Genomic DNA, 70,657 nt, shown 5'->3' on the forward strand with positions numbered 1-70,657 from the left:
GGGATAGCTACTCAGGAGACTGGGATCTGTGGATAACCATTGGAAGTCAATCAGGGCCAAAAAAAAAATTCATGAAATTATTTTTCAAAATTTTTATGAACTAGCAAAGACCCAGGAAAGAAAATGTAGCTCATATAGTACCTCACCAACCTAGAGAAGAAAGGCCTAGCAAGACCTTTAAGCCCTGATTTCAAACTCTGAGCATGCCAACACACATGCATGCACATGCGTTCACGCGCACACATTTTTTCCCTTCCCCTCCCCAAATTAGAGAAGTGTACATACAAGAGGCAGATGCACCAACTTCAAATACAGAGAAAACAAGGGTTATAGCATGGGGGAGGAATATACAAAGAAACCAAAATTCACATCGCACATTATAAGTATGTTAGTAACAATAGCAAGAAACAAAAAACTACTTGTTTCCCTATCGTGGGGTTCAATTCCCTTAACATTATCATTTCTGTTCATATGCACATAGCTTTTGACCTTGTCTGCTTACCCCAGACATACATTCGTTATTGAAAATAAGGGAAACCATGGGACCTGTTTCTTTGGGCTTGGCTTACTTCACTTAATAAATTTTTTTCCAAGTCTTTCCATTTCCTAACAAATGGGGCAATGTCATTCTTTCTGATGGAGGCATAGAATTCCCTTGTGTATATACATCACATTTTCTTGATCCATTCATGTAGTGGGGACAGCTGGTTGGTTCCATATCTTAGCTATGGTAAATAATGCTGCAATAAACATAGTTGTGCTGGTAGTTTTAGTATGGTCTTGTTTGTGATCATTTAGTAAATCCCCAAAAGTGGGACTGCTGGGTCAAAGGGGAGCTTTATGTGGAATCTTTTGAGGAACCTCCATAATGCTTTCCAAAGTGGTTGAACAAGTTTACACTCCCACCAAGAATGTTGCATGGTTCCCTTGTGGCCACATCCCCTCCAGCATCTGTTGTTGTAAAAATATGGAACACACCACGAATTTGCATATCGTCCTTGCGCAAGTGCCATGGTACTCTTCTCTGTATTGTTCCAATGTTAGTGTACGTGTGGCTGAATTGAGCACAGAATATTTTTTATATCAAAAGTGCAATTGTGGGGACTGAGAAGGTGGCTCAGTGGTAGAGCGCTTGCCTTGCATGCATGAGGCCCTGGGTTCGATTCCTCAGCACCACATAAGCAAAAAGAAAAAAGCTGCAAGTGGCGCTGTGGCTCAAGTGGTAGAATGCTAGCCTTGAGCTGAAGAGCTGAGGGACAGCGCCCAGGCCCAGAGTTCAGGCCCCACGAATGGACCCCCCCAAAAAAAGTGCAGTTGGATTTTATTAAACTAGACAATTCAACAAAAAGTAAGTTCAAAAGAATTGTCATGAAATTTTAGAACCATATATTTCTTACATAAGCACAAATTTAAGAATAAAGTCAAGATTGACATATCAAAAACAAAATAATTCCAGATATCTGTTGCTCAAGAAATGTGTAGGAGGGGGATTCAATTATTCTATACAAGGCACCTGTCATAATGAACACTGCACCAAGTGTTAAGGTTTGTTAAAAGTTTTAATGTTTTAAATATATTTAATTTTGGGAATTTGTTTACATATGCCAAAATTAGGACTGTTTGGCAGGTATAAAACTTTTCCATAAAGTATTTAAGATTTATGGTGGCAGACATATACTACTAAGTATGTACATTTCAGAGTTTCGAGAAACTTTATTAATGAGAAGTTGCAAAGTTTTTGTGTAAAGAAGCAGAATGAAGTGTTAACACTTTGTTAACTACACAGGCTGTTAAAACTTTAGGGCTTCCTCAGTTTATAAGTTAACGAGGAAAAATGATGATATAAGCCATAAACAAATAATGAGACGAGCCATAAATAGTAATCTTAGTGGATAGCTTTAAAGACTACTCATATTCTATAAAACTCTTGTTGAACATCACAACCTCAGTCATTGTTAAATGTACAGGATTATGAGAAAATAGTAAAATCTAATATGTAGTACACTTCAAATAGTGAAAACAGTGATAATATTTTTGTTTTATATTTTATTAATTATTAACATTTAATTATTGTTTTCTTTATTTGTAGCATTGTTTTACTTGTTGAAATATAGTCCAACTTTTTTGGGGGGGTCCGGTCGTGGGGCCTGGGCGCTGTCCCTCAGCTCTTCAGCTCAAGGCTAGCGCTCTACCATTTGAGCCACAGCACCACTTCCGGCTTTTTTCTTTTTCCTTATGTGGTGCTGAGGAATCTAACCCAGTCCCTTATGCATGCAAGGCAAGTGCTCTACCGCTGAGCCACCTTCCCAGCCCTAGTACAACTTTTTGTAAATCATCATTAGGAGGTACTTTGAGAAGGTTACTTGGATGGTCAAACCAATTTTTATAGGTGCATGTTAATTTACAAAGACGAAAATTAAGATCAAAATATTTATTTAAAAAATTATCAAATAGAGTCTGAGTCAGAAGTTTTGATAAATGTCCACACCTAAAATTTTATCCCTAGGCTGAAGCAGCGGTATTACAGAGTTAAGGCCAAAACAGTGATAGACTGTGGTTTGTTCTTTATTTTGATTTTGTTGGTCATGGGGCATGAACTCTGGGGCCTGGGTGTTGTCCCTCAGCTCAAGGCTAGCGCTACCACTTAAACCACTGCACCACTTCCATCTTTTTTTGCTTATGTGGTGCTGAGGAATCAAACCCTGGGGCTGATGCATGCAAGACAAGCACTCTACCACTGAGCCACCTTCCCAGAAACCGTGTTTTAAAAAATCATCTAAACAACATTTGCTTTCTGCTTTGGGTAATATAATGAGAGATATAAATATATTTTTATATTTTTGTGAATTGTACTTCTAAATTTATACTAACTTCAGCCACTTTATCCTTTTCAAAGTCATAAATATCTCTGAGAGTTTGCTTCAGTGAAGATTGTTTTTGCATTTATAATTTCTTCTGAGTTATTTTTATTTTTATCAAAATAACTTTATATTTCATGTTGATTTGTTATCATATATCAAATACCTTCAAATGTACACATAGAGTCTAAAGATAGCAGTATGAATATTCTCATACAGCTCTTGTTTGTCTGTTATGCACTTCTAGTATTGTGATATTTCTCTCTCTCTTTCACTCTCTCCCATTTCCTCTCTTTCTCTTTCATGCTCCATGTCTGGTACTTAGAATTTCGGCTGGTCTACTATTATCCTTCAGGATCCACTAGTTTTGTGGGAACATGATAGCGACCATCAGTTACCCTTGCATTCTTTAAGAGTTATAAGAGTGACTTGATATTATTCTTTGCCATAATAAATGGCAAAACAGCAGATCTAGGAATTCCTTTTCACTTTTACTATTATAAATTTTATCTCATAGGAATCATTGGGATGGATAAGATACTGTTAACCTGTGACCTAAAAGTTCTTTTTCTTTTACAAACAACCTTTTTCTTTTATTATCAGTTAGTAACTACATATAATGAAAACAAAGCTAGCCTATGGAAAGTGGACCGAAGTTGCTCACAGGGATGAAAAACAAAGGAATGTGGGAAATGTGTACAAAGGATGCCCATCATAGAACACAGATCCTAGGAGCAATTTATCTTGTACACTTTGTGAGAAAGACAATGTGCTGTGAACTATAGATTAAATCACTGAACAACTGATATATATATGCACATATTTTTGTATATGTATATTTATTTATATATGCACACATATGTGTATATGCCCTTATATATGTACACATGTATGTTACTGTACACACAAATACACACGTACATGTACACATGTATACATGCACACATGGAGAAAGACACATAGATACAGTCAACACAAATTTCACTAGTTGTTGAATATGCCTCAAATGGAATGCTTGGAACAAAGTATGTTCAAGATGTATTTGTCTCTAAGCATTTTTTTTACCACTCTCTTATCTCTTAAAACTTGTTCATTTAGAGAGATTCCACTTGCAAAATGCAGTACAAGTGATAGCAAATCACTCAGAAAACTCAGTAAGTAAAGTTCATATGGTGTTTCCTTGCTCCCCACAGAATGCTTGCTCTTGTAGAAATTCCAACAATCAAAGTAGCAGGAGAATGCCCTGGTAAAGAATAAAGTTATAAGGCTTTAAATGGCATCCTTACTTGAGCTTTTTCCAAGGACTGGATTCTACACATACATTTAACCAACTCATGTGAAAAGTCTTATGTGAGAAATGCTGACTAAGGTCTTGCTGATTTCCTGGCCAAGAAAATAAGAAAAAAAGAAAATATTTTTAATGTTTTAAAGTTTGAGAATAATTTGTAACCTGTCAATAAATGTGTAGAACACAATTATACCAAGTAACAAAAAATGATGGTGTTTCATTTATGTGCTCTTGGCCTTGATGAGTGATTTTAGGTGTGCCTTCACAAGTAGAATCAGCATAAATCAAGCTAGCACTTCTTCATTTAAGATATAAGGAAAGGATGCAGGTTGACCCATTCTAACAATGAGGTGTACAAGTCAGTCTATCAAGGGGTGGGGGGTGAATGGGGAAGTTGGGGAGGAGTGAAGGAATGGTATGGTAGAGGAAAAACAAATGAGGGGGTAACAATGCTCAATAAGAAATATACTCATTACCTTACTTAGGTAACTGTAACTCCTCTGTACAGTATATTTACAATAAAAAATATATATTAAAAAGATACAAGGAAAACTTCTGTACTTATAGGAAGTTGTATTTATCACTCAATATCAGTAAGGTATTCGTTTTAGGACCAAAGGTATATGAAAACTTTGGATACTCAAATTCTCTACATAAACACAGTATATTATTTACTTTAGAATCTGCCCACAAGCTAGTGCAGAGTAATTGCTATGAAAATTTTTACTACATTCTAGGTTTGTAATGAAACATAAAAATATATGCACTATCAACAGATACAAATTTTTTCAGATAAATGTTGTTTGCAGTTTGTGGATGGAATTAGGAGAGCAATTTTGAAAAGCACAAATTTCATCACCAAGACCGGTCTGCAAATTTTAACAAGGAGCTAATACAGCATCATTGAATAGTATGGAACTCCAAGGAGAAATACTTGAATTGAGACATTATCAGAAAAGGTAACCACAGGGGCTGGGAAGGTGGCTCAGTGCTAGAGTGCTTGCCTTGCAATGCATGAGGCCCTGGGTTTGATTCCTCAGCACCACATAAGCAAAAAAAAAAAGCCAGAAGTGCCACTGTGGCTCAAGTGGTAAAGTGCTAGCCATGAGCTGCAGAGCTGAGGTACAGCGCCCAGGCCCAGAGTTCAGGCCCCACAACCGGACTCAAAAAAAAAAAAGAAAGAAAGAAAGAAAGAGAGAGAGAGAGAGAGAGAGAGAGAGAGAGAGAGAGAGAGAGAGAGAGAGAGAGAGAGAGAGAGAAAGAAAGAAAGAAAGAAAGAAAGAAAGAAAGAAAGAAAGAAAGAAAGAAAGAAAGAAAGAAAGAAAGAAAGAAAGAAAGAAAGAAAATGTTACTACACAAGGACTTTTTAGAAATGCAGCTGCTAGATTTTCATGGAGAGCTTTCATAACACTTTGTGAAGCACAAATCAGAACCTCACTGAAGTGTAGATGGATTTCCCTCTCCTTCCTGTCATGGTTAGTCATTATCAATCAACATATAGCTAATCTTGAATTATCCTCTAATAACAAAATGTTGATGGAGTGTTTATATGCAGAAAACCTGGGAAGGCTAACTTTTTCCAATTAGGACATTCTGTATTCTATGACCCAGCAGAGAGTAAACTAGGTAAGCATCCATTTACAGCCTTCTGAATAATTCTGATTCTGCCCACATCAGTTATCTATCCATACCTGTGCCTGAGCGAGAGGATTTTAAAAGAATTTAGTGATTTACAATTTAAACTTAAATATGGAATGAAATTAGTTCCAATGCATTACATTAAGATATTTAGAAACAACTGGAAAACCTAAAGGTCTATTGTTGGGTCTTCGTGCGTCTTTGGATGGATGGGGTCCGAGGAGAGGTAAATGCGAAGTGAAGTGGGGCTGCTCGCCCCATTCCCCAGCACCCCATAGCCCAGTAGCCCAGGAGACAATCAGACTCAGCCGGGAGTCAAACCAAGCAGGAACTCGTTTATTAACAGGGAGCAACCCCTTTTTAAAGCAAAAGACTGCATGGGAGGAGAGGAAATGGAACCAACCAATCGCTGAAAGGCCACACCTTATCATGCACCTAAGCTTCCATGAGATGTTTACACACTGAACCTAAACAAATCCAGCTCTGCCCACTCAACTTCCTCTCAGGGCCATCTTTGCTATCCCCCACAGTCTATAAGATTTATTTTTATTGAAAGTGAAGGAATATTGGAATTTGGTTCTCTACAGTTTAAGAAATTTGCAGCAGATTTGATACTTATTTAATTTTGTATATTGAAAGGAACAAAAGCCTCAATAATATGTCAATACTATCCTCTTATTTATCTCTAAAGGTTTATGCTTCTGGTCTCTTAATATTAAAACTTCAAAAAATTATCTTTGGCAAGTTGTGCAAAGGGGTTTCAGTTCATCATGTCAGTGTTGAATAGAGTGTATGTGCATTTCAATGTTCAGTGCATCTGGATCATTGTCAAACTTTCCATTTTTCTTCCTTCCCTTATCCCAACCCCACCTATCCCTTCAAGTTTCCTACTTATATTCTCACATATGTACATTGAGTGTTATAACTGTATTAGTCCACCATTTCCCTCTCCATCCTTCTGCCCTACTTCCTGTAAGCCTAGATCCCCTTTTAAGACTTGTTTCAACTTCATGGTATTTTGTTAAATATCTCTACCTTTGGCATTTGGCTATGGGCTTGCCACATCCTCTCTTCCATGTTTGACCACATAAATGAGTATATTTCTCCACATTTCTAATCTCTGAATGGCTGACATAGGTCTATTTTACTATTCACCTTCTGTCCTAAATTTAGAATTGCACCTTCAAGGCCATCCTAGAGACCTTTATTCTTCTCTACACACTGAAGATGGAAAGGAAATAATTTCCATGCTCTCAGCATTATGCTATCCATCATGAATTTTCATCACGTATCACTTCAGCAGACTATGTTTAGGGACAATCTTCAATTTCTGATGATAGGAGCACGAGTCAGTTTTAATTATGCAGATTCCACTATGTAGTGAGCCCTGTAGTCTTCTAAATTTTCAATAAATTTCGAGTAACTTTTTATTAATAATTTAAAAAGTTTTATTTCAGTATTTGAAATACTGCCCCAATTATTTTAAAAGTTTCACAATAAGCTAGACTGAACTTCCCCCCATTTTCCCCACTAGTTCAAGTTAAGTCTCCTTTGGCTTTATTGTTTGAGAGGCCAAAGGAAGAGGGTAAACAGAGAGATGATATTACTCAGATATCTTCTTCCTCTTCTGTTTCTGCTATTCTTGTTGAGAGGAAGACTGTAGCAGGGAACAAGAGTGATGCTTGACTTCACCATACAAGGGAGCATTCCTGGCATGTCAATGATTGTTTCTCAGAATAATTTAAACTGCTTACTCTTGCCTTCTCTGTAACAGTAACCTAACTATGGCTTCCTTGGTGTGGGAGGAAGCACACTAACAGGTTACTACCTGTAAACTGGTATTTTATATCTCAGCTTACTACCAAAAATATAAAGCTTTGGCTACATAAATGCAAAGGTACTGATTGTCCAACAATACCTTAGTGAGCAGTAGACAATTCTACCCAGCTACCCTCTCCTCTCATATCCTCCCTTTCACTCCCCTCCACTCATTTACCCATCCCTTCTTTCTTTGTCTCTCTCCTCCATATTAATCTCTATCTTCTCTCTTTTTCTTTTCCAGTAGCAAGTGATTTGGTTTATCAGACAACACATACACAATTGAACAAATATTTATTTCTCCTCTTTTTGTGATTATTTATTCTTAAGAAGTGAGTTCTAGCACAGCACCAGTGGCTTACACCTAGATACTCAGTAGGTTCAAATTTGACAATTGCAATTCCAAGCTATTTTAAGTAGATAAAGCTAAGAGATTCTTTTCTGCACTTCTGGTAAAAGGAAGACGTGAAGTTATAGCTCAGTTGGTATAGAGCAAACATTGAGAATAAAAGCCCAGATAGAGCTCAAGGCCAGGAGTTCAAACCCCAGTGCCAGCACAATATTAAAAAAAAAAAAAACAAAAACTGAGTCCTTTGTCCTAGAAGGGATATTTCTCCAAAAATTCATACCCAGGGCAATTTTCAAGGCCCAAGACTATTTGTAAGGCTCTTTCACATCTTAAACCGATTCCTCTGCTTGATTCACATTATGGAAAATAGGAGTCACACTTCACATTTAAAGTATGTGCATTGCTGAACAGCTCTTCACATTTTTAATGTAAAGGAAGCATCACAGGAATTCACCTCACTTGGGTGAGTTAGGTTTGACTCACTGACAGACTTTTGCAAGTAAATGAGGGTCTGTTTGCATGTAAAGAAGTCTATACAGATGGTTTTCTAGGAGAGAGAACAAGGTAGCTGTTGTCCAAGTTTGAATCAGAGTAAGTTTATTCCTATGATATGGTAAAGAGAAGCTCATCTCATAGAACATTATGCAGACAGTAATTTCAAAAGGATTAAAAACCCATGTCTATGTTGTAAACAGCCAAGTTTTCACAAACAAAAAACAATTTCCTGAGCCATGAAAATATAAGTTAGAGCAAAGGGAACTATGTTAAATATAGTTAATGGCTAAGTGACATGTGTAAAAGAGTTCTGTAATCACAACTAAACTATAAATTTTTCATCATGTCCCTAACAAGAATCTCTAAGATAGGCCTGCCTAAATCTGTCATAGAGGACTGGGTTCATGCAATTATCAGTTTTGTTTAGGGTCCAATATCTTCTACAGTTGCTTGGGTTGCAAACCGCTCACACCACATGCAGTGTCTGGAAAAACGTGCTGTCTTGCTAGGCACCTAAGGGATTTTTGTGCCACTGTGAATATTTATCGTTTTTTAATTATACCTGTCAGTGTGAAGTCATTGCATGATAAGAATAATAGTACCCTTTGTTCCACTAACAAATCTCAGATATAAATATAGCAGGGAGCCTGTAGCTCATGCATATAATCCTAGCTACTAAGGAAGCTGACATCTGAGGGTCACAGTTCAATGCCAGCCCAGGCAGGAAATTCCAAAGATTCTTATCTCCAGTAAACCACCAGAAAACTGTAAATGGCACTATGTCTCAAGTGGTAGAGCTCTTGCCTTGAGCAGAAGAGCACAGGGACAGCACTCAAGCCCAGAGTTCAAGCCCCAAGACTGACCAAAAAAAAAAAAGTATGCATATATATATATATGTATAAATGATGAGATGAATTACATTTAAATATAAGTCAATATTTATGGTACACATTTAAAATATAACTATATGATATATTTATAATATATACATATATTTATGTATAAGATCATATTGGCTTAGGGGTGTTTGTGTGTTTGTATGTGTGTTTGTTTGTGTGTGTGTGTGTGTGTGTGTGTGTGTGTGTGTGTGTGTGTGTGTGTGAGTGTTGGGGATACCTACCCTCATCTCTGTGGTGCCTCATCCTCCCAGCAGGGAGTGCATCCAGGATCTTGACCCCAAGGGAGGTGGATGGGGGAAGGTACCTAAGGTCACATCCAGGGGGATATTCCCAATTCTGTCCTGCAACCTAAGCCTGGACAGATAAAAGAGAGGAGAGGTTTAGGGGAACATCAAGGGAAGCCCCTTACCTTTGGCTACAAGTACAGCAGAAAACTGTATCCATCTTTCTTAGTAGTCAGATAAAAGGTGTACACTGTTCATTTATTTTATGATTGTGTTAGTCTTAGGACCTGGATTCAGGGTCTGGGTGTTATCCCTGAGCTTCTTTTGTTCAAGGCTGAGGCTCTACCACTTGAGCCACAGCACATCTGGCTTGTGTGTGGATTTGGAGAGGGAGGTGATTTATGGGAGATAAGAATCTCCTGAACTTTCCTGCCCATCCTGGCTCTGAGTCATGACCATCAGACCTCAGCCTCCCAAAGAGCCAGGATGATGGATGGGAGCCATGAGCCTCTGACCACCACCATCCATTTATAATGCCTTAGGCCCAGGGCCAGGCCACCCACACTACACCTCCTTGTTGGGAGTAGGAAGCAGACATGAGTGGGTTTGATACTTCAACAGCTTACTTATCTTTGAGCATTGTTCTGGGTCACTCTGATGTGGCTTCCTTCTTATCCACAGCAATGACTTGGCTCTGTCACAAGAACAAATGTCCTCCGGGAGGTGTCAGGTCTTGGGTCTTTCCTCAGCATCCCACCCCTCTAACCAAAACTACACTCCTCAGCAAAAGGTATTAGACATGGAGTGTTTTCATTGTCTTATAGCCAGGCCCTGACCAGATAGGTGGGGGTATGGGTCAGAGTCCCGGGATTGTGCTGGGCAGAGGGACAAGGCAACATCTCCTCATCCACTTTCTTTCAACGGTGTAGCAGAGGGATGTGAGGAAGGACTCAAGGGATGAACAACGAATAACCATCACAATCTAGCCGGGGCACAGAGGGGCTTACCTCATGAAGCTGGTTCAACAGCCTGAGCGAAACAGCTCCTGACCCTCAGCCCACCTCCAGAATGAGAGGGACACCTTCGGTTCCAGCCACATGGGGATGCTGGGCCACCTCCTCCAGCACCTATTCAACCAGTCCCTGATAGAGAAAGAGAGAGAGAGAGAGAGAGAGAGAGAGGGAAAGAGGGGGGAGAGAGAAAGAGGGGGAGAGGAGAGGGAGAGAGGGGGGTGAGAGAGAGAGAGAGAAAGAGGAAGAGAGGGCCAGAATTACACTTAAGCCAGGTGCTGGTGGCTCAGGCCTATAATCCTAACTACACAGGAGGCTGAGATGTGAAGATCATGATTCACAGCTAGCCCAGGCAGGAATGTCTGTGAAACTCTTATACTCAAAGAACCAACAGAAAACCGGAAGTGATGCTGTGGCTCATGTGGTAGATCGCTAGCCTTGATCTAAGGAGCTCAGGCACAGCATCCAGGCCTCAAATTCAAGCCTCACACATGACAAAAGTGGAGCTCCCACCACAAGAAGTGGGCTGAATAACACTCACTGTCCTAGGAAGTATGGCAGAGAAGTCAGGCCGAGCTTCCTGTCAGCTGGAGGTCATGAGTAGATCACCTGGCTTCTCAATGCCTTATTTTCCCCAGCTGCAAGACCGAATACAGTGAAGGATCCCTTCCTCATGGGGATAGGTTAATGATGAAAGACAGCCATGTTTTGTTTCATAATCCTATACCTGTTGCAGGATTAAGAACAGACCCCATCTGAGCCCTTTCTAGGTAACTTCCTGTCATATGCTCACAGAATTTTTGAGAACCATATCTGACAGCTGCTCCCTCTGTGCCTGGCCCAGCTCTAGAGAGCCCTCTGTATTAGTCCCTTCTTTCCTCACAACTGTCCCGTGAGGAGACTGAGGTCCAATGGTCGACATCCAACCCAGAGCTTCACCTGTGGTCAAGAATCGGCTGCCGTGGACTAAGAGATTTGGACAATCCATCTGAAATGATAACTGAGTGGGGCACTAAATGTCTACCACCCCCACCCCACACACACACAAACACACCTCCACCGTCCTTTGCAGGCAAAGATGTTTTACTTTCTTTCTTTTTGTTGGTTGTGGGGCTTGAACTCTGGGCCTGGGTGCTATCCCTGAGCTCTTCAGCTCAAGTCCAGCACTCTACTACTTGTGCCACAGCACCACTTTCAGTTTTCTAGTGCTTTATTGGAGAGAAGAGTCTGAGGGTCTTTCCTGCCCAAGCTGGCTTTGAACCGTGATCCTAAGATTCAGCTCCTGAGTACTTAGGATGACAGCCATGAGCCACTGGCACCTGGCCAAAGATGCTTTTCCATGCCTGTCATCCTATCCCCTCAGGAGACTGAGATCTGAGGACTGCAGTTGGATGCACCCTTGGCAGCAAAGTCATTGAGAACTCTTACCTCCAATTAAACACGCAAAAACGTTGCAAGTGGAGCTGTGGCTCAAATGGTAGAGTGCTAGCTTTGAGCATAAAAAAAGGGATGGGACACAGGCCCTAGTTTTAAGCTTTTTCTAGCATAGACGCACCTAAGAAAAGGAAGCAGGTGAGCACATGGGAGCTCAAAGCTCACACATAATACTCAAGACTCACAGAATAGACCCCATCCTGCTCTGATTCTCTAGATTCTATGTCCTAGATCATGGCACTCTTAGATGAGACTGACCATGCACCAAGTCAGGACATTCAAGTACAATCTCATACTGAGGATCCCATGACCTCATCAAGGACTCAAGATCTCTCACTGTCCTGCCTCGACACTGGGCAGTCAGGTGAGATCTAGTTATACAACTACAGGATACGGGAATGAAAGGATTTCTCAGCCAAGGGATGCAGACTGGAGGGCTCTAGGTCCCTCTCTCTCAGGGAGGAGAAAAGGTCCCATCCATCCCAAGAATGTTCCTGGGTTGTGAGTATTCTCAAAGAAACAACCCTGCTCCGAGCCCACTGCCTCTGGTTTTCCCACTAGCCTCGACCTTCAGTCGGCCCTCTCTGAATCCAAATCTGCCATCTAGATTAATGGCTGAGCAAGGAAAGAGATCCACCTTACCTCTGAGGATGGCAGTCACGGGGCCCTAGAGTCCCATAAAGGAAGTCTGAGGGCAACACGGGTCTGACTCTCGCACTCATTCCCTGGGTGTCCTGTTCCAGTGGCCCGCTTACCTCTGTCTCTGGTTGAGGAATGAACACTGCGGGTGTCATCTTCAGATTTAGCCAGCAAAAGTCCCAGTCCCCAAGGATGTACTGCACAGGCATCCTGCAGCGGATGACAGCCAAATTGTCAACGGTGAACCTAGAGTGCCAGGACTTTTCATAGGCATGTGGCTGGGTCGAAGGCTCTATCACTGATGGTCTAGGTTGTCAGGTGAGGTCATGGCTTCAATGGCCTGACACACTTCATCTGGGATCATCCTCCCTCTTCATCTTCCTGCTGATCCCTTGCCACCCCCCTCTTGACACTCCCTCACCCTATACCTCCTTAGCCCTTGGACAGTTTCTTCTTATCTGACCAGAAAATAAACTTGGTGAGCCAGGGGAGATTGAAACTCTGTGACCCACCCTGAGCCCTAGGGTCTACCCGAGGCTGTTTCCCTCTGCAGTCAGCAACCACTCAGATCTTGGATGTCATGAAGTTGCTGATGTCATGAACGGGTCAGTAGCTTGGTCCTACATACTAGCTTTAGGCTCAGAAACTATCCCCACAGATATTGTGAATGGTTGGCTCCCTTGATCCAGGGACTCCAAACCAAGGCTTGCATGCTCCCTTCTTCCTTCCTTTCCTCCTTTTCTCCCTCCATCCTTCACTCCTCTCTTTCTTTTTCCTTTCTTTGGTCACTCCTGGGCTTGAACTCAGAGCCTGGGTGCTGTCCCTGAGCCTTTGTATTCAAAGCCAACAGTCTACAGCTTGAGCCTACTTCTGGCATTTTCTTTTTGGTAGTTAGTTGGAGATAAGAGTCTTACAGGCTTTTCTGCCTGGGCCTTAAGCTTCAATCCTACTATTTCAGCCTCCTAAGTAGCTAGGATGACAGGTGTGAGGCACCAGCATCCAGCTCAAACCAAGATTTCTTCATGTGCTGTGGAACCAGAACTGGAACCTTTCATCGTGTATGACCCCCTCCCCTTCCCCCCCCCCCCAGGACCTGGCAAACACTGTAACGGTTTGTTGGTGAATGAGCATCTGTCTATGACAATACTACAGAAATGTCCCATCCAATTCAGGTAAGCATCCTGGGTGGGGGTAAAGCCTGATGTAGCTCTCCAACAGTTCTCCCTCCTCCCTCTTCCCACCCTCTTGGTGCCACCGCACTTAACTGTTTTGGTTCTAAGGACGTGAGCCATGATGTACTCACTGTATTCTGGGGCCTCTGGGATGCCTATCTTCTCAAGGATCTCTGTCCAGCGGCTGACCAGCTCTGTGGCACTCAATTCCCCACTCAGCTGTGAACAAGGTTACCCTGAGGTGAAAGCCTGGCTCAAGAGGCCTCCTCTCCACTCCCTGGGGCCAGACAGGACGGTCCACCATATCCGGCCCCCAAGTTTCATGTTCCAGAGATAGGATCCCTGAGGCATCCCAGGTCTCTGAATTTCCCAGAGTCCAGTACAGGTCCTGGGAATTGTCTCTGCTCACAGCTAGTAGGCTGCAGATGGCGAAGTCACAATCTCTGCTCCCCACAACATCCTCAACTGTGGTGGTCACCCTAGAGAGAGCTGGAGAAGAATCGGCAGCTGCCGGAGAAAGGCAGTCAAGGCACGACGTTCATAGCAGGAGACCATCTGGCTTGGGAACTCTGCTTGTGCTGCTTTGAACGTCATTGTTTGGTAGCTGAAATGGTCCATCTAATTTGACCCAGAATCCCAAGCATTAGTTAGAAATTGCCAGCTTCAAGGAAAAACCCTGGAAAAGCTGGCATTTCACATGTCCCAATCAAACTTAAAGGGTTCCATAGTTAGTGGTCCCCTTTTCCTTCCAGACAGCCTACAGCAGGTTATAGAAAATGGCATTCAGAGAGCCCTAGCTAACTGTCATGTCCTGATCCCAAGTAGTCTCCAGCAGAGGGAACATACTTGCCTACCATTGCGCAGCTGGAAACAGCCCAAGAGGGACACAGCTTGGAGTCTGCAGGACTCCAGGGAGGACTGCCCACCAGTGCACTGCCCCTGGAGGGAATCCATGCCACCATTGGGGGCCTGGAGCCGCATGCCAAGATGCCCACGTACACCATCAATACCCTGGGTAAGATTCCCCTCTCATCCTCGGTCGTGGTGAACCATCTGCCATGTCACACTGATCATAACTTCCCAGACCCTCCTAGATTCACAGCCCCTGCCCTACTACCTCTCATCTCGTTCCCTATTTATGTTTGGCAGACTCCTTCCCAACCTTGAATTAGCTCCAACTATACACACCAAAGCAGACTGGCTGGCTGGAAGAGTGCCCCTGTGATCACAGTAGCCTCATGAGCCTTCTGGCTGAAGACAGAAGAGCAGGTGTCCACATTGGTCTGTGGTTCACACAGGTCTCCTAGGAGAGACCCACGCAGGCCCAGCAGTTACTGTGGGCTGCAGGAAAGGGGAAGAAAGTGGTGGAAAGGAACATCTACTGAAATCTTCCCTAAAGGAGCCATGAAATGGTGAAAGAGAAAACAAAAATTGTGGCTGGTCTCCTAGTGGGCATTAATGAAAAAAGAACAACAAATAAAATGCTTTTGCTCTTTTTAGACATGGTGACTTAAATATATTTTCATTGTTCTCATCCTCCTTGCTCTCCTAACAAACACACACACACACACACACACACACACACACACACACACAAACACAGACTCAGAGCAGTGCCTCTCCGGAGTTTGTTTCTCATCTGGGCAACGTACCAGCTTGAGTACAGGGGTTCCCTTGTCAGAACCAGGGGCAACCACCCAAGGGGAACAATGCTCTAATAATGTAGAACCACCCTGCCTCCCCATTTTTCCAGGGCCAGACTCTTCCCCTTGGGAACAACCAGCCTTGACTCCCCATTCACCAAAACCCTAGGCCAGGACGCTGGGTGAAGGAGTCCTGAGACATGTGGCTCCTCAGAGCCTGGACAGAAAACAAAGCAGGGGGTCATGGTGCCTCCAGAGAGGTGTCTGACCTGGGGTGGGGGCGTTGTTGGGGACTTTGATGGGGTTATAAAGGCCGTATACATAGTTGGACTCCCTACTTCCCTCCTACATACTTCTGGGCAACTTGGCAAATTCTTGGGAGGACTAGGAGACCAGATGGACTGGGAGCACTAGCAGAAGCTGGCAGAGCTGGGAAATGTGATCACCCAGTCAGAACTGTGGACAGCTGGGGTTGGGGGTACAGGCTGGGTGTATGTCTGTCAGAAGGGGTGTGTATTTCTCCCAAATATCCACCTTCTATCTGACCCCAGCACCCTCACCTCTCTAGTGGGCTCTTCTGGGAATGTCCTCAGGTGAAAGGCTGACTGAGCACAGAAGACAAGGCCTCACACAGCAACGGGGTCTATCTTCTGCATCCAACACCTCCCTGACCAGCAAAAGGGAAAAGAACCGAGAAGGCAGGTGTGGAGGTGCAGCTCCCACCTCTGACTAAAGCCACAGGTTCCCACCAGGGAGAGGAAGGGTGCAGATGCATGGCTGTGTGGCTCCCACTGCTCCAGCCAGGGGCTCTGTGGTGTCCCTGGATGGGTGCTCCTCACCCATCCTTGCAGCTCCCATTTTCATGGGACACTGGATGCTAGGGATGGGGGTGGGATCCTCAGGTCGACACCCAGCTCCAACCCCCACCCCTGGGGTGCTTTTGTGGCAGAGCCAGGGCGGACTGTGGGGTGCTGGGGAGGTGCAGGCAGGACAGGAGAGGGGAGGCGAGAGGCTGATTTCTGGGTCTGCGGGGGTTGGGGGGAAGGGGTAGAGTGGTGGAGTCACAGGGTGCAGGAGTCACGTGAGGTGCTGGCCCGCAGGGCGGCCACTCACGTGTGCTGCTGGAAGAAGCTGTAGGCTGCGACTCTGGGTGCGCACCCTGAGTCTGAGGGCCCGGGGCCGGGACCAAGTCAGGGCCACAAGCCAGACAGGGGTGCGCCATCTCCACCAGGTGACTGCAAGAAGCTCCACCAGTCTGAGCCTGCAGCACGTTTGCAATGCAGCACTGCTGGGAAGGGGCGGGGGCGTCTGCTGGCGCGTGGTGGGGCAGCTCTCAGCCTCTGCTCCTTCTCCTCAGCCGCAGCCCCCTCAGTGGCCTTGTCCCCTGTGGCTGCTGCCTCTGCCTCAGCAGCTGCTGACTCTGCCTTGCTCCCCGAACCGGGACCTCAGACTCAGGGGCGCCATGGCTGCTGCAGGGGCTACGCGCGGCCATGGCCTGCCATGCAGGCTCCACATGCTCTATGCAACCAGCCAGGACCCACGCTATGATCGGAGCAGCCGCCAGCCACTGAAGCCATTTCCACTGGTGCTTGTGCTCATGCTCACTCTTCTCCCAGCTCTCTTTCTGCCCCATACTCATCTCCTGGACCACCCGGCCCCTGCTGTGCACATGCCCCAGCCCCCTTGGGCCCCTGCCCATTGCTGCCACCAAAGTGCGCTCCTGGGCCCTGCCCCCTCCTCCCCTGGGCCCCGCCCCCCAGCCCTGGCCACAATTGCAGCCCTGACTGGGCCCTGAGGCTTCTAGACCATGGCAATTGCAGCCTTACCTCAGCTCAGCACTACCCCCTACCCCCAGTACTTGCCCGGGGGATCGAATCTCCCCTCAGCCCCACTGCTGGAGGAGACTCTACTCCATCCCCCTCTACTCCACACACCAAGCAGGTGCATGGTGAAACTTGTGTGTGTATGTGTGTTTGTGCTTGTGTGTGTGTGAGTATTGGGGATAACTATCTCTCAAGGACTCAGAACATAGCACCCTTTGGGGTGACTCAGCACACAGCACACTTCCAAAAACAGCACAAAGCACCCTGTGTAAAGGACTCAGCACACAGTTCCCTTTGAGGACTCAACATGTAGTATGCTGGGTAGAGTACTCAGCACACAGCACCCTTTGAAGGGCTGTGTAAAGCCCTGTGTAAAACATCTAGTGCACAGCACCCTTTGAAAAACTCAGCACATAGAACAATTTTGAAGGACTCAGCACATACCACACTGTGGAAGCACTCAGCACACAGCACCATTTGAAGGACAGTACAGAGCATCCTGTGTAAAGGACTCGGCACACAGCACTCAAAAAACTCACCTCATCCCTCTCTTTGCAAGGGCTCAGCACATAGCAGGACCCTTTGGGATGCAGTAGCTCACCACACTTTTTGAAGGACTCAGCATACAGTACGTTGTGTAATGGACTCAGCACACAGCACCCTTTGAAAAACCCAGGACAGCCCACTCTTCTCAGGGACTCAGCATATAGAACCCTTTGGGATGACTCACCAAATCTTTTTGAGAACTCAGCACAAAACCCCCATGTGGGAAGGACCCAGCAAATAGTGCCCTGTGAAGGACTCAGCACATAGCTGTAAGTCACAAGTTCAGCTGTCATTAGAATTAGGGTGCTTTCTTCAGTATCCCCATTCTTCAGAAACACTTCACAAATCCTACTAGTTCACAGTTAGACAACCTGTGTTTTATGGGGGAAGGTCAGCTGGGGGTCTTGAACTCAAAGCTTGGGGGCCCTGTCCCTGAGCTCTTTGGTTCAATGCTAGAGCTCTACCACTTGGAGGCACAGCTCCAATTTTGTTTTTTTGGGGCTTGTTCTTTGACAGGTCTTATGGTGATAAGTAAGGCCAAGTTGGGGTATCTGTAGGCAAAGGCTCTTAGCTCAGCCTGGAGCTGACCTCTCCCTTTTTGTGTCCCGGGTAAGCCGGGCCTCCTGGAGCTCTCTTGGCCTAGGGTGGAACAGACCTGCTCTGGCATCAGCAATCAGGGTGAGCAAAAGTCAGCTTGGCCCTGGTCACTTCCTCAAATTGAACTCTAGAGAATGATGGCACGGGGCCACATGTTTCACATCTGGCCCCCAGGGTGCAGGAGTAGCCCACCATAGGGATAATATTTGAGAGTTGTGTTTACTCTTGCTTCCTTGGGGGCCCCCATCATGATTCAAAGCCACCCTGGACAGGAAAGTCCTTGAGACTCTTACCTACAATTAACCATCGAAAAGCAAGTGAAGCTGTGGCTCAAGTGGCACAGCACTAGCTTTGAGCAAGAAAACTCAGGGATAGAGCCTAGGCCCTGAGTTCACACACACACACACACACACACACACAACACACACACACACACACACCATGTGCATGCAAAATCAGAGATTTCTACACTACAATCTTTTCCCCACTAAGCCTGGTGGCTGCTGGCCTAGGTGTTTGATGCATACACCACCACCTACTTCCTATTTATCTGAGGAATGGTCATATGGGTTTGGGAGGGGGGAGAATCATCCTAGCTGAGAATGTGGCTCAGTGGTAGAGTGGTCACCTAGCATGCCTGAAGCCTTTGGTTCTATTCCACACAGAAAAAGCTGGAAAGGGAGGTGGGGCTCAACTGGTAGAGTGCCAGTCTTGATCAAAAAGAGCTCAGGACAATGGCCAGGCCCTGAGTTCAAGCCCCAGGGCTGGAAGAACAAATCTTTGTTTTTAGGCTTTTTATTTTGCTTTGAAAACAATTTATTCTTTGTGATAAGCATAACATGGGCCTCTTTCCTGGCCATTAGATATCTCTTGAGTTTGGGTCACCTCCTGGCAGCCTCTGCCTTACCCAACCCCCAGTTTAACCTTCCCATCACCCGGCTGATGGAGGCCTGAGAGAAACCCACCTGGCCACCTATTTCTGGTGGCTGCCAAGGCTTTTGAGAGTCAGTATGTCACATAGAGAGTCATCATCCGCATCAGTCTACAGGAGAAAGTGAGGGAACACTCTTCCCCTGAGCCTGGGAGCTGTGGGCGGATCTGGATGTGGGGCATCTGGCACAGGACGTACTCCTTGAGGGAGTCCACTATGGGGTCAGGACGCTGACCTCTCCTCTGGCAGTTTCCATGCTGTCTTCAAGTTGCAATTCTTCAAAACCTTTCTGCTCCTCCCTCATTTCACCCACCACAGGCCCTGAGGCGTCTGAAGCAGTGCTGGTGGTGGGGGGCTCAGCCTGTGCTGGCATCTGGAGACTGCTGTCTGTGCCTTCCCTTGGGAGGAGTGACAGCAGCTCCCACAGCACTCTCCTCTTCTCCAGCATCTCCTAGGACAGCGAGTGCATGCACTGGGCTTTCTCCCAACACAGCTCATTCAGGACCAACATCTGCTCTTTACACACCATGAGGGACTCCTCGATGATTTGGATGTGTGCCAACAGCTGGCTGCATCAATGGTGGAGCTCACCTGCTGGACTCTGGAAGTCCACCTCATCAGGCAGGCCATGGACGAAGCAGATTTTCTTCTCAGATGCCCATGTGTCCCGCTTCCCATCCCCATGCATGCTGTGGTGGCAGCTCATGGGGCTGAGGGCCTGTGGCTCCAGCTCAGTCTGGCACTGAGCTGCTGGGTTGGCCAGGGGGTGCCTGCAGCTGGCACACGCTCCTGTGGCAGGAGTTTCCCTCTGTGGATCTCAGCCTCCGAGTGTTCTAACAGAGCCTAGTCCATCTACCAGGCAACATGGAATGTGGGCATGGCCACCATTCTTGTATCCCTTTGGTCAGAAAGAACCATGAACTAGTGGTGTGGCCAGAATCCTGTGATGCAGGCAGAATGGGCAGAGCCAAGATGACAGTGGCTCCCCCAGCCCCTTTCCCAGGGAACTCTGTCCAATTTAGTTGGGGACAAGAGGGTGACATGCTTTAGCTGGATGGCTGCACAGATTGTTGTGTATGTCTGTTTGTTGCCAGTCCCAGACCTTGAACTCAGGATCTGGGCACAGTCCATGAGCTGCTTTTGCTCAAGGCTAGCCCTCTACCACTGGAGTCACACGGCTCTACTTCTGGCTTTGTTGGCACTGAAGTTGGACAGGGGTTTCAAGGACTTTCCTGCTTAGGGTGACTTTGACCATAGCCTTGTAGGTTTCAAGGAGGACCTGCGCTGCTGCTGCTGCTGCTGGCTGCCCTGCTCTGCGGCCTGGGCCCAGGAGGCTGGGGTGAGGCCTTGGTGGTTTCTAGTTCCCCCACCCTCTTTGGTGGTTTGTAGTTCTCCCCCCTTGGTGATTTCTAGTTCTCCCCCCTTGGTGATTTCTAGTTCTCCCCTTGGTGGTTTCTAGTTCTCTCCTCTTTGGTGGCTTCTAGTTCTCCCACCTTGGTGGTTTCTAGTTCCCCCCAGTTTGGTGGTTTCTAGTTGTCCCTCTTTGGTGGTTTCTAGTCCCACCCCCTTGGTGGTTTCTAGTTCCCTCTCTTTGGTGGTTTCTAGTTGCCCCTCCTTGGTGGTTTCTAGTTCTCTCCCCCTGGTTGGTGGTTTCTAGTTCTCTCCCCCAGTTTAGTGGTTTCTAGTTCTCTCCCCGTGGCTGGTGGTTTCTAGTTCCCCCCCCAGTTTGGTGGTTTCTAGTTCTCTCCCCCTGGTTGGTGGTTTCTAGTTCCCCCTCCTTGGTGGTTTCTAGTTCCCCCTCCTTGGTGGTTTCTAGTTCTCCCCCCTTGGTGGTTTCTAGTTCCTCCTCCTTGGTGGTTTCTAGTTCTCCTCCAGTTTGGTGGTTTCTAGTTCTCTCCCCCTCGGTGGTTTCTAGTTTTCTCACCTTGGTGGTTTCTAGTTCCCTCCCAGTTTGGTCATTACTAGTTCTCTCCCCTGTTTAGTGGTTTCTAGTTCTCCCCCAGTTTGGTGGTTTCTAGTTCCCCCCTCCTTGGTGGTTTTTCTCCCCCTTGGTGGTTTCTAGTTCCCCCACCTTGGTGGTTCTACTTCCCCCCCAGTTTGGTGGTTTCTAGTTCTCCCTCTTTGGTGGTTTCTAGTTCTCCCCCCCTTTTTGGTGGTTTCTAGTTCTCCCCTGTTTGGTGGTTTCTAGTTCTCTCCCCAGTTTGGTGGTTTGTAGTTCTCCCCTCTTTGGTGGTTTCTAGTGTCCCCCCCTCCTCTCCTGGTGGTTTCAGGTTCCCCCCCATCAGGGCCCGGGGCTGGGCTGGGGTTGTGGGGTGGGGAGGTGGCAGTGGATTTTCAGGTTGGGCCGGGTTGTTGGAGGCCGGAGCCTTGTCCTGTTGGCCTGTGTGTCTCTGTGTCTGTCTTTCTGTCTGTCTTCCGTCTCCTCTCGGTCTGTCTGTCTGTCTGTCTGTCCATCTGTCCATCTGTCAGTCTGCCTGTGTCCCTGTCTATCTGTTTGTCTCTGGGTCTGTCTGTCCATCTGTCCATCTGTCTGTCAGTCAGTCAGTCTGTCTGTGTCGGTCTGTCTCTCTCTGGGTTTGTCTGTCTGTCCATCTCCTCTTGGTCTGTCTATGTCTGTCTGCCTGCCTCTCGGTCTGTCTGTCTCCTCTCTGTCCATCTGTCTTCCTTTTTGTCTGTCTGTCCGTCTGCATCTCAGTCTGTCTGTCTGTGTCTCTGTCCATCTGCTTCTGTCGGTCTGTCCATCTCCTTTCAGTCTGTCTGTCTGTCTGTCTCCTCACAGTCTGTCTGTCTTCCTCTTGGTCTGTCTGTCCACCTAGATGTCCATCTGCTTCTCCTGTCTGTCTGTCCATCCGGTCTTGGTCATCCGTCCATCCCTTGTTTGTCTGTCTGTCCCTCAGTCTCTGCATCTGTCTGTCTCTGTCTGTCTGCAGGTCAGTCTGTGTCTGGGCCCCTGTCTGTCCATGTGTGTGTGTCCATGTTTCTGTCTGTCCATCTCCTCTCTGTCTGTCTCATTGTCTGTCTATCTGTCCATCTGTCTTTGGCTCTGTCTGTCTGTCTATCTGTCCATGTGTCATCCTCTTGGTCTGTCTGTCTGTCTGTCCATCTGCCTCTCAGTCTCTCTGTCTGGGTCTGTCTGTCCTGTGTCTGTCTGTCTGTCTCCTCTCTGTCCATCTGTCTTCCTCTCTGTCTGTCTGCCTCTTGGTCTGTCTGTCCACCTGGCTGTCCATCTGCTTCTTCTGTCTGTCCATCTGTCTGTCCTGTCTTGATCATCTGTCCATCCCTTGCCTGTCTGTCTGTCCGTGTGTCATCCTCTCGGTCTGTCTGTTCGTTTCTGTGTCTATCTGTCTCCCCATCCATACGTCTGTCCCCAACAACTGTCCTCTTTCCCCCTCAGGCCAGGCCGACTTTGACCTCGCCGACGCCCTGGATGACCCCGGTGAGTCCTGACCTCTCACCTTTCCCCCCCCATGGCTTCACCCTGGCCACTAGGCCTCACATGGGGCCTTGATCCAGCTGTGGGCCTGAATCCCATGTGACCCTTTGCCACCCCCTGAGGCCTTGGGATCAGGGGTTGGGGGGGGTCAGGGGAGGTCAGGGGTCACCACCCTCTCTCTCTTCGCCCACAGATCCCACCCCGAAGCCCATCTCGGATGAGTGGGGTCCTCCCACACACACACCAGGCCCACCCAGGGTGGGGAAACTGAGGCACGGCCCACTCCTGGCACATAGGGCTGTACCCGCAGCTGCCTGACCCGCCCAGGCCGTGACCTCCGGGTCGGGAAGGAGGTGAGCGGGGTCAGGGGGGGTCAGGGGGAGCCAGGGGTCAGGGGAAGGAGGGGGGTAAGGGGAGGGGAGAGGCCGGCCTCCATCCTCCCTCGCTCTCTTCCCGCAGACATCTACCTCCCGACGCCAGCCTCCACCCCAGCCCCAACCCCCGCCAGGCACAGGAGGTGAGGACATGGAAGGGGGGAGGCCCGGATGTGGAGGCTGGGGATGGAGAGGCCTGGATGTAGAGGCCCGGATGTAGGGAACCCAGTGTGGAGGCCCGGATTTATGGACCCGGATGTGGAGACCCCAGTGTGGAGATCTGGATGTAGAGACCCAGATGTGGAGACCCCAGTGTGGAGACCTGGATGTAGAGACCCGGATGTGGAGACCCCAGTGTGGAGACCTGGATGTAGAGACCGGATGTGGAGACCCCAGTGTGGATTCCTGGATGTAGAGACCCGGATGTAGGGACCCAGACATGGGATCACAGATGTAGGGACCTGGATGTGGGTACCCTGATGTAGGGACCCGGATGTAAGGACCCGGATGTGGAGGCTGAGCTCCCAGGGCTGCGTCTCTCCTCCCCCTCCACCCCAGGTGCTGGTGACGAACACGTGATCCACGGATACCCTCCAGGGTAAGTCCCGCCCCCTCAGCCGCCCCACTTCCGGTCCCCTCCTGATCTGGGCCCAGGCGTGTATTGGGACTTCCGGTCTGCATGAGAACTTCCGCTCCTGACAGTATGTGAACTTCTGGTCCAGAGTATCGGAACTTCCGGTCCTGATTGGGAACTTCCGGTCCCTAGTATATAACAACTTCTGGTCCCGACTGGGGACTTCCAGTCCCTAGTGTATAGGAACTTCCAGTCCTGACTATGGGGACTTCCGGTCCCTAGTGTGTAAGAACTTCCGGTCTTCACTGTGGAGACTTCCAGTCCCTAGTATATAACTTCTGGTCTTGACTATGGGGACTTCCGGTCCAAGTGTACAGGAACTTCTGGTCCTGATTGGAAGGACACTTCCGGTCCCTAGTGTATAGGAACTTCCCATCCTGATTGGAAGGGCACTTCCAGTCCCTAGTGTAGAGGAACTTCCCATATCTAGTGTATAAGAACTTCTGGTATTGACTATGGGGACTTCCGGTTTTGACTGTGGAGATTTCCAGTCCCTAGTATATAGGAACTTCTGGTCCTGACTGGGGACTTCCGGTCCCTAGTATATAGAAACTTCCGGTCCTGATGGGAAGGGCATTTCCGGTCCCTAGTGTGTAGGAACTTCTGGTCTTGACTGTGGAGACTTCCAGTCCCTAGTATATAACAACTTCTGGTCTTGACTATGGGGACTTCCGGTCCCTAGTATACAAGAACTTCTGGTCTTGACTAGGGGCACTTCCTGTCCCTGTTCATGGACACTTATGTCACGCCATCTAATTGCAAGGGGCGTGGCCTGAAGTTGACAGGACACTTGATAATACAAGGGGGCGTGGCCTGAAGATGACAGATAGGACACATGATTATACAACAAGGGGGCGTGGTCTGAAGGTGACAGACAGGACAAATGTCCACACAACAGCCAGGGGGCGGGACCTGGAGGAGACAGACAGCCCCTGTGGCCTTTCAACAGCCATTGGGCGGGGCCTGGAGGTGACAGAGAGCCTCTATGGCCTTCCAACAGCCAGAGGGCGGGACCTGGAAGAGACAGACAGCCCCTGTGGCCTTCCAACAGCCAGGAGGCGGGACCTGGAAGTGAAGGACAGCCCCTGAGCCCATACATTCACTAGTGGGCGGGACTTCTGGGTGATGGGCACCCACAGCATTCATAGAGCTAGCCACGAAGAGGCGTGGCTTCACACATATCGACTCTCCAGCTATTGGCTTGGCAGGGGGCGGGACCCAGGGATGATGGACAGCATGCCCTGCCTTTCAATATCACCCAAGGAAGAGGCGGGACCGGACCCCCAGCTTCCCTGGGCAGGGCCAAAGGATGGAGAGACAGGCGTGTCAGCCAATCAGAGCAGGGGCGTGGCTGGAGGAGTCCCCGGGAAAGCCAATGGGTCCCTCCCTCCAGAGAAGACCCGGATGTCGTGCAGGTGCAATGCATCCTAGGCCTAGGGAGACACAGACCTCCAACCTCGACTTATCCTACCGCCATAAGGAGCTATAGGCCCATCTGGGTCAATCCCTGGAGAGGTCATTGGGGTCCCCTGGGACAGGCACAGAAGGGGAAGAGGTCGCAGGCCTGGTCATCCACCCATCCATCCACCCAACCACCGACCCCCCTTAGAGTGGGCCAACATCCGGGTACCCCACTTCTCCAATCCCGCTGGGCCAATCTGAATCCGAGTTCAGGTAGTTAGGGGCAGGACTGTCGTGTGAGGTCCAATCAGCAGCGAGTTGGATTTGTGGGGGGGCTAAAGGGCATGTCTTACAGCTGGACCAATGACAAGTGAATTAGGAAAGTGAGGGCAGGGCTTTCATGGAATAGGCCAATCAGGTGTGAATCTAGGTGGTGGGATGTCCTAGAGGAGGGCAAGACCAAGCCTGTATCCTAGCAACCCACTGGAAATGGTCTGAAATGGAAGGTTGGATTAGTCCAATACCCTAGCAACCACCGGAAATGGCCTGAAATGGAAGGCGGGACTAGTCCAATACCCTAGCAACCACCGGAAATGACCTGAAATGGAAGGTGGGACCAGCCCTGTATTACGACCGGAAATGTTCTGAAATGGAAGGCGGGACCAGTCCTATACCCTAGCAATGACCAGAAGTGGCCTGAAATGGAAAGTGGGACTAGTCCTATACCTTAGCAATGACCGGAAATGACCTGAAGTGGAAGGTGGGAGTAGTCCTATACCCTAGCAATGACTGGAAATGACCTGAAATGGAAGGTGAGACTAGTCCTATACCCTAGCAACGACCAGAAGTGGCCTGAAATGGAAGGGGGGACCAGCCCTGTATCCTAGCATCAACCGGAAATGACCTGAAATGGAAGGCAGGACCAGTGCCCGGCTTCTGACCCCGGTGACCCCTGACCCTGCCGTGCGGTGCGGTGCTCATGAGGTTTTATTGTGTGAGAAGTTAGAGGACATAGGCCCGGATGTGAGAGGGCCCCGGATGGGAGGCTGGGAAAAGGCCCCGGATGGGAGGACCAAGGTGGAGGTCCAGGATGAGAGGCTCAGGATGTGAGAGTCCCCGGATGTGGGAATCCCTGGGTCTGAGAATCCCCAGATGTGAGACTCTCTGAATGTGAAAATCCCCGGATGTAAGAGTTCCCCAGATGTGAGAATCCCCGCATGTGAAAGTCTCTGGATGTAAAAGTCCCTGGATGTGACAATCCCCGGATGTAGGAATCTCTAGATGTGGGAATCCCCGGATGTGAGAATCCCCGGCTGTGGGAATCCCCAGATGTGAGAATCCCTGGATGCGAGAATCCCCAGATGTGGGAATCCCCGGGTGTGAGATTTCCCCAGATGTGGGAATTCCCTGGTCTGAGAATCCCCGGATGTGGGAATCCCCGGATATGAGAATCCCTGGATGTGGGAATCTCTGGATGGGAGAATCTCTGGATGTGAGAATTTCCGGATGTGAGACTCCCCGGATGTGAGAATCTCTGGATGTGAGAGTCTGTATGTAGGAATCCCCAGATGTGAGAGTCTCTGGATGTGAGAATCCTCGGATGTAAAAGTCCCCGGATGTGAGAGTCTCTGGTTGTGAGAATCCCCGGGTGTAAAAGTCCCCGGATGTAGGATTCCCCAGATGTGTAAATACATCCCCGGGAATCCCCGGATGTGTCACCAGAAGTGAGAATCCCCGGATGTGAGAATCCCCGGATGTAGGAATCCCCGGATGTAGGAATCCCTGGATGTGAGAGTCTGTATGTGGGAATCCCCGGATGTGGGAATTTCTGTATTTGAGTATACCCAGATGTTTAATACCCGGATGTGAGTCCCCGGATGTGAGAGGCGCAGGCCAGGATCTGCCATAGCCCCAGGGAAGTTGGTGGTTGGGGGTCGGGTCGGGGTCAGAGGTCGGGGATCAGGTGGTCGCAGGCACAGAGCGGTCCGGGCGAGCAGCAGGGCTGCAGGCGCGGGCTCCAGGTGTTGTGTGCAGGGGCGAGGGGCGGGGCCGCGAGGGGGCGGCGCATGCGCAGCATCCGGGCCACCGCGGCCTCCACGCGCCTGCGCGTCGCCATCGGGCCCTGCAGCGGGCGAGTCTCCCCTGGGTCCGCCGTCAGGTCAAAGAGCAGTGGCCGCCGGTGGCGGGTCATTCGCCGCCCCGAGCAGGCGCAGGCAGGGAAACCGAGGCAGGTGCCCGAGCCCGGCGGGTCGAAGCGTGGAGTGGCGAAGTGCAGCTTCCACACCGTGGGGCCTGCGGGGGGTGGGGGAGTAACATCCGGGGCCTCACATCCGGGGATTCCCATCCGGGAATTCACATCCAGGACATCACATCCAGGGATTCGCATCCGGGCATTCACATGCAAGACCTTACATCCAGGGATTCCCATCCAGGACTTCACATCTGGGTATTCACATCCGGGGATTCCCATCTAGGACCTCACATCCGGGGATTCACATGCAGGACCTCACATCCGGGAATTCACATCCGGAACCTCACATCCAGAACCTTACATCTGGGGCTTCACATCTGGGGATTCACATCTGGGGCTTCACATCCGGGGATTCACATCCGGGGGGGCCACATCCGGGCATTCACATGTGGGACCTCACATCCAGGGATTCCCATTTGGGACCTCACATCCGGGGCCTCACATCCAGGGATTCCCATTTGGGACCTCACATCCGGGGCCTCACATCCGGGGATTCCCATCCGAGGCCTCACATCCGGGATCTCACATCCAGGGCCTCACATCCAGGGATTCTCATCCAGTACCTCACATCCGGGAATTCCCACCGGGGACTTCACATCCGGGGATTCCCATCTCATGACTTCCATCCAGGTCCTCACATCCCGGGATTCCCACATCCGGGTCTCCCACCCCCAGGCCTTGCATCCGGGTCCCTGCACGCATGCATGCAGCTCCCTCCCCCGCCCCAGGGCCCAACTGAGGTCGAGGCACTCACTTGGGCGGTCGAACCAGCGCACGGCGTGCAGCCGGGCCTCGCAGTAGTGCAGCAGGAAGTCGTGGCCTGCGGCCTGCGCCGTCCCCAGCAGCGCGGGCATCAGGTCCCGGCCGTCCACCTCCCTGCGGGACCCGGATGTGCAGGCTTCTGGGCACTCAGAGACCCGGATGTGCAGGCCAGAGCCCCCAGAAACCCGGATGTGCAGGCCAGAGATCCCAGAGACCTGGATGTCAAGGCTTGAGCCTTTAGAGACCCGGATGTGCAGGCTTCTGAGCCCTCAGAGACCTGGATGTGCAGGCTTCTGAGGCCTTCAAGACCCGGATGTCCAGGCTCCTGAACACTCAGAGACCCGGATGTGCAGTCTTCTGAGCGCTCAGAGGCCCGGATGTGCAGGCCAGAAATCCCAGAGACCCAGATGTCCAGGTTTCTGAGCCCCCAGAGACCCGGATGTGCAGGTCTAAGACCCAGGCCTCTGGTCTTAGAGACCTGGATGTGCAGGCCTGAGGCCTCAGAGACCCAGATATCCAAGCTTCTGAGCGCTCAGAGACCCGGATGTGCAGGCCTGAGATCCCAGAGTCCCGGATGTGCAGGCCTGAGCCCTCAGAGACCTGGATGTCCAGGCCTGAGACCTGGGCCTAGGTACTCAGAGACCTGGATGTGCAGCCCTGATGCCTTAGAGACCCGGATATGAAGGCCTGAGTCCTCAGAGAACCAGATGTCCAGGCTTCTGAGTGCTCAGAGGTCCAGATTTGCAGGCCTGAGCCCTTAGTTACCCGGATGTAAAGGCTTCTGAGCCCCCAGAGACCCGATGTCAAGGCCTGAGCCCCGGGTCTTGGGTCTTAGAGACCCGGATGTGCAGGCTCCTGAGCCCCCAGAGACCCGGATGTGCAGGTCTGAGCCCTCAAAGACCCAGATGTGCAGGCTTCTGAGCAACCAGAGACCCGGATGTGCAGGCCTCAGCCTCCCCCCCCTCGGGATCCCCGAGGCCCCGGATGACCCCCCTTCTCCTCCACCCCGTGGGGACCCAGGCAGGCGAACTCCTACCTGTCCGCTGGAACCCAGCCCCCGGCCAGGCGCACCACGGTGGGGAACAGGTCCATGAGGCTGGTGGGCTCAGGCACCAGGCGCCCTGCGGGCAGGGTCCCGGGCCAGCGCACCAGCCCAGGGACCCGGATGCCGCCCTCCCAGCCGCCCATGCCTTTGCCACCTGCAAGGGGGGGCGGAGGGCAAAGGTCAAGGGGCGGGGTCGGGCTGCGTGGGAGGCCCCGCCCACCCTGCCTCAGTTTCCCCCTCGCCTCGGTGCACGCCGTTGGAACCCCCGAGGCGGGCGCCCCCAACCCGGGCCTCCAGTGAGGCACCGTGGTCCGACGTGAAGTAGACGAGGGTGCGGCGCCCCAGCCCCGCACCGTCCAGCGCTGCCAGCAGTCGCCCTGCGGGGGGGGGGGGGGGGGGGGGGAAATGGGTCCGTGCCTCAGTTTACCCCCAGCATCCACAGTGCCTCAGTTTACCCAACATGCATCATGACTCAGTTTACAAATTTCCATCGTGCTTCAGTTTATCCTCAATGCCCAGTGACTTAGTTTACCCAACAGGCACCCACCGTGCCTCAGTTTACCCCCAACGCTCACCGGGCCTCAGTTTACCCAAATGCACTGTGCCTCAGTTTACCCCCAACATGCACTGTGCCTCAGTTTACCCAAATGCACTTTGCCTCAGTTTACCCAAGTGCACCGTGCCTCAGTTTACCCTAAACATGCACCGTGCCTCAGTTTACCCCTATATTTGGGCCTCAGTTTACCCAAGTGCACCGTGCCTGTTTACCCAAATGCACCGTGCCTCAGTTTACCCCAACCCGCTGACCCCGTCCCCGTGCCTCAGTTTACTCCCATCCCGGTGCCTCAGTTTACTCAACCCACTCACCTCGTCCCCGTGCCTCAGTTTACCCAACATGCACCATGTCTCAGTTTACCCAACATGCCCAGTGACTCAGTTTACCCAACATGCACCATGCCTCAGTTTACCCAAATACACCGTGCCTCAGTTTACCCCAATACCCAGTGACTCAGTTTACCCAACATGCACCGTGCCTCAGTTTACCCCTATACTCGGGCCTCAGTTTACCCACATCCACCGTACCTCAGTTTACCCAAATGCACCGTGCCTCAGTTCACCCTGAACATGCACCGTGCTTCAGTTTACCCAACATGCACCGTGCCTCAGTTTACCCAAGTGCACCGTGCCTCAGTTTACCCCCAACATGCCCAGTGACTCAGTTTACCCAAATGCACCATGCCTCAGTTTACCCAAACCCCATGCCTCAGTTTATCCCCAACACACTGACCCCGTCCCCGTGCCTCAGTTTACCCAAATGCACCGTGCCTCAGTTTACCCCAACCCATTGACCCCGTTCCCATGCCTCAGTTTCCCCCATCCCGCTCACCCCATCTCTGTGCCTCAGTTTCCCCCAACCCACTCACCCCACCCCTGTGCCTCAGTTTCCCCATCCCGCTCACCCCGTCCCCATGCCTCAGTTTCCCTATCCTGCTCACCCCACCCCCGTGCCTCTGTTTCCCCCATCCCACGCACCATGCCTCAGTTCCTGCCCCCCCCCGCACTCACCCACCATCCAGTCAAGCTCCTCCACGTTGTCGCCGTAGGCGCCGTGCGCGCTGCGGCCCCGGAAGGCAGGTGAGGTGACCAGCGGGACGTGGACGTGGAGGAAGGAGACGAGGAGGAGGAAGGGGCGGGCCTGGTGCCTGCGGATCCACGTCAGACCCCGCCCCCACCATCAATAACCTCACTGATAACCGACCTGATCAGGTATTGCCAATAATCGATCAGATGATCGATAATTGATCCTGATCTGATCAGATATTACCAATAATCGATCCTGATCTGATCGATAATACCAATAATCGATCATGATCTGATCGATAATACCAATAATCAATAGTGATCTGATCAAAAATACCAAAATCGTGATCCGATCAGTTATTACCAATAATCAAACAGATCTGATCAGTTATTACCAATAATCAAACATCTGATCGATATGACCAATAATAGAACATGAGCTGATCAGATATTACTAATAATCGAACAGGATCTGATCAATAATACCAATATTCGATTGTGATGTGATCGATAATACCAATAATCGAACATCATCTGATCGATAATACCAATAATTGAACATGAGCTGATCAGTTATTACCAATAATCGAACATCATCTGATCAGTTATTACCAATAATCGATCATGATCTGATCAATACTACCAATAATCGATCATGGTCTGATCTGAGGTTTACCAGATGTCTCTACAGATCTACTAGATGGAACATCCGGGGACCTGAGGTCTACCAGATGTCTATAGAGATCTACTGGATGTACATCCAGGGATCTAAGGTCTACCAGTTGACTATAGAGATCTAGTAGATGGAATTGGTCCCCCTCCCCGACCCCAGGCTGACCTGTGGATGAAGGCCTCAGCCTCCCGCAAGAAGAGCCCCGCGCTGGCCTCAAACCTCAGAGGCTGCTGGACGACCTGGTGATCCCTCATCAGGAAGCAGTCAGCATGGACGATGAAGATACCCAGGAGGCGGGAGGTGCAGGCCAGGAGCAAGGCCCCACATCCGGGGCCCAGCACCCAGGGCACCCAGCGCAGGCCCAGCAGGCCCGTGACCTTCCCAGCGGCCAGGCAGAGCAGGGAAAGCAGCAGCAGCTGAGCCCCCAGGTCCAGGGGCCCTTGCAGACGCACTCGCTTCTCCGAGGGCTCCGCTTGCAGTCAGTCCCCCATCAGGGTGAAGGGGACCCCGAAGAAGGAGTCAAACCCGTGGTTCAGGGGGTGGTGGCAGTGGTCAGTGGGGGACTCACAGTTGAGGCCCAGGTGCCATTTGCCTGGAGGGGAAGAGATGGATGGATGAGTGAATGGATGGGTGGATGGATGGGTGGATGGATGGGTGGGTGGATGGTTGGGTGGGTGGATGGGTGGGTGGATGGATGGATGGATGGATGAATAGGGGAATGGGTGGGTGGATGGATGGATGGATGGATGAATAGGTGGATGGGTGGATGGATGGATAGATGAGTGGATGGATGGATGGATGGGTGGATGGGTGGATGGATGGATGGATGGATGGATGGGTGGATGGATGGATGGATGGATGGATGGGTGGATGGATGGATGGATGGGTGGATGGATGGGGGATGGGTGGATGGATGGATGGGTGGATGGATGACTTCTCTCTTACCTATGAGGCCGGTGGCATATCCCTGCTCCTGCAGGATCTTGGCGAAGGTGATCTCGGAGGTGGGCAGCCCGCCCGACACGGCTGCCCACTGCAGCACGCGCGCCCCGTTGGTGGTCACCATGCCTTCCAAGAGAGAGGAGAAGGACCCTAGGTCAGTGATGATGGCGTCCCGGGTCAGGAGGGGGTATCTAGCACCTTCAGGGGGAAGGCCTGCTGTGTCTGGGATAGCCTGGGACCTGCGCACCCGGGGTGGAAAGGACCCCAGCCCTGTGAGCCCCCGGGGGAAACCAATATGGCATCACTTCCGGTTTCCTGGCGTTTCAGGGGGGAAGTCCCAGAGTCTCAGGAATTTGAACCTGAGATCCTCAGAGTAGTCCTCCCCTCCCTCTGATGGACCTCAGTGCCCTAGATGTTGAGCCTCAGTTCCCTGGATGTTGGACCTCAGGTCCCCGGATGTTTGATGTTAGTATCCCGGATGTTGGCCCTCAGATCCCCGGATGATGGAGTTCAGTGCCCTGTATGGTGGATATCAGGACCCCAGATGTTGGACTTCAGTTACCCAGATGTTGTAGCTCAGTTCCCTGGATGTTGGATCTTACAACCCCGGATATTGGAGCTCAGATTCGAGTATGTTGGCCCTCAGATCCCCAGATGTTGGAGCTCTGTTCCCTGGATGTTGGGGCTTAGGTTCCCGGATGTTGGATCTTAGTACCCCGGATGGTGGATGTCAGGTCCTCGGATGTTGGAGTTCAGTTCCCAGAATGTTAGGCCTCAGATCCCCGGATGTTGGATCTTAGTACAATGGATGTTAGAGATAAGGTCCCCAGATGTTAGAGTTCAGTGCCCCGGATGTTGGTGCTCAGATCCCCGGATGTTGGATCTTAGTAACTGGATGTCAGAGATGAAGTCCCTGGATGTTAGAGCTCAGTGCCCTGGATGTTGGTGCTCAGTTCCCCGGATGTTAGGCTTTAGATCTCCGATGTTGGGTCTCAGATCCCCAGATGTTGGATATCAGGTCCATGGATGTTGGATCTTAGTACCCCGGATGTTGGCTCTCAGATCCCCGGATGTCCCGCCCCCACCTCCCCCCCACCGCCCCCTCCATTCCCCAAATGTCCCACCCCCCCATACCGACCCAGGCGCACAGGGTAGCGTCCCGTCAGGAAGGCCGCACGGCTCGGGCTGCAGACGGACGCTGCCGCGAGGTGCTGGGTCAGCCGCACGCCGTCCCGGGCCAGGCCGTCCAGGTGCGGGGTGCTGTGGGGGGAGAGGAAAACTGAGTCACAGCCTAGAACATACGGGGACCTGGGGTCTAACATCCGGGGATCTAATGCACAACATCCCAGGAGCTGAACTCCAACATCCAGGGCCCTGAGATCCCACATCCGGGGATCTAAGATCCAACATCCGGGGACTTGAGATCCCACATCCGGGATACTAAGATCCAACATCTGGGGACCTGAGGTCCAACATCCTGGGATCTAAGGTCCAACATCTGGGGCCCTGAGATCCCACATCCAGGGTACTAAGATCTATATCTGTGGACTGGACTCCTACATCCGGGGATCTAAGGCCCAACATCCGGGGACCTGAGGGCCTACATCCGGACAACTAAGATCCAACCTCTGGGACCTGAGCTCAAACATCTGGGTACCTGGTCTCCAACATCTGGGACACTAAGATCCAACATCCAGGGATCTGATATCCAACATCCGGGGGCCTGATCTCCAACATCTGGGGTACTAACATCTAACATCTGGGAACCTGATTTCCCACATCTGGGTTATACTAAGATTTAACATCCGAGGACCTGATCTCCAACATCCGGGGCACTAACATCCCACATCCAGGGATCTGATATCCAACATCCGGGGACCTGATCTTCAACATTCAGGGAACTGAGATCTAACATCCTGGGAATTGAACTCCAACATCCGGGGACCTAACATCCAACATCCGGGGACCTGAGGTCCACTAGATGTCTATACAGTTCTCCTGGTGGAACATCCGGGGAACTGAGCTCTAACATCTGGGGTACTAACATGTAACATCCGGGGACCTGATATCCAACATCCGGGGCAGTAAGATTCAACATCCGGGGACCTGATCTCCAACATCGGGGACCTGATCTCCAACATCCGGAGCACTAACATCTAACATCCGGGAACCTGATTTCCCACATCCGGGACATTAAGATCTAACATCCGTGGACCTGTCCTTCAACATCCAGGGCACTAACATCCCACATCCGAGGATCTGATATCCAACATCCGAGGATCTGATATCCAACATCCGGGGTACTAACATCTAACATCGGGGACCTGATATCCAACATCCAGGACACTAATATCTAACATCCAGGCACCTGGGCTCCTACATCCAGAGGAATAAGATCCAACATCCGGGGCACTGAGCTACAACATCCAGGGTACTAATAGCTAACATCCGGGGACCTGAGCTCCCACATTCGGAGCACTAACCTCCAACATCTGGGGACCTGAGCTCCTACATCTGGGGCACTGAAGTCCAATATCTGGGGACATAATCTCCCACATCCGGGGTACTAAGATTTAACATCCAGGGACCTGATATCCAACATCCAGGGCACTAACATCCAACATCCGGGGACCTAGTCTCCAACATCCGGGGTACTAACATCCAACATCCAGGGAACTGAAGTCCAACATCCGGGAACCTGATTTCCCACATCCGGGGTATTAAGATTTAACATCCGGGGACCTGATATCCAACATCCGGGGCATTAAGATCCAACATCCGGGGACCTGGTCTCCAACATCCGGGGACCTGGTCTTCAAATCCGGGGTACTAACATGTAACATCCGGGGACCTGATATCCAACATCCGGGGCACTAAGATCCAACATCCGGGGATTTGATATCCAACATCCACGATACTAACATCCAACATCCGGGGAACTGAGTTACTAGATGTCTATACAGTTCTCCTGGTGGAACATCCAGGGATCTGAGCTCCCACATCCGGGTAACTAAGGCCCTACATCCGGGCCTCCCCCTCTGCTCACCGCAGGCTGCGGTTCCCGAAGCTGCCCAGGTCGCCCAGGCCCAGGTCGTCGGCCAAGAGCAGCAGGAAGTTGGGGCGCGAGGGGGCGGGGCCTGCGCAGGGGACAGGGGGGAGGAGGAGGAGGAGGAAGGCGAGGGGTGGGGCTGCGCAGCTGCTGTGCGACCTGAGGAGGAGAGAGAGGAGGAGGAGGGGTGGATGGGTGGATGGATGGGTGGATGGATGGATGGATAGGTGGATGGGTGGATGGATGGATGGATGGGTGAATGGATGGGTGGATGGATGGATGGTTGGATGGATAGGTGGATGGGTGGATGGATGGATGGATGGATGGGTGGATGGATGGATGGTTGGATGGATGAGTGGATGGGTGGATGAGTGGATGGATGGATGGGTGGATGGGTAGATGGATGGATGGGTGGATGGGTGGATGGATGGATGGGTGGGTGGATGGATGGATGGGTGGATGGATGGATGGGTGGGTGGGTGTATGTATGGATGGGTGGGTGGATGGATGAATGGATGGATGGGTGGATGGGTGGATGGGTGGGTGGATGGATGGATGGATGGATGAATAGGTGGATGGGTGGATGGATGGATGGATGGATGGGTGGATGGATGGGTGGATGAATAGGTGGATGGGTGGATGGATGGATGGATGGGTGGGTGGATGGATGGTTGGGTGGATGGGTGGGTGGATGGATGGGTGGATGGATGGGTGGATGGATGGATGGGTGGATGGGAGGAGGGATGGGAGGACTCCCCCTCCCTCCAGGCCCTCTCCTGACCAACATGGCGCCCAGGATTGCATCCTTCCCATGATGCTCCCCGTTTCCTGGAAGAGAAGGCCGGAAGCAGGAAGTGGGGAAGAGCTGAGGAACATCCGGCCACCCCAGGGCCAGGCTGCTGTTGCCCCCACCAGTACATCAGCCCCTCACCTTGTCTTTCCAGGCTTGTGGCAGGGCCCTGCAGCCCCCACCCCAGGGCATGGTGGGACATCCGGGGGGGCTCCAAAAAGCAATCGAAGCCCCCCCACCCCGGGTCCCCACACCTCTCCCCGTGTTCCCCAGAGGACGAACTCACATCCACAGTTCTCTGCCATCAGCGCCTGGGCCTGCTGCTCTCCCTGCCAGCCAGGAAGCTCGCAGGGGTCAAATGTCCACGTCACTCCAGCAGCCAGAACTCCACAACCCCCCTCCAAAATAAAAGTCCCCTTGTTCCTTGGAAAGGAACAGGATGTGGTGCTGAAGGGGAAGGCAGGGAAGAAAGGGAAAAGCCTGGAGTTGCTGGGCTGGGCGCCAAGAAATTGCCAGGCCTGGCAGAGGCAGGAGGAAGGGGAGGAGGGAAACCTCGAGAACTACATGGAGGGCTGCAATAAGAGTCAGGACCGTCAGGGAGCGTGGCCTGTGCCCAGGGGGCGTGGCCTGTGCTCAGTAGGGCGTGCCAGAGCTCAGGAGGGTGTGGCCTGGGCTGGGGAGGAAGTGAGGGACTCAGGAGGGCTTGGCCTGCGCTGGGGGGCGGAAGTGAGGAAGAATTCCATCCAGAAGCAGCATGGCTGCTTTATTGCCTCCGAGTCTGGGAAAGGACCCCAACGGCCAAAGCGCAACTGGAGCCCGGGGCCAAGGTGTGGAGTGCCCGCTCCGCCCACATCTGGGTTCCACCTCTCACATCTGGGTCTCAACCCCTCACATCTGGGTCCCAACCCTCACATCCGGGTCCAAACCCCTCACATCCGGGTCCTGGCGCCTGCCAGTGGACCTGGAGTTAAGTAACATCCTGGTACTCGCCTCCACATCTGGGTTCCCGTACCTGGAGATCCCTAACATCTGGGTACCGACCCCACATACGGGTTCACGGACCTGGAGGTCCCTAACATCTGGGTACTCACCCCACATCCAGGTTCATGGACCTGGAGGTCCCTAACATCTGGGTACTCACCCCACATCCAGGTTCATGGACCTGGAGGTCCCTAACATCTGGGTAGTTCCCATTCCACATCTTGGTCCTGGACCCTCAGTGGATGTGGAGGGACCTGACATCCGGGATCCCCACACCACATCTGGGTCCTAGACCCTGTCAGTGGAAGGAGAGGAGCATGACATCCGGGACTCCACACGCCACAGCCAGGCCTGTGGATGTGATATCCGGGTCCTGCCCAGCACATATCTGGGTCCCTGCCACAGTCCACATCCAGGTTAATGGACGCGGACTTACATAACATCCGGGTTCCCCATGCAACATCCGGGTCCTGGCCCCTCAGTGGACCTGGAGATAGGTGACATCCGGGTCCCCCAGTCCACATCCGGGTCCTGGCCCCTCAGTGGACCTGGAGATAAGTGACATCTGGGTCCCTGACGCCACATCCGGGAGAGTGGACACGGAGGAGGGTGACATCCGGGTCCCCCAGTCCACATCCGGGTCCTGGCCCTTCAGTGGACCTGGAGATAAGTGACATCCGGGTTCCCCAGGCCACATCTGGGTCAGTGGACACGAATGAGGGAGACATCCGGGTCCCTCCCAGTCCACATCCGTGTACTGGCCCCTCAGTGGACATGAAGGAAGGTGACATCCGGGTCCCTCCTAGTCCACATCCAGATCCTGACCCATCAGTGCATCTGGAGGAAAGTGACATCCGGTTTCTCCATGCCACATCCGGGTCAGTGGACATGGAAGAAAGTGACATCCGGGTCCCTTCTAGTCCACATCCGGGTCCTGGCCCCTCAGTGGACCCGGAGATAGGTGACATCCGGGTTTCTCCCAGTTCACATCTGGGTCCTGGCACCTCAGTGGACCCAGAGATAGGTGACATCTGGGTCTTTCCCAGTCCACATCCGGGTCCCTCCCAGTCCACATCCGGGTCCTAGCCTCTCCGTGGCCTCTGGTCGGACTGCAGCTTCTGTACAGCACATGCAGGTTTGGAGCCCCACATCCGGTCATCTTCCGGCTGGGGCCCAGGAGTCTTGCTGGAGCCGGACATCCGGGTCTCACGCGCTTTCCCGGCAACCGAACCCAGCGGCCTAAAGGCAGGAATGAAGCCCCACATCCGGGTCTTCTCGGTCTGTTGCCTGGCAACCGAACACAGAGGCCTAGACGCTGCGGTGGAGCCCAATGTCCTGGTATCTTCACTTGGTTGCCCGGCAACCGAACGCCGCGGCCTACCGGCGGGAATGAAGCCCCACATCAGGGTCTCCTCAGTCCGTTGCCCTGCCATGGCACCCAGCGGCCTAGTGGCGGGAATGAAGCTGAACATCCGGGTCTCTGGCACACGGGGGTCGTGTCTGGGCGGCGCCCCGGGGTGGGCGTGGCAGACGTAGGCGCCGCGGTCGCGCTCGGAGGCGGCGCGCACCTCCAGGCTGCCGTCGGCGCCCAACGTGAAGCGGCCATGCCTCTGCGGCCCACGCAGCACCAGCCCGCCGGGCAGGCGCCAGGACACCGGAAGCGTGGAGGTGGGGCAGCGCAGCCGGAAGCTGCCGCCCAGCACCACACGCAGCGCCGCCCCCGGCGCCGCCCCAGGGGGTGGAGTCAGCGCCTCAGAGGGCAGAGTCGGTGCGTCAGGGGGTGCAGTCAGCGCCCAAGATGGCGGGGCAGGCGGGCCAGGGGGCGGAGCTGCCTCAGAGGGCGGAGCCAGCGCACCAGGGGGCGGAGTCAGCGCCCAAGATGGCGGGGCAGGTGCGTGATGGGGCGGAGCCGGCGCAACAGGGGGCAGAGTCAACGCCTCAGAGGGCGGAGCCGACGCCGCAGGGGGGAGAGCCCGCACCCACCATGGCGGCAGCCGCACCCACATCCGGGCTTCGCCCGCTGGGTTGCGCGCCACGCACACCACGGCATCGCTGCCACCGCTGTGCAGCGCACGCACATCCGGGATTTCCAACGTCCCGTGCGCATCCACGCTGATCCCTCCCCCCGTGCGACTGCGATACGGGACTGGAAGTACCAGCCCACCCGGAAGTTCCCACAGCAGGCGGGGCTCGGGGACGCCATCCGCCTGGCAGCGCACGCGCAGACGCACCACGGGGGAGACCCGGATGTGGTCGTTCACGTCGTCATGGACGTCAGGCGTGACCCGGATGCGCGGCGCCCGCAGCTGCACGTGTAGGCGCACGGTGGCGCGCCAGCCCCGCCCCGCCATGCACGTGTACGTGCCTGCGTCGGCCCGCCGCACCCCGCGCAGGCGCAGACGCCCGTCCGGCAGCACCCGGAAGTGGGCGTCCTCCGGGCCGGAAGTGAAGGCCATGGGGCGCAAGGCCGGCGTCAGCCACGTCACCGCGCGCGACCCTCGCGTCACTGGGCACGTGAGGGTCACTGGGGCGCCGTAGGGGACGGAGAGCTCAGGGGGCAGCAGGGTGGAAGTGGGAGAGGAAGAGGAAGCCGGAAGTGAAGCAGGAAGTGAAGGGGAACCAGGAAGTGAAGAGTAACCAGGAAGTGAAGAGGAAGAGGAAACAGAAAATGAAGAGGAAGAAGGAAGAGGCTGAAAGGAAGAGGAAGAAGAGGAAGAAGGAAAGGAAGAGGAAGCAGGAAAAGAATGTGAAGAAGAGGAAGAAGGAAGAGACTGAGAAGAGGAAGAGGAAGGAAAGGAAGAGGAAGCAGGAAAAGAATGTGAAGAAGAGGAAGAGGAAGGAAAGGAAGAAGAGGAAGAAGGAAGAGACTGAGAAGAGGAAGAGGAAGGAAAGGAAGAAGAAGAAGAAGGAAGAGATTGAGAGGAAGAGAACAGGAAGGGATGAGAGGAAGAAGGAAAGGAAGAGGAAGAAGGAAAAGAAGAAGAGGAAGCAGAGGAAAAGGAAGAAGATGAAGGATGGTGAGAGGAAGAGGAAGGAAGAGATGGAGAGGAAGAGGAAGAAGGAAAGGAAGAGGAAACAGGAAATGAAGAGGAAGAGGAAGACGGAAGTGACTGAGAGGAAGAGGAAGAACCCGCCCCAGGCCCCGCCCCCCCAGCTGTGGTCACACATCCGAGGTCTAACCCAGGCCCCAGGTCCCAGTTCCCCACACTCCCATCAGGCCTCGCGACCCGAACATCCGGGTCTTCCAGGACACCGGATGGGACCTGGAGGCGGTGGTAGGCAGTGCAGTCCTCCCTGGGGTCGGCGTCCTGGGTCACGGGGGTCACGGGGGTCACGGGAAGCCCGGGTTGCAGATAGGAGGCACCTGGCCCAGCCATCAACTCCACGCGCAGCCGTGCATGCGCGTCGCCCGCCGCGTTGCGCGCCACGCACACGTACTCCCCCGCATCACGTGACGTCACCGGACGCACGGAGAGAGTGCCGTTGGAAAAGGCGCGGACCCGGATGTCAGAGCTGGGGAGGGGAGGGGAAGGGAGGGCAGGAAGGAAGGAAGGAAGGAAGGAAGGAAGGAAGGAAGGAAGGAAGGAAGGAAGGAAGGAAGGAAGGAAAGAAGGAGGGAAGGAAGGAGGGAAGGGTAAAGGAAGGATTGGAGGGAAGGAAGGAGAGAATGTAGGGAAGGAAGGAGGGAAGGAAGGATTGGAGGGAAGGATTGGAAGGATTGGAGGGAAGTAAGGAAGGATTGGAGGGAAGGAAGGAAGGAAGGATTGGAAGGAAGGAAGGAAGGATTGGAGGGAGGGAAGGAAGGAAGGATTGGAGGGAGGGAAGGAAGGATTGGAGGGAAGGAAGGATGGAAGGATTGGAGGGAAGGAACGAAGGATTGGAGGGAAGGAAGGATAGAAGGATTGGAGGGAAGGAGGGAATGTAGGGAAGGGAGGTTGGAGGGAAGGATTGGAAGGAAGGATTGGAGGGAAGGAAGGAAAGCTTGGAGGGAAGGAAGGAAGGATCGGAGGGAAGGAAGGAAGAAGGGAAGGAGGGAAGGAAGGAATAAGGGAAGGAAGGAAGAAGGGAAGGAAGAAAGGAGGGAAGGAAGGAAGGAAGGAGGGAAGGAAGTAATAGGAGGAAAGACCATAAGGAAGGGAAGACAAATTTGAAGCCAATGTTAGTTATTCGCACATGTGACATATGCATCCAATACTCATCTTGTATCGATCCCTGACCGATCATCTATCAATGATCGATCACTAGGGTTCTACCTTGCGATCTGGCAAGCCAGGACCTATCAATTACCTATTCACTGCTAATGGATCTACCATCCCCACCTCATCTCTATCAATATTTAATGGATAATCGATTTGTTATCTATGGTCTACTGTGTCTACATCATCTGTCTAATCCATCCTCTATCAATTAACTATCTATCAAGGGGTATCATCTTTATCCCAACTATGGGTGGATAGATGGATGGGTGGATGGATGGATGGATGGATGGGTGGATGGATGAGTGGATGGATGGGTGGATGGATGGATGGGTGGATGGATGGGTGGATGGATGGATGGGTGGATGGATGGGTAGATGGATGGATCGATGGGTGGATCGATGGATGGGTGGGTGGATGAATGGGTGGGTGGATGGATGAGTGGATGGGTGGACGGATGGAGGGATGGATGGATGGATGGGTGGATGGATGGATGAGTGGATGGGTGGATGGATGGATGGAGGGAGGGATGGATGGATGGGTGGATGGGTGGGTAGATGGAGGGATGAATGGATGGGTGGATGGATGGATGGATGGGTGGGTGGATGGATGGATGGAAGGGTGGATGGGTGGATGGATGGATGGGTAGATGAATGGATGGATGGGTGGGTGGATGGATGGGTGGGTGGGTGGATGGATGGATGGGTGGATGGATGGATGGGTGGATGGATGAGTGGATGGATGGATGTATGGATGGGTAGATGAACGGGTGAATGGATGGATGGATGCCCCCCACTTCCCACACTCACCTGCTCCCAGCATCCACCAGGTGCCCGTCTGGCAGCCTCCAGAACACGCGTGGGGCGGGATCCCCGCGCGCGTGGCAGTGCAGCGTGAGGTCAGCGCCGTGGGGCACGCGCGTGGCGAGCGGGCCTCGGGGTCGGACGCTGGGGGGGAGACGCGCGGGCGCGGGCGTGACTTCGACGTGCACAGTGCGTCTCGCGCTGCTCAGCGCGTTGGCGGCCACGCACTCGTACTCACCGGCATGGCGCGGGGCCTGCAGGCGGCGCAGCACCAGCGTGCCATTGGGGAGGACGTAGACGTCACTGAGTCGAGGGTGCGTGTGCGCATGCACGGGTCTCGCGTGGGTCCCGTCAGGCAGACGCCAGTGCAGGGCCACAGGGGGCCAGGCCTGGGCTGTGCAGGGCAGGTGCAGGGTGAGGCCCGCGTGGGCCGACACGAACTCCGTGGGCGCCTCGCGCAGCACGGGGGGAGCGGGGGAGGCGTGCATGACATTTCCACGTGTGTCAGAGCCACGCATGCGCGCTTCATGTGTATCAGGTGAGTGTGGAAGGGATGTGATCGTGTCCCTTTCACGAGTGATATTTACACGTGTGACCATCGTGTGAGTTTCAGATCCACGCGTGACATTTCCAAGCGTGTCCATCGTGCCAGAGTCAGATCCACTCGTGTCCGTTCCACGCGTGTCGGGCGCCGCCGGGGTCAGCTCCACGCCTGGGGATGGACAGACGGACGGAGGGAGGGGCAGAGGGACAGGGTGTTGGATAAGAGTCCCTGTGCTGGTCGGAGACAGTGCTCTGTCCCTCTGTCTGTCTGTCCGTCCGGCTGTCCATCTCCGTCCGTCTGTCTATCCATCTGTCTGTCAGTCTGTCTATGTCTGTCTGTCTGTCCCTCTGTCTGTCTGTCTCTGTCAGTCTGTCTGTTCGTCTACTTGTCCGTCCATCTGTCCATCTGTCTGTCCGTCCGTTTCTCTGTCCATCTCTCTGTCTGTCTGTCTATCCATCTGTCTGTCAGTCTATGTCTGTCTGTCCCTCTGTCTGTCTGTCTCTGTCAGTCTGTCTGTTCGTCTGTCTACTTGTCCGTCCGTCAGTCCATCTGTCTGTCCATCCGTTTCTCTGTCCATCTGTCTGTCCCTCTGTCTCTCTGTCCCTCTGTCTGTCCATCTGTCTGTCCCTCTGTCCCTCTGTCTGTCCATCTGTCTATCCATCCATCAGTCCATCCGTCTATCTGTCCATGTGTCTGTGTCGCTCCGTCCACCCATGTATCTGTCTGTCCATTCATCTGTCCATCCATCTATCTACTGTCTTACTGTCTACCTATCTGTGTATCCTTCCTTCCGTCCATCTCTCTCTCTCTCTCTCTCTCTGTCTATGGCTCTGTTTGTCTATCTGTCCATTGCTCTGTCTATCTATGATTCTGTCTATTTGTCCACTGGTCCATCCATCTAGCTATCTGTCCATCTGTCTGTCCACCTGTCTCTCTATCTATCTGTCTGCCTGTCTGTCTGGTGTCTGTCTACCTATCTGTCTATACATCCATCGGTCCGTCCGTCTGTCTACCCACCCACCTGTCCATGTTATCTCTTTCAATCCATCCATCCATCCACCCGTCTGTCTATCCATCCATCTGTCCATCTGTCTCTCTGACTGTGTATACCTCTGTCTGTCTATCTGTCCATTGGTCCATCTATCCATCTGTTCATCTGTCCATCTGTTCGTCTCTCCATCCATTCTTCTGTCTATCTGTCTCTATGGCTCTGTCTATCCGTCCATTGGTCTGTCTGTCTGTCTGTCTATCTATCTGTCTGTCTGTCTGTCTGTCTACCTATCCATCCATCCAACCATGTATGTTTCTATCTGTCTGTCTGTCTATCCGTCCATCTGTCCATGTATCTCTCTGTCTGTCTGTCTGTCTCTCTATGGCTCTGTCTGTCCATCCTTCCATTGGTCGGTCTGTCTGTCTGTCTCTTTCTATCTATCTGTCCATGTCTCTGGTGTCTGTCTGTCTACGGCTCTGTCTATCGTCCATCAGTCTATCTGTCTGTTTATCCGTCCATCAGTCCATGTATCTCTCTGTCTGTCTGTCTCTCTATGGCTCTGTCTATCTGTCCATTGGTTTATCTGTCTGTCTGTCTACCTATCTATCTGTCCATCTGTCCTTCTATCTATCTACTATCTGTCTACCTGTCTATACGTCCTTCTGTCCATCCATCTGTCTACTTGTCTCTGTATCCATCTGTCTGTCTGGTGTCTGTCTACCTATCTGTCTATACATCCATCAGTCTGTCTGTCTGTCTACCCATCCATCTGTCCATCTATCTCTTTGTCTATGGCTCTGTCTGTCTATCTGTCCATTGGTCTGTCTATCTATCCATCCAGCTGTCTGTCTGTCTACCTATCTATCCATCCATCCAACCATGTATGTTTCCATGTCTGTCTGTCTCTCCATTCATCTGTCCATGTATCTCTCTGTCTGTCTGTCTATGGCTCTGTCTATCCGTCCATTTGTTTATCTATCTATCTATCAGTCTATCTGTCTATCTATCTGTCCATCTGTCTGTCTACTGTCTGTCTACCTGTCTATCCGTCCTTCTGTCCATCTGTCTGTCTGTCTCTCTATGGCTCTGTCTATCCGTCCATTCATCCGTCTATCCACCTATCTGTCTGTCTGTCTGTCTATCCATCCGTCCCTCTATCTATCTGTCTGCTCTATGTCTGTCTGTCTGTCTGTCTGTGCGTGTGTGTTTGTCTCCCCAGTCATCCTGTGCCCCACACAGCCAGGAACACAGACAACAGAGACAGACAGAGTAAAGGACTTCGCCCCTCCCCTCCCCATGCCCTCTGACCTGTCCATGCCCTCTGCCCTCCCAGTGACCCGACCTCCCTGTGACCTCTCCATGACCTCTGACTACTCTGTGACCTCTGACCTCCTGTGACTCCTGGCTTCCCCATGACCTCTGACCTCCCAGTGACCCTCCCGAGACCTCCCCGTGAACTCTCCATGACTCCTGAGTTCCCCATGACCTTTGACCTCCCATCCTCTTCTCACCTGCCCATGGCCTCTCACCTCCCCGTGATCTCTCCATGACCTCTGACCTCTCTGCAACCGCTGACCCTACTGTGACCCCTGGCTTCCCTGTGACCTCTGACCCCCCGTGACCCCTAACCTCCCCATGACCTCTGACCGTATTGTATCCTCCCTGTGACCTCTTACCTCCACCTCCTATCTGGCTCCCCTCAGTCCCCCGCCCCCACGCCAAGAGCCTGCAGGAGACAGATGGGTAAACTGAGGCTCACCCGTGTCCAGCTCGTTCCAGACGCCACGGGGCGGGGTCACGGCGGGCGGGGCCGGGGGTCGCGGGTCAAAGGTCCCCGGGTCACCATCGGGGGAAGCCGCAGGATGGGAAGGGAGGACATCCGGGGCACGGCCATGCAGGGTCGTGACCACGGGGTCACGGGGGTTCACCGTGGGGCCCGGCCGGGCGCGGTGAGCTTTGTGCTGTCGCCCCTGCCTGCGGCCGCCGCCAGGCCTCCTGGGAGCCGGAAGTAAGGAGGCCGGAAGTGAGGAGGACGGAAGTGCAGAGGTCGGAGCAGTGGATGCTCGAGGGGTGGAGGCCGGAAGTGGGGATGTCCGTGTCGAAACCGGAAGTGGAGAGGTCCATGGGGAGACCGGAAGTGTGGAAGTCAGAAGTGGGGATCTCCGAGTGGTAACCGGAAGTGGGGTGGTCTGACTGGAGACCGGAAGTGGGGAGGTCTGTGGGGAAACCGGAGGTGTGGAAGTCGGAAGTGGGGATCTCTCAGTCGAAAACGGAAGTGGGTAGGCCGAAGTAGTGGAGGCCGGAAGTGGGGATTTCTGAGTGGAAACCGGAAGTGGGGAAACAGGAAGTGGGGTGGTCCGAATGGAGACCGGAAGTGGGGATCTCCGCGTGGAGACCGGAAGTGTAGATCTGCGAGTGGAGCCCAGAAGTGGGGATGTTCGAGACAAAACCGGAAGTGTGGAAGCCGGAAGTGGGGTGGTCCCAGTGGAGACCGGAAGTAGGAATTTTCGAGTGGAAACTGGAAGTGTGGAAGCAGGAAGTGCGGGGGTCCGAGTGGAGACTGGAAGTGGGGAGGTCCGTGGGGAGAGCGGAAGTGGGTAGGCGGAAGTAGTGAAGACAGGAAGTGGTGATGTTCGAGTGGAAACCGGCAGTGTGGAGACCAGAAGTGGGGTGGTCTGAGTGGAGACCGGAAGTGGTGAGGTCCGAGTGGAGACCAGAAGTGGGTCGGCGGAAGACACAGAGACCGGAAGTGGGGATATTTGTGTCGAAACCGGAAGTGTGGACGCCGGAAGCGGGGAGGTCTCCGTGGAGACCGGAAGCAGGGCGGGCGGGGCCCGGAAGTCGCCTGTGGCGCGGCCGCGAACATGCGCCAGGATGCGCGCCCAGTGCTCGGGCTGGATGTGCTCGGCAGCCACTGGTGGGCGCGGGCGGCGTGGCAAGGCGGGCTCGAACCCGTGGCCGGCGGGGGCAGCACGCGGGATGGGAGGGAGATGAGGAGGCGGCGGACGCCGCTGCTGCCCGCGCCCGGGGCCGCCCGCAGGACGCCGACGCCACAGCCATGCTTCCCCGGTGCCCGGGCCCAAGCTTGGCACACCAACAATGACGTCAGCACCGCGCGTCGCCCCCGCAGCCGCTTCCGCAGCGGCACCCGCCATCTTGGAATCCGCCATTTTTGAATCAGCCATCTTGGCCTCCACCATCTTGGAATCTGCCATCTTAATTCCCTCCATCTTGGATTCCTCCATCTTGGATTCCGCCATGTTGGTTCCCTCCATCTTTGATTCCACCACCTTGTTTTCGGCCATCTTTATTCCTTCCATCTTGTTTTCCGCCATCTTGATTCCTTCCATCTTGGATTCTGCCATGTTGCTTTCCCTGATCTTGTTTCCCTCCATTTTGGATTCCGCCATCTTGGCGTCCACCATCTTGGAATCCGCCATGTTGGTGTCGGCCATGTTGGATTCCACCATGTTTTCGGCCATCTTGGTTCCCTCCATCTTGGATTCCTCCATCTTGTTTCTCCCCATGTTTGATTCCGCCATCTTGGCATCTGCCATCTTCGTTTCGTCCATCTTGGCTTCCGCCATCTTAGTTCCCTCCATCTTGGATTCTGCAATCTTGGCTTCCGCCATTTTGTTTCCTTCCATCTTGGATTCTGCCATCTTGGTTCCCTCCATCTTGGTGTCCACCATCTTGTTTTTGGCCATCTTGGAATCCGCCATGTTGGCGTCGGGCATGTTAGATTCCGTCATGTTTTCGGCCATCTTGCTTCCCTCCATTTTGGATTCCACCATCTTGGTGTCCACCATCTTGGAATCCACCATCTTAATTCCCTCCATCTTGTTTTCCACCATCTTGTTGCCTTTCGTCTTTGATTCTGCCATCTTGTTTTTGGCCATCTTGCTTTCCGCCATCTTGGATTCTTCCATCTTTGATTCCGCCATCTTGTCTCCCGCCATCTTGCCCCCCGCCACCCCACCCACGCTGACGTCGGCGTCCCAGCGCGCCAGCCCCAGCGCGTTGGCGGCCACGCACACATAGCGCCCGGCGTGCCGTGGGCCCAGCGTGGGAAGCGTCAGCGTCCCGTCCGCCCCAACCCCGACCCCGTCCGTCCCCAGCTCCGTCCCCGCCCAGGCCCAGCGCCCGCCCGGCAGAAGCCAGCCCACGCGCGCCGCCGGCTCCGCCTCCGCCCGACAGCCCAGCCGCAGCGCGACGCCCGCAGGCAGTTCCAGATCCGTGGCCGCTGGCGCCCGAGACGCCACCACGAACACGCGCTGTGCCCGGCCCGCCATGGCGGACTCAAAGCCACCGTAGGCCGCAGGGCCCGGGGCTGCAGACGGGGTGTAGGCCGCAGGGGCTGTGGCTTCAGAAGGGGCGGAGGCCGTGGGGGCTGTGGCTTCAAAGCTGATGTAGGCCGCGGGGCCCGTGGCTTCAGACAGGGTGTAGGCTGCGGGGCTTGTGGCTTTCTCCTCAGTGTCGGCCTCAGATCCTATGGCTTTTTCCTCAGCGAAGGCCTCGGATTCTATGGCTTTATTTGCACCATAGGCCTCGGATTCTATGGCTTCATTCACAGCGTAGGCTTTTTCTTCACCATAGGTCTCAGATTTCGTGGCTTTTTCCTCAGTGTAGGCCTCGGATTTCATGGCTTCATCTGAGCCATAGGCACTGGATCCTTTGGCTTTCTCCTCAGTGTAGGCCTCAGATCCTGTGGCTTCATTCACACCATAGGCCTCGGATTCCATGGCTTCCTCCTCCGCGTAGGCCCCGGACCCCGTGGCTCCGTCCTCGCCATAGGCCACGCGCCGTGCCTTGGTTTCCCCGCGGCGCCCCACGCGGGCCTCGCAGCGGTACCAGCCAGCGTCGGCCTGGCGCATCCTGTGGATCTCCAGTGTTGTCCCCCCATCATGGCCGCCATCCTCATCGCCCCGGAGGATGGAGCCGTCGGGCCGCGTCCAGGCCATGCGTGGTGTTTCCGAGCCCTGCGCCGCACAGCGCAGCCGCAGCGTCTGCCCCGGGGTCACCACGTGCACGTCATCAGGGTCATCACGGGGGTCGAGGGTCACCCAGGGTGCGTCCTCCGGGTCCTCGGGGCCACGCACGCACGCCGTCCACGTCAGACGCATGCGTGGCCCACGCAGCCCAGCCCAGCGCAGCGTCAGCTCGGGCTGCAGCAGCCAGGCAGGCCGCGCCCACAGCCGGGCCACCACACCTGGAAGTGACGTTGGCGACGATGACGACGCGCCAGGGCCGTGCACCAGGCGGTAGGCCTTGCCCACATCCAGGTCATGGACATCCGGGAAACTGGCCTCAGGGTGGGCGTGGCCTCCATCCTGGTCATACCTGGGGCCTACATCCGGGTCTCTGTCCTCAGAGTGGGCGGGGCCCTCATCTGGGTCATTGACATCAGGGTCTCTGTCCTCAGGGTGGGCAGGGCCCTCATCCATGTCATGGACATCCAGGTCTCTAGCCTCAGGGTAGGCGTGGCCTCCATCCTGGTCTCTGTCCTCAGGGTGGGCGGGGCCCTCATCTGGGTCATTGATATCCGGGTCTCTGTCCTGAGGGTGGGCGGGGCCTACGTCCTGATCATACTCATGGCCTACATCCGGGTGTCTGGCATGCTTGTAGGCGGGGCCTACATCCGGGTGTCTGTCCTGCTGGTGGGAGGGGCCTACATCCGGGTCTTGGGCTTGATACATATAGCCTACATCCGGGTATTTGTCCTGCAGATGGGTGTGGCCTACAACCGGGTCTCTGTCCTGAGCGTGGGCAGGGCCTACATCAGGGTCTCTGGCTCCCTGGTGGACATGGCCTATATCAGGGTTCCTGGTTCGATGGTGGGCATGACCTACATCCGAGTCTGTGGCCTGATACATATAGTCCACATCCGGGTCTCCGCCCTGATGGTGGGCGTGGCCTACATCTGGGTCCCTGTCCTGATACAGCTCATCCCCATCAGCGTCTCCACCCGAGGGTTGGGCGTGGCCTTCCCCGGATCCATCTCCCGGGTCCCTATCTGCGTGGGCGTGGCCCGGCGCCTCCGGGTCCCAGCGCAGCATCAGCGCGACATCATCAGTGTCGTCATCGCCTCCCAGCAGGCGGCGGGCATGTGCGAGGTGGGCAGGGTCGGCGTAGCAGGCGAGGGCGGCGCTGAGCGTCAGGCGCACGTGCACAGGGACATCGGGGGCAGGGCCGGGCCGCACGTCGAGGTCGCGCACGCTGGGCGCGCGCCGCAGGCGGCAGGTAAGGCCAGCGGCGCGGCCACGGGCGTCTGTCAGCCTCAGCTGCACCTCGCCCACCTCCTCCCTGTCCTCCACTTCCTCTTCCTCCGCCTCCACTTCCGCTTCCAGCGGCTCCTCGCCGTCTGCCGGGCTGGTGAGGATGCGCGGCGGGCGACAACGCATGCGTGGAGGCAGGCGACGCAGGTGCAAGCCGCGGCGGGCGGCGGGGCTGGCGCAGGCCGCGCACGCCTGTTCCTTCCCACAGCGCAGCACGCCTGCAGGGGGGGATGGGAGAAGGGCGGGGCTGACATGGGACACGCCCCCCTGGGGAGCCTCGGCCACGCTCCCGTCGCGCCTGACTGGCTGGAGCTCGGCCACGCCCCTCCTGGGGGTTCTCAGCCACGCCCCCGTCTCGCCTGACTGGCTGGACCTCGGCCACGCCCCCCCGTGGAGCCTTAGCCTTACCCTCACCCTGCCTGAGTGGCTAAAGCTGGGCCATACCCTCCCTGTGGAGCCTCAGCAACGTCCCTGCCCCTCCTAAGTGGCTAGACCTTGGCCACGCCCCCTGCAGCTCCTCACTAATGCCCAGCCACGCCCAGCCACGCTGCTGCCGTTTTTTACTGGCTGGAGCTAGGCCACGCCCCCCTGGGCGCCTCGGCCACGCCTCCGCCCCGCGTGACTGGGGGAACTCGGCTACTCACTTACGCCCAGCCACGCCCCCATCCTTTCTCACTGGCTGTAGTTCGGCCACGCCCCCTCTCTGCATCGCCTCAGCCCCGCCCGGCCCTCTCATTGGCCTGCGCTTGACCACGCCCCCTCTGCTCACCTCGGCCCCGCCCCTCCAGGTCCTCCATCCAGCGCGCACGGCAACCGCAGGCCCAGGGGTTACCCTGCAGGTGCAGCGCGCGCAGCGCGGGTGCCTGGGCCAGGGTGCCGGCGGGCAGCGCAGCCAGGTGGTTCCCAGCCAGGTGCAGCACGCGCAGCGTGCAGGCCGGGACCCCGCGCACGCGCAGCGTGGCCAACGCCTCGGGCGCCAGTGCCGCCAGCTGGTTCCCGTCCAGACGTAGCAGCCGCAGCGACGCCAGCCCCAGCAGTGCCCGCGGGGGCACCGACTCCAGCCGGTTGTGGTCCAGGTACAGCCGGGACAGGCGCCGCAGGCCCCGCAGGGAGCCCGTGCGCAGTGCCCGAAGCTGGTTGTAGCTCAGCTTCAGCACCTGTGGGGGTGAAAGGGGGCGTTTCTGGGATCCGAAGGGCAACTTCGGGGTCACTTCCGCCCCACTTCCGGTCTCACTTCCACCCTACTTCCGTACCACTTCCTGTCACACTTCTGCTCCACGTCCGGCTTACTTCTCCCGACTTCTGCCTCTACTTCCTCCCACTTCCGAGTATATTTCCTCACTTCTTCCGGTCCCACTTCTGCCCCATTCTCACTTCCTCCCTACTTCCAACTCACTTCCGCCCCAGTTCCGGGTCACTTCCTCCCCACTTCCGGCTGACTTCCGCCTCTACTTCCTCCAAGTTCCTCCGCACTTCCGGCCAGTTATGGCCCTACTTTCTGTCACTTCCAGATCCAGATCCTCACCACTTCTGCCCCACTTCCAGCTCACTTCCGCCTCACTTCAGCCCCGACTTCCTCCCACTTCCTGCCCATTTCCTTCCTTATTTCTGCCCCACTTCCGGTCCTACCCATGGTCCTATTTCCACTTTCTTCCCCACTTCCAACTATATGTCATTCCCCACTTCTGGGTCACTTCTACCCCCACTTCCTCCCCACTTCCTTCCCTATTTTCACTCCACTTCCGGATCCATATCCTCACCACTTCCGCCCCACTTCCGCCTTCCGCCCCTACTTCGTCCTGCTTCCTCCCCACTTCCTTCCCTATTTCCACCCCACTTCTCACTTCCGGAACCATATCCTAACCACTTCCGCCCCTAGTTCCTCCCACTTCCGGCTTATTTTCACCCCTACTTCCTCACACTTCCTCCCTACTTCCCGATTTCCACCCCACTTCCGGCCCTACTTCCACTTCCAGATCCATATCCTCACTACTTCCGACCCACTTCCGCTCCACTTCCTTCCCTATTTCCACTCAACATCTGGCTACACTTCCAGCCCTACTTCTTCCCAGGTCCTTATCCATTTCCGTCTCACTTCCGCCTCCCTTCTGCCCCCGACTTCCTCCCATGTCCGTCTCTACTTCCTCCATTGATTCCCTACTTCCTCCCCACTTCCTTTGCTATTTGATCCCCATTTCTGCCTGTCTTCCTCCGCATTTCCCCCCTCCTTCCTCCCTACTCTTTTCCCACTTCCTTCTTCCTCCAACTTCCTTCCCACTTCCGGCCCTACTTCCTCCCACTTCCGTATCTATTTCCTCAAACTTCCGCCCCACTTCTTCCCCTACTTTGTCCCACTTCACTGCATATTTCTGCCCCACTTCCTACCAAACTTCCTTCCACTTCCTTCCAATTCCGCCCCACTTCCGCCCGCTCCCTGCGCACCTGCAGTGCGCCCAGGTCGCTCAGGGCGCCCTCGGCGATGTCCGCGATCTCGTTTCCGTGCAGCAGCAGCAGCTGAAGTCTCGCAAGACCGGGGAAGGAAGCGTGCGTCAGGACCCGGATGTGGTTGAACCTAATTCAACAGGCGAGAGGACAGGAAGAGGAAATCAGGAAAACAGCCTGAAAACCAGCGCTGGGAGGGCAGGACTTTTGTTTCCGGGTCAGGGTCAAGAATAATGAATCATTACTCATCATCATCTTCCTTCCTGCCTTCCTTCCTTTCCTCCCTTGCTTCCTTCCTTCCTTCCCTCCCTCCTTCCTTCCTTCCCTCCCTCCTTCCCTCCTTCCTTCCTTCCCTCTTTCCTTCCCTCCTTCCTTCCTTCCTTCCTTCTCTACCTCCTTCCTTCCTTCCATCCTTCCCTCCTTCCTTCCTTCCTTCCCTCCCTCCCTCCTTCCTTCCCTCCTTCCTTCCTTCTTTCCTTCCCTCCTTCCTTCCTTCCTTCCATCCTTCCTTCCTTCCCTCCATCCTCCTTCCTTCCCTCCTTCCTTCCCTCCTTCCTTCCTTCCTTCCTTCTTTCCTTCCTTCCTTACTCTTCCTTCCCTTCCTTCCCCCCTTTCCCCTCCCCAGGCCTCACCCCAGGTTCACGCGCTCCATCTTGGGGTCCAGCATGTGGGGCACGGCCCTGAGGCTGCGGAAGGTGCAGTGGAGTTCGGTGGGGACGTAGCAGGCGCAGGTCCTGGGGCAGCGGGTGGCGGGGGCTGGGTGGGGGCCGCACAGGAGCAGCAGCAGCAGCAGCAGCGAGGCCCAGCGGTGGGGGCCCCCCATCCTGGGGCTGGGATGGAGGGGGGGAGGCTGGGGATGGAGGCCCAGGGGTGGAGGCCCAGGGAAATGGAGGCTGGAAGTTGGAGGCCCAGGGAAGGAGGCCTAGGGATTAGAGGCCAGGGTGGAGGCTGGGGATGGAGGTCCAACGGGGTGGAGGCCAGGGGTGGAGGCTGAGGAAGGAGACTGGAAGTTGGAGGCCCAGGGGGTGGAGGCCCAGGGATGGAGGCCTAGGGGAAGTGGAGGCCCAGGGATGGGGGCCTAGGGGTTAGAGGCCAGGTATGGAGGCTGGGGATGGAGGTCCAGGAAGGTGGAGGACAGAGGTAGAGGCTGAGGATGGAGACAGGAAGTTGGAGGCCAGAGAAGGAGGCCCAGGGATGGAGGCCTAATTGGGTGGAGGCTGGGGATGGAGACTGGAAGTTGGAGGCCCAGGGAAGGAGGCCCAAGAGGGTGGAGGCTAGGGACAGGGGCCCAGGGGGGTAGAGGAAAGTAGGCCAAATGGGGTGGAGGCTGGGGATGGAGGCCAGGAGTGGAGGCCCAAGGGGGTGGAGGCCCAAGGATGGAGGCCAGGGATGGAGGCTGGAAGTTGGAGGCCCGGGGATGGAGGTTCAAGGATGTGAGGCGACCTGTGGGGGTCAGGGAGACAATGGGGAGGAAGAGGAAGGAGAATGGGAAGAGGAAGGAGATGTATCAGAAGAACAGGAAGAGGAAGAAGGACATGGACACGAGGAAGAGGAAGGGGAAGAGGAAGAGGAGATGGAAGAGGAAGAGGAGATGGAAGAGGAGATGGAAGAGGAAGAGGAGATGGAAGAGGAGACCGAAGAGGAGATAGAAGAGGAGACGGAAGAGGAGACAGAAGAGGAGATGGAAAAGGAAGAGGAGACGGGAGATGGAAGAGGAGATAGAAGAGGAAGAGGAGATGGAAGAGGAGACGGAAGAGGAAGAGGAGAGGAAGAGGAGATGGAAGAAGAAGAGGAGATGGAAGAGGAGACGGAAGAGGAGACGGAAGAGGAGACGGAAGAGGAGACGGAAGAGGAGACAGAAGAGGAGATGGAAGAGGAGACGGGAGAGGAAGAGGAGACGGAAGAGGAGACGGAAGAGGAGACGGAAGAGGAGACGGAAGAGGAGACAGAAGAGGAGATGGAAGAGGAGACGGAAGAGGAGACGGTAGAGGAGATGGAAGAGGAGACGGGAGAGGAAGAGGAGATGGAAGAGGAGATGGAAGAGGAGACGGAAGAGGAGATGGAAGAGGAGACGGAAGAGGAGACGGAGGAGGAGACGGAAGAGGAGATGGAAGAGGAAAAGGAGATGGAAGAGGAGATGGAAGAGAAGATGGAAGAGAAGATGGAAGACGAGACAGAAGAGGAAGAGGAGACAGAAGAGGAGATGGAAGAGGAGATGGAAGAGGAAGAGGAGACGGAAGGGGAGATGGAAGAGGAGACGGAAGAGGAGATGGAAGAGGAGATGGAAGAGGAAAAGGAGATGGAAGAGGAAGAGGAGACAGAAGGGGAGACGGAAGAGGAAGAGGAGACGGAAGAGGAAGAGGAGATGGAAGAGGAAGAAGAGAGGAAGAGGAGATGGAAGAGGAGATGGAAGAGGAAGAAGAGAGGAAGAGGAGATGGAAGAGGAGACGGAAGAGGAAGAGGAGAGGAAGAGGAGATGGAAGAGGAAGAGGAGATGGAAGAGGAGACGGAAGAGGAAGAGGAGAGGAAGAGGAGATGGAAGAGGAAAAGGAGATGGAAGAGGAGACAGAAGAGGAGACCTAAGAGGAAGAGGAGATGGAAGAGGAAGAGGAGACAGAAGAGAAGATGGAAGAGGAGACGGAAGAGGAAGAGAAGAGGGAAGAGGAGACGGAAGAGGAGATGGAAGAGGAAGAGGAAATGGAAGAAGAAGAGGAGATGGAAGAGAAGATGGAAGAGGAGATGGAAGAGGAGGAGGAGACAGAAGAGGAAGAAGGAAAACACCAACTAACAGGAATACGATCAGGAAGTCTAGAGACACAAGGAAAAAGAGACCGGGAAGGCCTGCTCTGTCTGTCTCTGTCCATCTGTCTCTCCTTGTCTATCTCTCTGTCTTTAGCTTTCTGTCTGTCTTTGTCTGTGTCTGTCTGTCTCCCTGTCTGTCTGTCTCTGTGTTGACATCTGTCTGTCTGTCTCTTATCTGTCTGTCTGTCTGCCTCTCTCTCTCTGTCTGTTATCTGTCCATTGGTCTCATGTCTGTCTGTCTGGTCTGTCTCTCCCTGTCTGTCTCTGTGTCTGTCTGTCTGTGTCTGTCTCTTATGTCTGTCTCCTTCTGTCTGTCTCTTATCTCTGTCTGTCTGTATCTGTCTGTCTGTGTCCCTGTCTGTCTGTCTGTGTCTCTGTCTCTGTGTCTGTCTGTCTGTCTCTCTTATCTCTGTCTGTCTGTTCTGTCTGTGTTGACATCTGCCTGTCTCTGTCTGTCCGTCTACCTCTGTCAGTCTCTCCCTGTCTCTGTGTCTCTGTCTGTCTGTCTGTCTCTGTCTGTGTCTCTCTGTCTCTGTCTGTTATCTGTCCATTGGTCTCATGTCTCTCTGTCTGTCTGTTCTGTCTCTCCCTGTCTGTCTCTGTGTCTCCATCTGTCTGTACATCTCCGTCTGTCTGTCTGAGTCTCTCTATCTCTGTCTCTTGTCTGTCCATCGATCTTGTCTATCTGTCTGTTCCATCACTGTCTGTGTTGACGTCTGTCTGTCTGTTATCTCTGTCTCTCCCTGTGTCTGTCTACCAGTCTCATGTCTGTCTGACTCTGTCCATCTGTCTCTTGTCTCTGTCTCTGTCCGACTCTCTTCCTGTCCGTCTGTGTGTGTACATCTGTCTGTCTGGATCTCTTCTGTCTCAGTCTGTCTCTGTATGTCTTTTGTTTGTCTGTCCATCTGTCTCTGTCTGTCTGTCTTGGTGTCTCTTCTGTCTCAGTCTGTCTGTCCCCGTCTGTCTTCCTGTCTCTGTCCGTCTGTCTGTGTCTCTTCCTGTCTGTCTCTCCGTGTCTGTCCATCTCCCTTCCTGCCTGTCTCTGTGTCTGTCTGTCCATCTGTCTCCTCTGTCTGCCCATCTGTCTGTCTATGCCTGCGTCTGTCTGTCTGAGTCTGTTTCTTCTCTGTCTCTGTGTCTACATGTCTGTCTCTTCTGTCTGTCTGTCTGTCCCTGTCTCTGTCTGTCTGTCCCTGTGTCCGTCTGTCTCTCCCTGTCACTGTCTCTACATCTGTCTGTGTCCTCTGTCTGTCTGTCTGTCTCTGTCTTCCTGGCTCCATCTGTCTGTCTCTTTCCATCTGTCACTTGTCTTTGTGTCTGTCTGTCTGTCTCGTCTTTGTCTGTCTGTCTCTGTGCATCTGTCTCTCCCTGTCTGTCTCTGTGTGTACATCTGTCTGTCTGTCCCTGTCTGTCTCTTCTGTCTCTTCTCTTTGTCTGTCTGTCTCTCTGTGTCTGTCTGTGCCGGTTTCTCTCACGTCCATCTCTGTCTGTCTGTGCCTGTGTCCGTCCTTCTCTTCCTGTCTCTGTGTCTATGTCTGTCTATCTGTCCTGGCTGAGTTTGTCTGTCTGTGACTGTGTCTGTCTGTCTTTGTCTCTTCTGTCTCTGTCCATCTGTCTCTTGTCTCTATGTCTGTCTGTCTATGCCTGTGACTGTCTCTATCCATTTCTCTTCCTGTGTGTCTCTGTGTGTACATCTGTCTGTCTGTCTGTGTGGGTCTCTTCTGTCTCAGTCTGTGTCTGTCTGTCTCTGTGTCTACATCTGTGTCCTCTGTCTGTCTGTCTGTCTGTCTGTCTGTCTGTTTCTGTCTGTCTCTGTCTTCCTGGATCATCTGTCTGTCTCTTCTGCCTCTCTCCATCTGTCACTGTGTCTGTCTCTGTCTCATGTCTGTCTCTGTGTTGACGACTGTCTGTCTGTCTGTATCTGACTCTTCTCTCTGTCGGTCTGTCTGCCCCTGTGTCTATCTGTTCTGTGTCTGTACATCTGTCTCTCTGTCTCTGTGTCTGCCTGTGTCTGTCTGTCTCCCTGTCTGTCTGTCTGTCTCTTATCTCTGTCTGTCTGTTTCTGTTCTGTCTCTGTCTGTCTCTTGTGTCTGTCTGTCTATTCTGTCTCTGTCTCTTCCTGTCTGTCTGTCCGTCTACCTCTGTCGGTCTCTCCCTGTCTCCATCTGTCTGTCTGTTCTGTCTGTCCGTCTATCTCTCCCTGTCTGTGTCTGTGTCTCCGTCTCTCTGTCTCTCATCTCTGTGTCTGTCTCTTGTCTGTCCATCAGTCTCATGTCTGTCAGTCTGTGTCTGTTCTCTCTGTCCACCTGTCTCCGTGTCTCCATCTGTCTGTCTGTCTCATGTCTTTATCTCTGTGTATATGTCTGTCTGTCTGTGTCTCTTCTGTCTCTTGTCTGTCCATTGGCCCTCATGTCTCTGTCTCTCTGTGTCTGTCTGTCTCTTCTCAGTCTGTCTCTCTGTGCCTGTGTCGGTTTCTTCTGTCTCAGTCTGTCTGTCTGTCCCCGTCTGTCTTCCTGTCTGTGTCTGTTTGTCTCTTTTCTCTTCTGTCTGTACCTGTCTGTCTTTTGTCTCTGTCTGTCTGTGTGACTCTTGTCTCTGTCCATCTGTCACTTGTCTCTGTCTGTGTCTGTTTGTCCATCTGTCTCCTCTGTGTCTGCCCATCTGTCTGTCTGTGCCTGCGTCTGTCTATCTGAGTCTGTTTGTTCTCTATCTCTGTGTCTACATGTCTGTCTCTGACTGTCTATCTCTTCCTGTCTGTCTCTGTGTCTACATCTGTCTGTGTCCTCTGTCTGTCTGTCTGTCTGAGTCTGTTTCTTCTCTATCTCTGTGTCTACATGTCTGTCTCTGTCTGTCTGTCTCTTCCTGTCTGTCTCTGTGTCTACATCTGTCTGTGTCCTCTGTCTGTCTGTCTGTCTCATCTGTCTCTCTCCATCTGTCACTTGTCTCTCTGTCTGTCTGTCTGTCCGTCTCTCTGTGCCTGTCTGTCTGTCTGTTCTCTTTGTCTGTCTGTCTCGGTACATCTGTCTCTCCCTGTATGTCTCTTTGTGTACATCTGTTTGTCTGTCTGTCTTTTGTCTCTTCTCTTTGTCTGTCTGTCTCTCTGTCTGTCTGTACCTGTGTCTGTCTGTCTCTTCCTGTCTCTGTCTCTCTATCTGTCCTGGCTCAGTTTGTCTGTCTGTGCCTGTCTGTCTCTTCTGATTCTGTCTAACTGTCTCCGTCTGTCTGTCAGTCCTGTCTGTGTCTCTGGCTCATGTCTGTCTGTGTCTCTCTGTCTGTGTCTCTTCTGTCTCTGTCCATCTGTCTGTCTCTGTGTCTTTGTCTGTGTGTGTTCTGTGTGTCTCCGTCTGTCTGTACATCTTCATCTGTCTGTGTGTCTCTCTCTGTCTCATGTCTGTGTCTGTCTATCCGTCTCTGTAACTACATCTGTCTGTCTCTTCTGTTGTCTGTCTGTCTGTTCTATCTCTGTCTCTTCCTGTATGTCTCTGTATTCACATGTCTGTCTCTTGTGTCTGTCTGTCCGTCTGTGCCTGCTTCTGTCACATCCACCTCTGTCTGTCTGTCTGTTCTGTCTGTGTCTGTCTTCCTGTCTCTGTCCATCTGTCTTTTCTCTGTCTCTGTCTCTCTGTCTCTCTGTCTGTGTCTGTCTGTCTCTATCCATCTGTCTCTCCCTATCTGTCTGTCTGTCTGTCCGTCTATCTCTGTTGGTCTCCCCCTGTCTCCATGTCTCCCTCTGTCTATCTCTGTCTGTCTGCCTCTCTGTCTCTGTCTGTTATCTGTCCATTGGTCTCTCTGCCTGTCTGTCTGTCTCTGTCTTCTTGGTTCCGTCTCTTCTGCCTCTCTCCATCTGTCACTTGTCTCTCTCTCTGTCTGTGTCTGTCTGTCTGTCTCCGTCTCATGTCTGTCTGTATGTTGACGTCTGTCTGTCTGTCTCAGTCTGTGTCTGACTCTTCTGTCAGTCAGTCTGCCCCTGTGTCTATCTGTTCTGTGTCTGTCCATCTGTCTCTGTCTCTGAGTCTGTCTGTCTCTTATCTCTGTCTCTGTCTGTGTCTGTTCTGTCTCTTGTGTCTGTCTGTCTGTCCTGTCTCTGTCTCTTCCTGTCAGTCTCTGTGTTCACATCTGTGTCTCAGTCTGTCTGTCTGTCTACCTCTGTCGGTCTCTCCCTGTCTCCATCTGTCTGTCTGTCGGTCTGTTCTGTCTCTGTCCATTTGTCTCTGTCTGTGTCCGTGTCTCCATCTGCCTCTGTCTCTTATCTCTGTGTCTGTCTCTTGTCTCTGTCTGTCTGTCTCTCTGTGCTTGTGTCTATCTCTGTCTGTTGCTGTCTCTCCATGTCTGTCCATCTCCCTTCCTGTCTGTCTCTGTGTCTACAGCTGTCTGTCTGTTTCTTGTCTCTGTCTGTCTGTCTCTTCTACCTCTCTCCATCTGTCACTTCTCTCTGTCTTTTCTGTCTGTCTGTCTCTCTGTGTCTGTCTGTGCCAGTTTCTCTCATGTCCATCTCTGTCTGTCTGTCTGTTCTGTCTCTGTCTTTGCCTGTGTCTGTCTGTCTCTTCCTGTCTCTGTGTCTCTATCTGTCCTGGCTCAGTTTGTCTGTCTGTGCCTGTCTGTCTCTTCTGTTTCTATCCATCTGTCTTTCCCTGTCTGTCTGTCTGTGTCTCTGTCTGTCTGTGTCTCTGTCTGTGTGTCTCCATCTGTCTGTCTGTCCTGTCTCTGTCTCTCCCTGTCTGTCTGCACATCTTCGTCTGTCTGTGTGTGTCTCTCTCTGTCTGTCCATCTCTGTGTCTATATCTGTCTGTGTGTCTCTTCTGTCTGTCTGTTCTGTCTCTGTGTCTTCCTGTCTGCCTCTGTTCAGATCTGTCTCTTGTGTCTGTCCATTTACCTCTGTCGGTCTCTCCCTGTCTCCATGTCTACATCTGTCTGTCTCATATTTGTCTGTCTGTGTCTGTCTGTCTGTCTGTCTCTATCTTCCTGTCTCTGTCTGTCTCTTCTGCCTTTCTCCATCTGTCACTTGTCTCTGTCTGTCTGTGTCTGTCTGCCCGTCTCTCTGTGCCTCTGTATGTCTGTCTCTATGTCTATCTGTCTCGGTGCATCTGTCTCTCCCTGTCTGTCCCTGTCTGTCTGTCTCTTCTTTGTCTGTCTGTCTGTCTGTCTCTCTGTGTCTGTCTGTGCCAGTTTCTCTCACGTCCATCTCTGTCTGTCTGTCTCTGTCTCTGTTTGTGCCTGTGTCCATTTGTCTCTTCCTGTCTCTGTGTCTCTGTCTATCTGTCCTGGCTCAGTTTGACTGTCTGTGCCTGTCTGTCTCTTCTGTCTCTGTCTCTCTCTCTGTCTCTGTGTCTCTGTCTGTCTGTCTGTCTGTCTGTGTGTCTGTCTGTCCTGTCTGTTTCTCCCTGTCTGTCTGCACATCTTGGTCTGTCTGTCTGTCTGTGTCTCTCTCTGTGTGTGTGTCATGTCTGTGTCTGTCTGTCCATCTGTGTGTCTACATCTGTCTGTGTGTCTCTTCTGTCTGTCTGTCTGTCTGTCTCTGTCATTGTCCATCCCCCCTCCCCCCTCCCCAGGACTAAGTACTAAGTACTCAGCACCCCATTTCCCCCTGGCTTCCTATCACCCATCACCCTCCTCCTCCTCCTCCTCCTCTTCCTCCCTCCTCCATCAGCCCCCCCTCCCCGGGACGCGAACCCGGGGCCGGAGCTCCTCACCTACCTTTCCGGGTTGGGGGGTTCACTGGAGATCCGGGTCTCTCGGTTGGTCCTGGGGGGGTGGGCGGGGAGAGGGGGTGGAGGTGGCTTTGAACCACGATCCTCCAGATCTCAGTCTCCTGAGCAACAAGGAAAGCTTGGGGAAGAATACGCCAACGACCGTCACCACCACAGTAACAAGAACAACAACAACAATAACCATTGTGACAATAATAATAACTATAATAACAATAACAATGACAATAATAACCATAATACCCATAATAGTAATAACCATGACAACAATAACAACTATAATAACAATAACAATGACAATAATAACAACAATAACAATAATAACCATAATACCCATAATAGTAATAACCATGGCAACAATAATAACTATAATAATAATGACAACAACAATAACAATAATAACCATCATGACAACAATAGCAGTAACCATAATAATAACCATCACCATAGTAACAATAACAACAATAACAATCATAACAATAACCCAAACATCATGACAACAATAACAATAATAATAACCACAATACCCATAATAGTAATAACCATGACAATAATGACAATAATGATGATCATAACCATCATATTAACAATAACAGTAACAACCATGATAGTAAAAACAACAATGTCAATAACAGTAATAATAATAACTATGATGAGAATAATAGTAATAACAATGAGGAGGAAGAAAAGGAGGAGGAGGAGGAAGAAGAGGAGGAAAAGGAGGAGGAAGAGAATGGGTTGGACCAGCCACAGGGGGCGTGGCTTCGTGGATGGATGGATGGGTGGATGAATGGATGGATGGGTGGATGGATGGGTGGATGGATGGATGGGTGAATGGATGGGTGGATGGATGGGTGGATGGATAGTTGGGAGATGGATGGATGGGTGGATGGATGGATGGATGGATGGATGGGTGGATGGATGGTTGGGCGATGGATGGATGGATAGGTGGGTGGGTGGGTGGATGGATGGATGGATAGATGGATGGATGGGCGGATGGATGTATGGATGGATGGGTGGATGGATGGGTGGATGGGTGGGTGGATGGGTGGATGGGTGGATGGATGGGTGGATGGGTGGGTGGATGGGTGGGTGGATGGGTGGATGGGTGGATGGGTGGATGGATGGATGGATGGATGGATGGGTGGATGGGCAGATGGATGGATGGATGGGTGGGTGGGTGGATGGATGGGTGGATGGGTGGATGGGTGGATGGGTGGGTGGATGGGTGGATGGGTGGGTGGATGGATGGATGGGTGGATGGATGGGTGGGTGGATGGATGGATGGATGGATGGGTGCATGGATGGATGGATGGATGGGTGGATGGGTGGATGGATGGGTAGATGGATGGATGGGTGGAAGGATGGATGGATGGGGAGGAAGAAGAGGAGGAGGAAGAGAGGAAGAGAAGAAGGAAGAAGAGAAAGAGGAGGAGGACAGGAGAAAGAGGAGGAGGAGGAAGAGGAGGACCCTGACACCCTGCACCCCTAAGGTGGGTTTTCCGTTACCTCTGGGCCCTGGGACCCTGGTTCCCCTGATTCCTGTAACCTGTGACCCCTGCACCCTCTGAACTCTGCACCCTAGGACCTTTGCTCCCTGGGCTTTTCCCCTCTGAACTTGGGGGAACCTAGGACCCAGCACCCCCGTGACAGATGCCCTCCCTCACCCCCCAGATTGGTGACCTCTGATCCCTGCACCCCTGAACTTCCCATTCCCCCTCTTCATGACCCCCTCACCCCTGAACTTTGCACCCCAGGACCTTGGCTCCCTGATCTTGGCCATGTCCCAGGTGTCCCCCCTCCCCTGACCTCTGTCTCCCCCCTCCTTGACCTTTGAACTCCTTTGCTGGCTGCACCCCAGGACCTTTGCTCTCTGGGCCTTTGACCCCCTCTTCCCAGGAATCCTTGTGCTTTACCCCCAATGAACTTTGGGGTCCTGGGTACCCCAGGATTGACCATGTTTCCCCCTGCATCTCCCTGACCCCTGACCTCTCCTCCTTGACCCCCCCAGAACCCCCAAATCCCTCCACCTCCCCCTTTCCCCTCCTCCCAGGATCCCCTGTACCCCAAGATCCCCTCACCCCCCTCCACCCCTCGTCCGGGCCCCCTCACCTGGTCTGTCTGTCTGTCTGTCTGTCTCTCTGTCCTGTGTCTCCAGACAGCACAGCACAGCTTGCGGGCTCCTCTTTTATCCGCCCAGGCCCAGATATCCCCGCCCCGCCACGCTGTGGCCTGAGCCTCAGCTCCGCCCCACACAGCCTGGGCTGAGGGGGGGCGTCAGTGGGAAAAGGAGGGAGGGGAAGCAGGGAAGAAAAAGAGGGGGGTGGGGGTCAGGGAGAGGGGGATGGGGAGACCCTGAATCCCCCCCACCAGGCCAGGCGGGGAAGGGGGGGATGCTGGGGAGGGGGAGGGAGAAACGGCCGAAGAGAAAGTTCTGGAAGAAAAGAGAGAGGAGGAGGAGGAGGAGGAGGGGAGAGGAAGGGGAAAAGGCCGGACCTGTGGGGTGGGGGGGGCACAGAGCTGAGAAAGAGGGGGTGTGGGGGGGCGGGGGAGGAGGGGGGGACAGACAGACAGACAGAGAGGAAACGCAGCCAGAAAGACAGAGGAATGGAGTCAGAGACAGACACAGAGAGACAGAGAGACACAAACAGACCGACAGACACACAGACAGACACACAGATAGACAGAGAGAGACAGAGACAGACACACAGACAGGCAGATAAACAGGGACAGACACACAGACAGACAGAGAAGGAAAAATAGACACAGAGAGACAGACAGAGAGATACAGACATACAAGTATAGACAGACAGACAGAGACAGAGAGACAGACAGAGACAGACAGAGAGACAGACAGACACAGAGAGAGATGAACAGAGACAGACAGACTCAGAGAGACAGGGACAGACAGGCAGAGAGAATGAAAGATGGACAGACAGAGACAGAGAGACAAAACACAGACAGAAACAGATAAACAGAGAGAGACAGAGACGCAGAGACACAGAGAGACACACAGACAGAGATGGAGAGACAGACACAAATACAGAGAAACACAAGAGACAGACAGACACACAGAGAGGCAGATGAACAGGGACAGACACAGACAGAGAGAGAAAAATAGGCAGACAGACACAGACAGACAGACAGAGATACAGACAGATAAATATAGAGACAGACAGACAGAGACACACAGACAGAGAGATACAGACAGATAAATATAGAGACAGACAGACAGAGACAGAGAGAAAGACAGACAGACACAGAGACAGAGAGAGAGAGATGAACAGAGACAGACATGGACAGAGAGACAGACACAGAGACAGACAGACACAGATAGACAGAGACAAACAGATACAGAGACAGACAGACACAGAGAATGACAGATGGACAGACAGAGACAGAGACAAACAGACAGAGAGAGATAGATGAACACAGACAGACAGACTCACAGACATAGACAGACGGATGGACACAGAGAGACAGAGACAAATACAGAGAAACACAAGAGACAGACAGACACACAGAGAGGTAGATGAACATGGACAGACACACAGACAGAAACAGAAAAATAGACACAGAGCGATAGGCAGAGAGATACAGACAGACAAACACAGAGAGACAGATGAACAGAGACAGTCAGACACAGAGAGAGACAGACACACAGATAGACAGAGAAAGACAGAGACAGACAGACAAACACACAGATACAGGGACAGACAGACAGAGACACAGACACAAACACAGAAAAATGGAGTCAGAGACAGACAGACAGACCCAGAGAGAGACAGAGAGACAGACAGACACAGACAGATAACCAGAGACAGACAGACAGACACAGACAAAGACACAAATGGACATAGAGACAGGCAGACAGACACAGAGATAAACAGACAGACTGAGAAACAGACAGACAGAAAGTCACAAAGAGAAACAGAGACAGACAGAAATAGAGATAGACAGAGAGACAGATGAACAGAGACAGACAGACAGACAGAGAAATAGAGAAACAGACAGAGACAGATGGACAGACAAATGGACAGACAGAGACAGACAGAGAGACAGACAAATGGACAGACACAGAGACATAGAGTCAGACAGGGACAGACAGACGTACAGACAGAACCATAGAGACAGAGAAACGGTAAAAGAGAAAAAAGGAGTCAGAAACAGACAGACGGATGGACAGACAAACAGAGACAAATACAGAGTGAGACATAGACAGAGAGACAAACGGACAGAGACAGATAGAGATTGAGACACACAGAGACAGACAGACAGACAGATGAAGACAGACAGACAGACACACAGAGAGACCGACAGACGCACAGAGACAGACACAGAAAAATACAGAGAAACACAGAGACAGACAGACAGACACACAGAGAGAGAGAGATGAACAGACACAAACAGAAACAGACAGAAAAATGGAGTCAGAGACAGACAGACAGACAGAGAAAGAGGCAGACACAGACATAGATAGCCAGACAGACAGATGAACAGAGGCAGAGATAGACAGACAGACAGATACAGAGACAGACACACAGAGACATAGACAAATGGACAGAGACAGAGTGACAGACAAACAGACTACGAAACAGAAAGAGACACAGAGACAGAAATACAGAGACTCACAGAGACAGACAGAAAGACATAAGAAGGAAGGAAAGAAGGAGAGAAGGAGGGAAGGAAGGAAGGAAGGAAGGAGGGAAGAAGTGGAGGGAATGAAGGAAGGAAGGAAGGAGGGAAGGAAGGAAGGAGGGAAGGAGTGGAGGGAATGAAGGAAGGAAGAAGGGAGGAAGGAAGGAAGGAGTGGAGGGAACGAAGGAAGGAAGGAAGGAAGGAGGGAAGGAACGAAGAAAGGAAGGAGGGAAGGAGGGAAGGAAGGAAGGAAGGAGGGAGGGAAGGAAGGAGGGAGGGAAGGAAGGAAAGGAAGGAGGGAGGGAAGGAAGGAGGGAGGGAAGGAAGGAAGGAAGGAAGGAAGGAAGGAAGGAAGGAAGGAAGGAAGGAAGGAAGAAAGGAAGGAAGGAAGGAAGAGGAGGAAGAGGAGGAGGTGGAGCAGCAGCAGCCACAGGGGCAGGAGGAGGCGCAGGCTTTTCCCACATCTTGGTCTCATTTCCTGCTAATTCCTTCCAGATGTTTCCAGCTTCCTCCAGGCCATGATTCATGCGGGGCCTGCAGGAGAAAAAAAAGCCACAGCAGCAGAGGCTTCCAGTTTCCCTGCGCCCCTCCTCCCCCCACCCAGCTGCTGTTCCACATTGCACACAGGAAGGACTCAGCTATCAGCACCCAGCATGGGTGCTGTGGGCCCCGAGCTCGGTGCTTCTCCTAGGCCCTGGGTTGGATCAGGGAGGAAGGACGGAAGGAAGGAAGGAAGGAAGGAAGGAAGGAAGGAAGGGAGGAAGGGAGGGAGGGAGGAAGGGAGGGAGGGAGGGAGGGAGGGAAGGAAGGAGGGAAGGAAGGAGGGAAGGATTGGAGGGAAGGAAGGAAGGAGGGAAGGAAAGAGGGAAGAATTGGAGGGAAGGAAGGAAGGAGGGAAGGAGGAAAGGAAAGAAGGAGGGAAGGAAGGAGGGAAGGAAGGAGGGAAGGAAGGAAGGAGGGAGGAAAGGAGGGAGGGAAGGAGGGAAGGAAGGAGGGAAGGATTGGAGGGAAGGAGGGAAGGAAGGAGGGAAGGAAGGAGGGAAGGAAGGAAGGAAGGAGGGAAGGAAGGAAAGAAGGAGGGAAGGAAGGAGGGAAGGAAGGAAGGAAGGAAGGAGGAAAGGAGGACAGAAGAGAAGGAAGGAGGGAAGGAAGGAGGGAAGGAAGGAAGGAAGGAAGGAAAGAAGGAGGGGAGGAGGGAAGGAAGGAAGGAGGGAAGGAGGGAAGGATTAGAAAGAAGGAAGGAAGGAGGGAAGGAAGGAAGGAAGGATGGAGGGAAGGAAGGAAGGAGGGAAGGAAGGAAGGATTGGAGGGAAGGAAGAAGGAAGAAAGGAAGGAAGGAAGGAGGGAGGGAGGGAGGGAAGGAAGGAAGGAAGGAGGGAGGGAAGGAAGGAAGAAAGGATAGAGGGAAGGAAGGAAGGATTGGAAGGAGGGAAGGATTGGAGGGAAGGAAAGAGGAAGGAAGGAAGGAAGGAGGGAAGGAAGGAAGGAAGAAGGGAAGGAAGGAGGAAGGAAGGAGGAAGGAAAGGAAGGAAGGAGGGGAGGAGGGAAGGAAGGAGGAAGGAACGAAGGAAGGGAAGGAAGGAAGGAGGGGAGGAGGGAAGGAAGGAAGGAAGGAAGGAGGGAAGGAAGAAAGGATGGAGGGAAGGAAGGAAGGATTGGAAGGAGGGAAGGATTGGAGGGAAGGAAGGAAGGAGGGAAGGAAGGAGGGAATTCATTCATTCATTATTCATTTCCTCCATTCCCCCTCCCCCTCCCCCCTTCCAGGAAGTGTTGGGCGGGTTTCCAGGCGTTGAGAAGAGGAAGCCATTCGCTGGGTTCTGGTTGAGTCTGACACACACACAGGAAATCCATCAGCAATTTGTTCCAGAAGCTTCTAGAAGCTTGGTTGGGGCCGGGGGAAGGGAAAGACAAGACCATGCACATGAGCTAATCATCATAATAAATCAACAACAACAACAACAAGAACAAGAATAGTCAAGGGACCCTGGACCAGTCACCGCAAAGGATCATGGGAAGGGGTGATGTCATCATCCATCCTCAACTTCCCCCATGGAGCAGAATCCCAAGGGATGAACGCAACTGGGTCCCAGATGTTGGGGAGAAGGGGGGGAAAGGAAATAGAAACCAGCCCCAGCCCTGGCTTATTTCTAGAACCTTCCATGGGTTGTCCTGAAAGCATCTCAAGTCCTAAGATCAAACAGATCCCCTGGGAAAACCTATCATCAATAGACCATGAAAGGATCAGTATCAATACCAATACCAATACCAATATCATCAATACCCTCCTTCCATTCCCCTCCCCCCCAAAATCATTCCTGGGCCAAGGAAGGGGGGTGGGAGGGTTGGGGTGTGTCTGGGTGGAGGGAACGCCTGCTTGGGGAATGTGCTGAGTTATTCTGAAACCTTCTGGAGCTTTCTGGGACCTTCTGGAACCTTGGGGGAACTTTCTGGAACTTTCTGGATGGATGGATGGTGGATGGACGGGTGGGTGGATGGATGGATGGATGGATGGGTGGATGGGTGGATGGATGGATGGGTGGATGGATGGATGGGTGGATGAGTGGATGGATGGATGGGTGGATGGATGGATAGGTGGATGGGTGGCTGGATGGGTGGCCGGATGAGTGGATGGGTGGATGGATGGGTGGATGGGTGGATGGATGGATGAGTGGATGGATAGATGGCTGGATGGATGGGTAAATGGATGGATGGATGGGTGGATGGATGGATGGGTGGATGGATGGATGGATGGGCGGCCCCCATCATTGCTGGTCTGCTCATCTGCAGGTAGGCCAGTGTGCACAGGATCTTGGCAGGCACACAGGTAGCTGAGGAGTTCGCCACCAGGCATGTAGTCCATCATCCTGTACAACCAGTGGTCATCGTGCCACGTGGAGAACCTGGGATGGGGTCAGGGGGAGGGAAAGGACCCACACGTGAGGTGCTGGGTGCTTGGTGATTATCCAGAGTCCCTGTGGGGAAGTGCTGGGTGCTTTGTACCTGTCCTGTGTTAGTAATAGGCAGGTGCTGGGTGCTTAGTACCTGACTCATGTAAACAGTAGGGAGGTGCTGGGTGTGAAGTCCCGTTCCTGGGTCACCATGGGGAGGTGCTGGGTGTTTAGTTCCTATCCTCGGTCTCCATGGAGAGGTGCTGAATGCTTAGGCTCGGTCCTTGTTCCCCAGGTGGTGGTGCTGGGTGCTTAGTTCCAGTTCTGGGTTACTCTGAGGAGGTGCTGGTTGCTTAGTCCCTGTCCTGGGTCATCATGGGATGGTGCTGGGTGCTTAGTCCTGGTCCTGGGTTACTCTGAGGAGGTGCTGGTTGCTTAGTCCCAGCCCTGGGTCGTCATGGGATGGTGCTGGGTGCTTGGGAATCATCCTGGGTCACTATGATGAGGTGTTGGGTGCTTAGTCCCAGCCCTGGGTTACTATGGGGTGGTGCTGGGTGCTTGGGGATCATCCTGGGGAGGTGCTGGGTGCTTAGTTCCTGTCTTGGGTCATTATGGGATGCTGCTGGGTGCTTGGGGGATACTGTGAGTCACTATGGGAAGGTGTTGGGTGCTTAGTCCCCACTCTGGGTCACCATGGGGAGTTGCTGGGTGATTAGTCCCCATCCTGGGTTATCATGGGGAGGTGCTGGGTGCTTAGTCCTGGCCCTAGGTCACCATGGGAGGTGCTGGGTGCTTAGTCTTGGTCCTGGGTCACCATGGGCAGGTACTGGAGGCTTATTCCCCATCCTGGGTCACCATGGGGAGGTGCTGGGTGCTCAGTCCCCAAAGCCAGAGCACCCAACGGCCTGGTTCCTGCCAGGCCACGCCCCCCAGGCCAGCCATCCAATGGCAGCACGCCCAGGCCACGCCCTCAAACCCAGACTACACAATAGCATCACTGTTGCCAGGCCACGACCCCCCAGGACCAGCCACCCAATGGCCTTACTTCCAAGCCATGCCCCCAAAGCCAGGACCCTCAATAGCCTAGTTCCTGCCAGGCCATGCATGCCCCCTAGGCCCAGCGTCCCAATGGCTTTACTTCCGAGCCACGCCCCCCAGCCCAGCCGACCAATGGCATTACCTCCAGCCGCCCAATGGTGTCTTTCCAGAACACGCCCCCAAGCCCCAGCGGCCCAATGGCCTCTGTTCCAGGCCACGCCCCCCACTGACTCTCCCGTCAGCTCCACGCCCTGCAGGCCACGCCCACCGCGACACCACGCCCACCGCGACACCACGCCCCTCCCAAAAGCCACGCCCTCCCCGCGGCCCCGCCTCTTAAAGGCGCTGCGTCCCGGAGGCCTCCACGCACCGACGGTGACCCGGGGGCGGCCCGGGGCGGCGTCCTCGGGGGTCCTAAGCGCTTCCGCTTCCGGATGCGGACGGCGTAGCGGTGGCCATGGCGGCGGCGGCGGCGACGCTCCGCGGCCCCGCCACGGCTGCATTTCCGGGCGCGGCCGCCGTCGCCGTCGCGTCGATGTCATCAGCCGGCGCCAAGACGCGGGCGCGCATGCGCGCGCTCTCGGCGGAGCGCCACTGCCCATGCACATAGGGTTAGCAGGGAGGGGCCGAACGCTCCCAGCGGAGGGCTATTGCGCATGCGCAGAGGGTTCTTCAGCGGGGACAGGCTGAGCCGGCCTGGCGGAGCGCCATTGCGCTTGCGCACAGGGTTAGACAGCTGGGAGGGGCTGAGCCAGCCTGCGCCAATGCGCATGCGCACAGGGTTCGTCAGCGGGGTGGGGCCTAGCGCTCCCGGCGGAGCGCCGCTGCGCATGCGTGTCCCTTGGCTGCTTGTTCCCTCTGCCCTCCCGCGTGTGGACCCACGGCGCATGCGCACAGGTTGAATCGGCCGGGAGGTGCAGAGCGGACCCTGGAGGGTCGAGTTGCGCATGCGCACAGCCTGAGTCCGCCGGGAGGTGCCTAGGGGACCCCGGAGGATCGAGGTTCCGTCCGCATTGCGCATGCGCACTGGGTGAGTCGGCCGGTACCGTCCGGGC

At 53.3% G+C, this 70,657-nt stretch overlaps 1 protein-coding gene, 1 non-coding gene and 2 pseudogenes across 2 annotated transcripts; 1 reads left to right on the top strand and 3 right to left on the bottom strand.

The window, feature by feature from the left end:
- Nucleotides 1-961: 961 nt before the first annotated feature.
- Nucleotides 962-1,068, bottom strand: LOC122119526. The gene has a single exon (XR_006149590.1). It is a non-coding gene; the product is annotated as a U6 spliceosomal RNA (small nuclear RNA).
- Nucleotides 1,069-27,145: 26,077 nt separating this feature from the next.
- Nucleotides 27,146-38,311, bottom strand: LOC122119510 (annotated as a pseudogene).
- Nucleotides 38,312-39,801: 1,490 nt separating this feature from the next.
- LOC122119506 (matrix-remodeling-associated protein 5-like) lies at nt 39,802-53,300 on the bottom strand. The gene is made up of 6 exons (XM_042693542.1): nt 53,164-53,300; nt 52,532-52,661; nt 45,574-46,129; nt 42,286-42,991; nt 40,383-40,793; nt 39,802-39,829 (listed from the first exon to the last, which is right to left on the bottom strand). The coding sequence occupies exons 1-6, from the start codon at nt 53,196-53,198 to the stop codon at nt 39,802-39,804; spliced, it is 1,866 nt and encodes a 621-aa protein (XP_042549476.1). The 5' UTR covers nt 53,199-53,300.
- Nucleotides 53,301-70,059: 16,759 nt separating this feature from the next.
- Nucleotides 70,060-70,657, top strand: part of LOC122119507 — an 8,948-nt pseudogene continuing 8,350 nt past the window's right edge.

This window comes from Dipodomys spectabilis, unplaced genomic scaffold, assembly GCF_019054845.1.
Source record: "Dipodomys spectabilis isolate Male_0828 unplaced genomic scaffold, ASM1905484v1 ptg000171l, whole genome shotgun sequence".
NCBI classification, from domain to species: domain Eukaryota; kingdom Metazoa; phylum Chordata; class Mammalia; order Rodentia; family Heteromyidae; genus Dipodomys; species Dipodomys spectabilis.

Coding starts and splice junctions, on each gene's coding strand:
- LOC122119506 (XM_042693542.1), bottom strand. CDS start 53,198: ATGCTGGACCCCAAGATGGAGCGCGTGAACCTGGG. Junction 52,662..53,163: donor ATGGAGCGCGTGAACCTGGG/GTGAGGCCTGGG, acceptor CTGTTGAATTAG/GTTCAACCACATCCGGGTCC. Junction 39,830..40,382: donor TCTTCCTCTCAGTCACTTCC/GTCTTCCTCTTC, acceptor CTGCCCCCTGAG/CTCTCCGTCCCCTACGGCGC.